Source organism: Harpia harpyja, chromosome W (assembly GCF_026419915.1).
Source record: "Harpia harpyja isolate bHarHar1 chromosome W, bHarHar1 primary haplotype, whole genome shotgun sequence".
NCBI classification, from domain to species: Eukaryota; Metazoa; Chordata; class Aves; order Accipitriformes; family Accipitridae; genus Harpia; species Harpia harpyja.
The window spans coordinates 4,636,652-4,704,347 of record NC_068968.1 but is presented as its reverse complement, the minus strand read 5'-3'; the positions used below and the strand labels follow the sequence as shown (position 1 = coordinate 4,704,347).

The window sequence follows — 67,696 nt, the reverse complement described above, 5'->3', positions numbered from 1 at the left end:
TGTTCATGAAAATTAGTTTATCTTGCAGATAAGTAAGCTGAACAGGAAACGGGATGATAAGTAACCCTCCAGCTTCACCAAATTACCAATGCATTTGACTTATATGGTAGATGTTTTACACCATACACTATTCTCAAAGGTAAGAGTAAATTTAGGTTTCATTTCAAATAGTATATTCAAGACTTATAAAGATTTGAGAAACCTCAAGCTACAGTTAAGACTAATAATTATGTCACTTTCCAGATCATTTCTCAGAACATCACAGGACATTACCTTGAGCTATACATAAATGAGTAGGGATAAGGAAGGAAAAGCAGCACAAGCAGCATTACACAAGGATAATGTGTAACCAGATCCACGTATGTCTCTGCTGCCCTCTCTCTTCCTTCCATCTTTGTTTTGACTCTCCTGTGCTTTCCTCTTATAGGCTAGTATTGAAGCCAAGTCCCTGGTTCCACCCAAGTCCCTGGTTCCAAGGACATCATCCCAGAATATCTGGGATTTAATAAATCAGGAATTTAATAAATGCCTTCAAATGTAGCAATAGGGTACAAAAAGTATTTGTAAATATCAGCTGTCAGGTTAAAAATCCAAAGCTGCTTTGACCATATCTTTTCAGCACGTGTGAAAAAACAACCATAGTTGTGAAAATGCAGCGAGTGCACAAATAATTTGTTTTTTCCTTTGATTTCAGATGCTTCTACTGGATCACTTCAGTTAACACTGAAACAAGTAAAACTTAATGGATAGGAGTGACAGCAAGCACAAGAAACAAGAAGGCTTAATAGCAAGGAACAATTTTTATGTTTAGTGTAGCACTGCAGCTCCACAGACCAATACAGAGCTGCAAGGAAACTCCACTTCCTCTAGCTGTCAGCACAATACAAGGGAAACATGCTGCACTGCAGTGCTTCACAGACAAAATCATTCATTAAAACCCAGACAGCTCTAAATAACACATGGAGATTTATTTCAAACATCATTTGGAAGTTGGTTCAGTATTCTTGCATGATGAGCTGCAAAACTGAAGAGCCACATCTAGTTTGTGTTATCTAAAAGACCATCAGCCTAGAATATATTGGAAGCAACCTGACATTAGTACACTCAGTCCAGGCCTAGTAAGCCTTAGGGAGAGGTGGAAATCCACATCCTGCACCTGGGATGGCCTTACAAATGATAGGAGAGAATCCCATCATTAAAACCAAGGAATTTTACGGAAGCAACTTATACTATTATCTTAATAAGTCAACCTTTACAATCCCATGCATCAGGATTGTGTGCATGAATGCATGCATATAGGCAGAGAAAGGATGTGTAGGTGACTGCTCTTTTAACTTTATTTTACTTAAATGCATATTATTTCACACAGTCCTTCCCTACTTTGTCCTCAGTCTTCTCCCCTAATCCAAAATTAATTTCTGCCAGACAACAAATGTTTCCCCTCTCAGCTGTGGTACCCCCTCTCTCTCCAAATAAAGACTGAAGATGAGCAAGAAGCAGGCCACAGTGATTTTCTTCTGTATCTAAAATTTTGTGGAGTTAAACAATCAAGCAGGCTTGCACGAATGATGTTCTCAGACCTGCCCAATGGGATATGTAACATTGCATTCTAACCCTAAAAAGGTCTAATATCACTGAAATTAGATTTGTCTGTACAGAAAAATCTGTATTTCTAATATCTAGATTTTTGGATATTTTTTTAAAACTTTACCAAACCTTTTTGAACTCAGTTAAGTAAGATAATTCAGGAAAACTAAGGCACTTAATTATAATAGTTGGATGAATTACAACACTTTTGAAACACTCTGAAAATGGTTTTCTTCTTTAACATTGGTAGCTGGTATTGAGCAGTGAGATATAAAGGATGAAATCATGTCTAACCCATTTCAGGTTTCTCTTCTCTCATGAGTAATTCATTTACCCCAAATTCATACTGATCACACTTTCAGCTCTATTCATGTACTTCATAGACACATGAATGTGCATAACAGGCTTTTTAATTAGTGGAAATTAAGCTTCATTACACCATTTTGTGTTATTTTGCCTGGGTACTAGCAGATTATCACTGACTTTTGATAGTATTTCAGCTCTCACATGCCTGTGTCACTTCTCAAAATGAGACTCAGGAAGTGGTAAGTAGTCAGTACACAAGACCACTTGATCAACAAGTAGGTAGGTGGAATAAAACCCAGTATTCCTGATACCTGCATTCATTTGCCATCAAGAAAAAAACCCCACTGTGGATAATTCCTATACTGTTGCTATTGACTCCTCTGAAATGAGTCTTATTTGCATGGAGAAGAGCAACAAAGGAATATATAAGTCTATCACATAGTCCTGTGACAGATACACTTGACTCCTAGCCGTACTTTGGTTCCTTGGGGTGAACGTGCGAGCTGGAAAGCCCCTGGCTCACGTACAAGGGAGTGAAGGTGTTTCAAAAAATATTTCGAAAGGTGGTTTCAAATCCCAAAGGTACGAGATAACCAAAAGTACAGAACAAGATATCAGAGCTAAAACAAGACACCTGTTTTGTCTATACTATTGACTAGTAGCCAAATATTTCACTCTATAAACATGGACAGCCTGTGGAAAGCTTTGAGCTCTCCTTTCTGAAGCAGCAGGCTGCACAGCAGTGACCTCCCCTTGAGCAGGGACACCTCTCAAGGTTACTCCTCAAGGTTGACAAATTCCTTACCTGAGGCTGAGAGATCCCTTACCTGCAACAGGTCCTTGGTAAGTGACTGATAGCATGCTGAATTAATACTATGAAGCATTACTAATTTATGTAGCTACTCAAATATTATAAACATTGTATGGATAATTCCATTAGACATGAACCATTGACCAAGTCTGAGACTAAGATTGAATCCAGCTGCACCTAGGCTCCAAAAGGAGTTTAGAAAGCAAGGGGGTCCACTCTGAACCTCATGACTCAACAGGAGGGTCCTCTTTACTCTTTGCACCTCCGGTCCCTGTATGAGCTGTTCTAGCTCAATTTTTCTTTGTATGTTTCCTCCATGCAGTAGTTAAGAAGGTGAACCTTGGCATTGAACTTTGTCAAATTCCATCGAACTTTGTCAAATCATTGTTTTACCTCAATAAAACACATTGCTGCTTCTCTCTTTTGAGTGAGGTGCATTCCAGTCTTCCGTGACAAGTCCCCAACTTCTTCTACAGGAGCTGAACTCCAGATTCATAAAGAGGCTGTTTCTCACTGCTTTTACATGAGCATGAATCAGGCCCTGACTGGCAAGAACCCATTGTACACAGAAATAGCCAGATCACCAAAACAAATCATCTGTCCAAGACAGAACACAACAAAATATTGGTCTGATAGTTAATGAACTGCCCCATACCCCAATAACTCTGGGAATATCTGTATTATTGCACAGGTTAGCTCCTCACATCCCACCTGGCTTCCAATCCCCTGATCATTCACACTCCCTGTGGCAGTACACTCCCCCCAGCAGGAAACAAAACTTCTCCAGGCAGGGGGAAGAGAAAAAAAAACCAAACCCTAGAGGCCGCAGGTTGAAAATTGAACTGACCAATTGAGACGTGCCAGGTACACAGAGGTGACCTTCTTGGCCAATAGGGATTAAATGACCACAGATCAGATTCGACAGGGGTATAAACAGGGTCCCGCTGGAGGACATGCGGGAATCAGTCCTCCTCGGAGCAGCGGGTCTGCAGTCAGGGACTCCCCCTTGGGTCGGGGCACCACCCGAGGTAACTCCTCAAGGGAGAGAGCCCTCAGCTTTTAGGTGAGTGATATGCGCATTTTGAGTCATCACTTTTGAATCTTAAGGATTCTTAAGTTGGCTGTGTAGTACTAATTCCCCTTACATCATTGAGCCTGTGGTTCACTAATGTTATCGGAGTTCTAACTAACTTTTTACTGAAGAATAAATCTGACTTTTAACACCTGTTGGATTTGATTGTGTGTGCCTCCATAACATTTTAAATTGATATAGTCGGCAGGTTGGTGTTAATAGAGGAATTATGATGGAGGCACGGCTGTAGCCCTTCTCCCCCAGAGATGGAATGGGCAAAGGAGATGTGGTCCGACCCAGCAGCAGTCATGGAGAGAATAGAACAATGCCACGTAAGTAGTCGAGACGGCAAAGGCAAAGGCAAAGGCAGCATGTGTGCCCTCCTGGGCGCCTGCTTGATTCAAGCACAAAACCAAAAGAGTGATTCTGATAGATTGGCAAAGGATAATTCTAAAAGGAAGTGGAAATAGATTGTCTGAAGGTGGAATTGAAACGAGAAAAGGAGCAGATGCATCTATTGGAAGGAAAGATTGAAATTATGCTAGCACAAGCAAAAAAGCCCCCCAGTGTTACCCAAATCCAAAAGCTAATCACAGGCACGGACCCTGAGGATTGGGATGGGGGCATTTGGGGAGACTCTGATGAAAACAGCTCTGAAGAGGCAGAGGAATTGGAGGAAAGGGATGTGCGACCCCTTATTAAAACAGAAAGGCACACGGGTCCACATGGTGGGAACCCCCGAACCACTGTCCGCACAACCCCTTGGAAGGGACCTGAACTCAGTGAGTTACAAGCTAAGTTTTCGCACAAGCCGGGCGAAACCAAGACTGAATATTTGTGGAGAGTTTCTTTAATGGGGGGGATCAGATACTGTTGAGTGATGGTGAAGTGAGGGGTTACTGGGGACCGGGAGGGTTTCTGAGTGACGGACCGGCGGGTGATCAGTCGATAACGTCCCAAGTAGCTTACTGGGCTGGGGGTGCAGACCCCAAGGAGAGAGGAGAACCTGTTACTATCTGGGTAAAGGGACTGTCGGAGTTAATGGAGGGAGTGAAAAAAACCGCCTATGTTCAGGCCATGTATGATGGAGGGCAGCAAGGGATACCGATGACTGCACCGGTGGACCCCTGCCACCTTAGACCCCTTATTGGAGGGCTGCCGGATGCTTTAAAGATACACGTCCAGTCCCTCAGAGAAAGAATCCTGGGGGCCATTGAGTGCAATCGGCAGAACCCCCAGAACCTGCCTGCACATGTGATGACCTGGGTGGAAGTACTGCACAGCATAGTTGTTCATGGGCTTAAGATGGGATGGGCGGAGCCAAGCAGTGGCACAGAGGGCAGCAGGAAGGTCCAGCAAGCCAGTTGTAAACCCCACCCTGAATGGTCTCCTTCCCCCCTGGGAGCCTGAGCCTCCTTCCCGGGGTTAGCCCCCTTGGGAAGAGAAACAGAATCCTTTCATGGCACTGCAAGGGGAACTGAAGGGCTAAAAAACTAGAAGCTGCAGTTTGGGGTTCACGCTGCCCAATCCGCGTGGTGAATTCTTGCCAATGGTCTGCTGATAAGGAGCCTTATATACACATTCCTGTGGGTCCAAGACGTATAAGTTTAGAATTCTTAATTGATACAGGAGCCCAAATTAGTGTTTTAAACAAATGACAAGCTAGTGAGCTGGGAACAAAACCATCGAGAAAGGCTATAAACATTATAGGAGTGACAGGAGCAGCAGAAAAATGTCCCATAGCTTGAACTCAACTCTAGCTACCTGGGGAAAAGAGAATGACAGCTGTGGAAGTGGCTTTGAGCCCGTATGAGGGAAATATACTGGGATTTGATGTGCTGGGGGGCAAACAATGGTACCTACCCAATAGCAGGGCGTGGAGCTTTGGGGGAGAGGGGCAGAGGCTACCCATGTGAGAACCTTGCAGGTTGCTCCTGCGCTACTACAATCTAAGGTAACCCATGTCTCTCAATACCTGCTGCCAGCTGCTGCCAAACAGGGTGTTTCAGAAGTCATTAACGATCTTGAGATCATAAGTCGCACACATTCCCCTTATAATTCTCCTGTTTGGCCAGTCCGTAAACCAGATGGGAGGTGGCAACTAACAATAGATTATAGAAGATTGAACAGTAATACCCCACCATTAACTGCTGCTGTTCCAAGTATAACCTCAACAGTAACAGCAATACAGGCTGCGGCCCACCCATGTGACGCGCGGATCAAACTTCACAACTCGGAGAGTGAGTTATAAAGCAGGCATGTTTATTTCAGCGCCGGGTGCAAGGGGATTTCTCCTCAAAGCTTGCACACCGTCTCAGCAAGCAGCCAGATATTTATTACACCAAAGCATACATATTCATAGGGTTACACAATACAAAATATACATATGTATAAGTTGGGGCAGGGTTAGTTCAAAAGCTTGTGTCAGCAGTTCTAAAATGTTTATGTCATCTTGCGCAGGCTCAGATCTGTCTCTGGTGGTCATTTACTTCTTCAGGGGTCTTATCTTCTTCTTCTGTTCTCTAGATGAACTTTAGTCATTTACGCATGCTCTCTTCTTACTTGGTGATTTCAGCGGTTTTTAACAAGTCCTAGCCAGTTCTGTGGTAAGACTAACATTGCAGTTCCTGTTATCACTCCCTTTGTTTGGCATGTCAGTCCTTGACGAATACCAGTCCCTGATAAGCTTAACCCTTGACAGACGCCACAGGCGCCAGGCCCCGGCAAGCAAGCCTCGAAAGAACAAACAAGGCCAACAGAATTATTAAACAATATTTAAGTGGTCAAAAGGCAGATAGTTATTTCCCTGTATCACATGGATGGCTGCTTTAGATGTTAAGGATATGTTTTTCATGATTCCCCTAAGGGAAGAGGACAAACCTCAGTTTGCCTTCACTTGGGAAGGGACCCAATACACTTTTAATCGACTTCCCCAGGGATACAAGCACTCCCCCACTATTGCTCACAATGCTTTAGCCAAGCTCCTTGATGCTGTGGAAGTACCATCAGGCGTTCACATATATCAATATATAGATGATATCCTAGTTGGTGGGGATAACAAGGAACAGGTAGGGCAAGTGGCTGAGGCCATCTGGAATCTGTTAGTCAAGAATGGGTAGACATTCCATCTTCTAAATGTCAAGGTCCTGGACAAGAAATTAAATTCCTGGGGGCATGGTGGATAGCTGGAGCAGTTGTGGTACCCAACAACACTCTATCAGCTATTGAAAAGGGACAGACTCCAGGCAATAAAACCGAATTACAACAGCTGTTAGGTACTTTGGGCTACTGGAGAAAACATATACCAGGGTTTTCAGTGATTGCCTGCCCTCTCTATGACTTGCTCCGAAAAAACAGAAATGGGATTGGACTTTGCAACATACGGAAGCCCTTAACACTCTGAAAGATGATCTTAAGGCTTATCAGACACTAGGCCCGTTGCACCTGTGAGATCCATTAAGGATGGAATGGGGATTTGCCGCACATGCCTTGTACTGTGATGTGTTTCAAAAGGGGCCACAGGGACCAGCTAGGCCTTTATTATTCTCTTCCACTTCATTTAAAGAGACTGAACAACGATATTCAGATTGGGAAAAGGGGGTCCTCTCCCTCACTAGAGCGGTTAAGGAGGCTGAAAAGCTGCGCACATCACAGGATGTTATAGTACAGGGTCCTTTCCCTCTCTTAAATTCAATCCTCAATGGGTCACCTCCTCTGGAGGGAGTAGCCCAAAAGGCCACAGTTAGAAAATGGTATGCATACCTAGAAGGGATAAGCCAGCTGCTCCCACTAAAAGAGGGTCCAGTTAATGTTTCTAAACTACAGCAACCTGTAAACCCCGATCCAACATTGTTGGGTCAACCCAACCTTCTCCGATTGAGGAGGCACCCGAATTTGTGGCAGGCTCAGATACACAGGGAGTGTGGCTCTCTGACGCATCTGCCTGTCGAGTGGGATCAAAACGGCAATGTAAAGCAGTAGCATTGGAAATTGGTACTGGGAAGACAGTCGAGGAAGAGGGTGAAGGTAGTGCACAAGTAGGAGAACTACGGGCTTTATTACTGGCCGTAGAGAATGGTGCTACCATCATCTATACTGACTCCTATGTGACCTTTAAGGGTGCTACAGAGTGGATATGTCAGTGGGAGGTAGGTCGTGTGAAAGTGTGGAGGACAGAGGACTGGCAATAGGGAGATCCCGACCTTTAAAGGTGGGATGGGTGAAGGGACATGCTCAGGATGGAACCCCAGCTGCGAAATGGAATCAACAGGTGGACCACCTGGCCCAAATCAGGATGGTCACCAGTGAGAAGGAAGATTGGGACTGACTAGCTGAATGGTTGCATATCAAGCAAGGCCACTCAGGGAAAGCAGATCTTTATTATGAATGCCGATCTCGGGGTTGGCCAGTATCTATGAAAACCTGTGAAGCAATTCTCCCAGCTTGCCCACAATGCCGAATAAGGCTTAAGGCTAAACACCCAAATCAAGGCCTGGCCCAGCATATCAGACAAGGCAAGGCTCTTTGGAGCACGTGGCAGGTTGATTACATTGGCCCTCTGAAACCATCCCATGGGAGGAAATATATTTTGGTAGGAGTGGAGGTAGTATCAGGATTGTCTATGGCAACAGCTGTTGGCACAGCTACTGGAGACCAGACAGTCCAGGCTTTGTGAGAGGTTTAGTATTCTACCTATTCCTGAATGTATTCAAAGTGATAATGGGTCGCATTTCACAGCCACAGTGGTACGAGACTGGGTGCAAGGGGAAGGCATCAAATGGGTGTTTCACACTCCATATTACCCCCAAGCTAATGGTATAGTTGAGCAAACCAATGGCTTGATCAAAAAACATGCTGACGTCTCATGCCATAACTGGGACACGCGATTACCACAGGCAGTTTTTACTATTAATAACCGATGGGGAAATTATGGAAGTCCAAAAATTCGAGCATTTTGTCCTACGGGACTATTAACGGGTGATGACTATACCAGAGGATCAGAGATGCCAGTTCCCACTGGGGACATACGTGGGCCAACCTGTCATGGTGAAACTGCCTTCCATTGGCATTGTTCCTATGACCTTAGCGAAACCCAGAGGCTTATATGCCTGGGAAGCCTTAGATGGGAGCGGAAAGACTCACCGCATCAGTGCCCAGGTGGATAATCCCAGACTTCTTACGGCATACTCCTTGAGAAGCTGGCGGCTCATGGCTTAGACAAGTGTACTCTTCGCTGGGTGAAAAACTGTATGGATGGACAAGCCCAGAGGGTTGTGGTGAATGGAGTTAAATCCATTTGGCAGCCGGCCACAAGTGGTGTTCCTCAGGGCTCAGTATTGGGGCCAGTTCTCTTTAATATCTTTATCAATGAACTGGACGAGGGGATCAAGTGCACCCTCAGTAAGTTTGCAGATGACACCAAGTTGGGAGGGAGGGTTGATCTGCTCGAGGGTAGGAAGGCTCTACAGAGGGATCTGGACAGGCTGGATCGATGGGCTGAGGCCAATTATATAAGGTTCAACAAGGCCAAGTGCTAGGTCCTGCACTTCGGTCACAACAACCCCATGCAGCGCTACAGGCTTGGGGAAGAGTGGCTGGAAAGCTGCCCAGCAGAAAAAGACCTGGGGGTGCTGGTTGACAGCCAGCTGAATATGAGCCAGCAGTGTGCCCAGGTGGCCAAGAAGGCCAACGGCATCCTAGGCTGTATCAGAAATAGTGTGGCCAGCAGGAACAGGGAGGTGATTGTTCCCTCTGTACTTGGCACTGGTGAGGCCGCACCTTGAGTACTGTGTTCAGTTTTGGGCCCGTCACTACAAGAAAGACATGGAGGTGCTGGAGTGTGTTCAGAGAAGGGCAACCAAGTTGGTGAGGGGCCTGGAGCACAAGTCTTATGAGGAGCAGCTGAGGGAGCTGGGGCTGTTTAGTCTAGAAAAGAGGAGGCTGAGGGGAGATCTTATCGCTCTCTACAACTACCTGAAAGGGGGTTGTAGTGAGGTGGGTGCTGGTCTCTTCTGTCAGATGGCTGGAGATAGGACAAGAGGAAATGGCCTCAAGTTGAGGCAAGGGAGATTTAGGTTAGATATTAGGAAAAATTTTTTTACTGAGAGGGTTGTCAAACATTGGAATAGGCTGCCCAGGGAAGTGGTTGAGTCACCATCCCTAGAGGTATTCAAAAAGCGAGTAGACGGGGTACTTCAGGACATGGTTTAGGGGGCATGGTTGATGGTTGGACTCGATGATCTTGAAGGTCTTTTCCAACCTAAATGATTCTATGATTCTATGATTCTATGCCTCACGTTGGGTGCCAAAATGGACTGTTGTGGTTTAACCCCAGTCGGTAACTAAGCACCATGCATCCGCTCCCTCACTCCCCCCCCCACCCAGTGGGATGGGGGAGAGAATCAGAAAAAAAAAAGTAAAACTCGTGGGTTGAGATAAGAACAGTTTAATAGAACAGAAAGGAAGAAACTAATAATTATAATAATAGCAATAATAGAATGACAATAATAATAAAAGGATTGGAATATACAAAACAAGTGATGCACAATGCAATTGCTCACCACTCGCCAACCAACACCCAGTTAGTTCCCGAGCAGCGATCCCCCCCAGGCCAACTCCTCCCAGTTTCTATACTAGGCATGATGTCACATGGTATGGAATACCCCGTTGGCCACTTTGGGTCAGCTGTCCTGGCTGTGTACCCTCCCAACTCCTTGTGCCCCTCCAGCCTTCTTGCTGGCTGGGCATGAGAAGCTGAAAAATCCTTGACTTTAGACTAAACACTACTTAGCAACACCTGAAAACATCAGTGTGTTATCAACATTCTTCTCATACTGAATCCAAGACATAACAGTATACCAGCTACTAGAAAGAAAATTAACTCTATCCCAGCTGAAACCAGGACAATTACTCACCTGTTTCTTTCCCATTTCAGCTCTCCTGTTATTCCTCCCTTCCAAGCCTGCTGCACCATGACTGCTAGGTAGAGTCACAACAGTTTTTGTGATGGAGAGTTTCTTAGGCACCTGAGGTGTCACTGAAAAAACAATTTAAATGGAAACAATTCCTTTAAAAACCACACACAGGGATATTTGTCAAGTACTTTTCAGAATAGCACCGATTTTGTAGTAGCAGTACTCTAAAAGCAGATCTGACGCAGTAAGCAGTACAATACAAATACTGACATTTGAGCTAGTCACCCTGCTTTCCCTTTATTGTCAGTGGAGAGAAAGAGACATTTCTACAGCACTATTAATCTCATCCTAAAAAGAGATGTCTAAAAAAAGTCACATTGATCAATCCTTTTATAAAGAGTCCAGATTTACTACTGCATCTCAGATCCATCCTTAGATTTATTGACTGGTTACACAGGATCCTACCCCATAGGAAATCAATATCTGATTTCCCAGAACCATACAGGCTTTCACCACTGCTGGTGGAGACAGCATGCAGGACTTTCTGTTCTTGAAACTTGTCGTGGTTTAACCCCAGCCAGCAACTAAGCACCATGCAGCCGCTCTATCGCTCCCCCTGCTAAACTGGACAGGGGAGAGAAAATATAACGAAAGGTTCGTGGGTCAAGATAAGGACAGGGAGAGATCACTCACCAATTACCATCACAGGCAAAACAGACTCAGCTTGGGGAAAATTAACTCAATTTATTACAAATCAACCAGAGTGCGGTAATGAGAAATAAAACCAAATCTTAAAACACCTTCCCCCCACCCCTCCCTTCTTCCCGGACACAGCTTTACTCCCGAATTCTCTACCTACCCCCCTGTCATGGTTTAACCCCAGTCAGCAACTAAGCACCACGCAGCCGCTCACTCACTCCCCCCCACCCAGTGGGATGGGGGAGAAAAACAGGAAAAGAAGTAAAACTCGTGGGTTGAGATAAGAATGATTTAATAGAACAGAAGAAACTAATAATGATAATGATAACACTAGTAAAATGACAATAATAATAATAAAAGGATTAGAATATACAAGTGATGCACAATGCAATTGCTCACCACCCGCCGACCAATGCCCAGTTAGTCCCCGAGCGGTGATCCCCCCGCCCCCCACTCCCCCCAGTTTATATACTAGGCATAATGTCACATGGTATGGAATACCCTGTTGGCCACTTTGGGTCAGCTGTCCTGGCTGTGTCCTGTGCCAACTTCTTGTGCCCCTCCAGCTTTCTCGCTGGCTGGGCATGAGAAGCTGAAAAATCCTTGACTTTAGTCTAAACACTACTAAGCAACAACTGAAAACATCAGTGTGTTATCAACATTCTTCTCATACCTAACTCAAAAACATAGCACTGTACCAGCTTCTAGGAAGACAATTAAGTCTATCCCAGCTGAAACCAGGACACCACCCCAGCAGCGCAGGGGGATGGAGAATGGGGGTTGTGGTCAGTTCATCAAACATTGTCTCTGCCGCTCCTTCCTCCTCAGGGGGAGGACTCCTCACACTCTTCCCCTGCTCCAGCGTGGGGGTCCTCCCATGGGAGACAGTCCTCCATGAACTTCTCCAACGTGGGTCCTTCCCATGGGCTGCAGTCCTTCACGAACTGCTCCAGCATGGGTCCCTTCCACAGCGTGCAGTCCTTCAGGAGCACACTGCTCCAGCATGGGTCCCCCACGGGGTCACAAGTCCTGCCAGAAAACCTGCTCCGGCGTGGGCTCCTCTCTCCACAGGTCCTGCCAGGAGCCTGCTCCAGTGCACGCTTCCCACGGGGTCACAGCCTCCTCTGGGTGCATCCACTTTCTCCGGCATGGGGTCCTCCATGGGCTGCAGGTGGACATCTGCTCCACCGTGGACCTCCATGGGCTGCAGGGGGACAGCCTGCCTCACCATGGTCTTCACCACGGGCTGCAGGGGAATCTCTGCTCCGGCGCCTGGAGCATCTCCTCCCCCTCCTTCTTCACTGACCTTGGTGTCTGCAGGGTTGTTTCTCTTACATGTTCTCACTCCTCTCTCCGGCTGCCGTTTCTGTCTGTCCCAACCTTTTTTCCTTCTTAAAAATGTTATCACAGAAGCGTTACCACTGTTGCTGATTGGCTTGGCCTTGGCCAGTGGCGGGTCCATCTTCGAGCCAGCTGGCATTGGCTCTATTGGACATAGGGGAAGCTTCTAGCAACTGCTCACAGAAGCCACCCCTGTAGCCCCCCCGCTACCAAAACCTTGCCACGCAAACCCAATGGAAAAGTGAAATAGGGAAGACTTCACCTTGTTTTAGAACCTGAATTTCCTAGAGCTGAGCATGCAGCTGCGGTATTCTGCTTAGCAGAAGATAGAATTGCACTTTGTACCCAACAGCCATGGCATTGTACAAACACATCCTGAACACTAAACAGCATCTTTTATTTGCTGTTTAAAGATATCAGTTATTAATCAAGAAATGAACCTTGTTTATTTCCCTAGATTTTCCAGGAAGCTCTTCTTGTACATGCAGCATGTAAACCCTTCCCCACTTTCCCCTAGCACTGCTGGAAGTAGGAGTCAGTGAGTTCAAAGGCTCATTCAGCCTTTCCTCAGCGCCCTCTGTTGTTGATGGAGAGAACAGCCTCCTCTACAGACAGTTCTCCAGACCAAGTCAGAGTACTGAAAGTTGATCTGTGCTCTGAACAGCCCTCAGATAAGTCTCTCCCTAAGGGGAGTTGTGAGAGACTGAAAGAGTTAATGTCTCAAACGTTGTGGTGGGGCAAGTTCTGCTTAAAGATGAACTCTGCATAACAACAAACCCTGCACAGCAAGGAACCAAGGTGAAAAGCCCATCAGCTCAGACATCAGCAACAGGAGGGGGAGGGTGTGCTGGAGGGTGCACAGCTCCCTCTTCTGATACAAAGATCAAACAGTGGCCATGTCTGCAGGGAAGGGGAAGTTACTCCCCAAACAACCCCCAAGCCCAAAGGCTCACAAACTGCTCATTAACCTGACGAGTTCGGGTGCTCGCCCGGAGGAGGGGCAAGGATGATAAAAGGACACAAACTGAAGCCCCGGGTGTGCAAGCCCACCAGAACTGGACCCCTCGGCTGACTGGACCAATGCTGGACCCAGGACTGGTGAAATCTTTCTCTCTTCCTTTTTCTCTCTCTGTCTTCTTCTCTCTTTCCTTTTCCTTTTCCACAATCTCTACACCTCATCCCTTTAAGACATAAAACCATTGACCAAGTCTGGGACTAAGAGTGGATCCAGCCGCCCCTGGGCCCTTCTCTGAAGAGGAGTCTGGAAAGCAAGGGGGTCTGCTCTGAATCTCGTGACTCAACGGGAGGGATCTCCTTATTCCCTGAATAGAAGTATATGGTTACCCTGGGTTACAGAAGTAGTCTTATGCCAATTCCTGTTGTGAGAAACTCAGCCACCTACTACTATGCCTCCCCAGTTCAGTTTGCTTCTGTCATGAATAAAATCTTTAACTGATCGTTTGGTGTCGTTTCACCTTAATTTAGCCTGAGGGAATTTCAAATTAAACATGATTCCCTGGTCTGTCCAGCCTGGGTTGTTACAGGAGTGGAGGGTGTGTCCCTTGGCTGCTGCCCCTTTGTCTGTACCTGAAACCTTACACATTGGAAGGGAGACAATAACACAGGCTAAGCTTCTCCTTCAGTGAATCATCTCTGAGTGTACACTATACCACATCCAGGCATGCAGACTGGTCCAAGTTCTGCAGTTATGGCCAGGTCTTCAGTAGCTGTGCGTAAGGCAAAGGAAAAGCAGAATGAAGGGAAGGAGAGAGGTCTGCATGAATTCTCCTACTGTCCTGTCAGTTATTAACTATTCCAGATATGAAGGTGCAGCAACAAACCCTGTGCACTGTTACTAGCCCAGTCCAAATTAAACCCAGTCCAATACAGCCCCCATCATAGAGGCAAAAAGGTTGGTCTGCAACAGGCATTACTTGGTCGGAGATCAGACTTTCTTTTCTCTCTTTCACCCCATCCCCTACCTTGATGTCAGCTATCTGTATGACCTGCTGTTCTAGACTGTCTGCACAATGGTAACAGGAACCTTGGGCCCAGCTTTCCTCTCATGACAGCAGTGTAATCCTGCTGAGAGGAAGCTGGCCCTGCACTTGCTCTGCCTGTGAAGGTCTGCACAAGCTGCTGCTGCTGCACACTGCCATAGCCTGAGCCCTTGTCCACTGGGACATGGGGGAACACCAACTCACACCTTACACTGATTCCCTGCTCCGGGTTATTTCAGAAGCCCCTGCACGAGGCCATCCTCTATATGAAAGTGCTCCTTTGCATCCTGTCTGACCTGGAGTCTTCCCGAGTGTGCTGATGAGCTGGGGCCCCCCGGAGGCACAGAGATCGGTCATGCAGCAGGCCCTGTGCAGCTCCTCTGCACCGCCTCTCGCGTGCAGCTGCTGCCATCTTGTGACAATAGGGCTGCATACCACCGAAGCCCTGGCTGCCAGCTTCCTTTTAATGGAGCTCTTAAACCTGTAGTACGTGGTCCTTCCTGAGTCCGAGACCTGCACAAGTGAAGGGAGACAAAACACCAAAATTAGTCATAACTTAATATCGTTCTGTCCCTTCACACTGTTTCAAGTCTTCCTCTGCCACGCCGTGTGGGCTCAGTCCACCTCAGAGCAGTAGGCCATGGAAATGGATGTTGGGCTGAGGATGGCTCCAGCAGTCAGTCACCTGGGTGGAGAAAGAGGGGGGGGGGGGGGAACAAAACAAAACAAAACAAAAGACAAAAAAACCAAACCAACCAACCACAAACACACACACAAAAAAACCCCAGAAAGAAACAAATGTTCCTGGTCAGGTAAGTACCCCTGAATCAACTGGCAATGACATCAGGTGAAGGCAATAGACAGAAACATAAATTAAGGCAGGCAAGTTTTCAGGTAAAACTTGGGAAGCCTGAAGATCAACTAAGACAAGGACATAACAAGTGGTATCACTGGTCCCTATCACTGTAACAATCAAAAATGAAAACACATTTCTTGCCAAGGTCACACAGAAAGCCTGTGGCAGAGAAGAAAACTAGATTTGTGTCACTCATGCACTAGGCTACGGCACTGGCCTTTGAAAGACCCAAGGCATTTTCAAACATTTAGTGTAAGATCCTAGGTTTGGTCTTTCCTAAGAGATGGGCATTCAGGCAAACCCACACGCTGGCTGTTTGGAACCAGGCTGGTTTTCCAATCTTCACCCAAAGAAGGGCTTAGCTCACTTCCGATTTCTAAATCTTCTCACCACCATTGTGGTTTGCTCATGTTATTATTTTTAAAGTTATCTTACACTTTTTAATATATTAAGGCATACTAAATAAAGATTAAATGACAGATTTAAATTTCTTACTTCCAAATTCATTCATAGAGCAATTTGTCAGAAAAACACAAAACATAAGAATGTATCAACATTTGAAATGTAAGATCCTAGATAATATCGAACACAAGATTTTGCTTTTCTAACAGTTTTAAAGCAATGTTTTAGGGAAAACAGTGAAAGTAACAACAGTAAGGAAGCACAGCAAGTATAATAGGCTTCTGGATCATTATTAGGTACTCCAGTAAATGTTTATAATATATTGTCTTGTATTTTTTTTTTATTTCTGAAATAATATTAGATGCAAATTACAAGACGTTGAGATATAACTTCAACACCAGGATATTGCATGGATTTTCTGAAATCAAACACATTCAAACTTGCTTTTAAAGTCAGCATTAGTCACCTGTGTTTGCTTTTTGAGTACAGCTTTGTTCATTTCAGCACAGAAGTCTGTGCCTTTTCTGTCCCCAACACTGAAACACCACGTTCATAGGCCTCACTGCCAGGCAAAGATCAAGCCTCACATGTCCTAAGATCACAGGAAACACCCATACAAACACTGAAATTTCATAGTATTTCCCAAGCATCTCTCTTATGTAGAACTGTGTGAAACTCTATACAGTCTTGTTAGACAAAATGAACATGGACCTTAGCTATTCAGAGAACATTATAGAAATGCTTGAATATACCACTATGATATTGTACAAATCAAGGGTAGTTGAGGTGATACTGAATTCACTGAAAAGCAACAGACCCCCCAGATTCCAGGTTTCACCTTCAGAAAGTCCTGTTCTATTTTCATCCTTTAAAATGTAGCCTCTAAGCACAGAAAAAAAAAAGCAGAGTGAAGAGAAGAATGACCGAGACAGAAAACACTCTTCAATAGTGGTTTGGACTGGAAGGAAAAGAATGGTAACAGAGACTGACAAGCAACATGGGCCGAAAGACAAGTGATAGCTTAGAAAAGGCCAAGAACAGAAATGTAAGGAGTAGAAAACAAAACCCTGAAAGCTGAGAGGAAGAGAGGGAATAGCAAATAGACAGAAAGAAGAAGAGCTGAACAAGGGAAGACATGAAGAAAGACAGAGAAAATTTTTATTTTCCATAACTTTGTCACCGCTACATGTTGATGTGCCTTCAGAAACCAAGAGCAACAGGCAAACATCTTTTATTGTTTTCTATTTTAAATTAAGACAGAGAAGACACCGGACTCGTGGCTCTAAAGTTCAGAGTTTCTTTCACAATTGCCTCAGCAAAACATCACTGGAGCTGCCTGGCTTAGATCCGAGATTCTCAGCTAACTCATTCTTCTCTCGTGCAGACCTTCCCTCTTCTCATCTCAGCATAGCTAGCTGGCCAATCAGCCAGTAGCAATAAAAAAAGCAACCTATTTTCCATCATCAGTTCCGTCCCCAACCCCCCCCCCAAAAATATTTTATTTTCTTGTCTTGTGCCAGCCTATAAACAAGGAGTTTTTCTCTGCCCCATGTGCTATAAAAGAGTTTTTACAAGCAAAGCTGCCTGTGATCCCACAGTAGTTGATGAGAGGCAGGACAGAGGCTGTAAACAGGGTTGTTTCAGCCATACTGCCCTCCTTCTACCTGAACAGCTGGCCCCCAAACTGCTTCTCCAGGTCTGTCTGATGGCATAGGTGCCTGCTGCTGAACAACTCTGTCAGGGACACCTGATGGGCCCAGGGGATGTGCTAGAGCTACACTACAGACCCACAAAAGAGGCCCCAGCAGCTCTCAACTCAAGACAGTGTGCAGACTGTCGTGGTTTAACCCCAGCCAGCAACTAAACACCACGCAGCTGCTCACTCACTCCCCCCCACCCAGTGGGATGGGGGAGAAAATCGGGAAAAGAAGCAAAACCCGTGGGTTGAGATAAGAACGGTTTAATAGAACAGAAAAGAAGAAACTAATAATGATAATGATAACACTAATAAAATGACAACAGTAATAATGAAAGGATTGGAATGTACAAATGATGCACAGTGCAATTGCTCACCACCCGCTGACCGACACCCAGCCAGTCCCCGAGTGGCAATTTCCCGCCCCCACTTCCCCATTCCTATACTAGATGGGACGTCACATGGTATGGAATACACCGTTGGCCACTTTGGGTCAGGTGCCCTGGCTGTGTCCTGTGCCAACTTCTTGTGCCCCTCCAGCTTTCTCGCTGGCTGGGCATGAGAAGCTGAAAAATCCTTGACTTTAGTCTAAACACTACTGAGCAACAACTGAAAACATCAGTGTTATCAACATTCTTCGCATACTGAACTCAAAACATAGCACTGTACCAGCTACTAGGAAGACAGTTAACTCTATCCCAGCTGAAACCAGGACACAGACAAACACTGGAGTATCTCACATAGGTCAGTTAAACAGAGCAATTGGCATCCTTAGGTGATGGTGTGATAGATGCTCGTGACAAATTGGAGGAGCCAATTTGTATTAAATGACAAGATCGAATTTATTAGCAAGCGATAAGAGAGCAAAACAGCGCTGGGCGGCTGGGGAGACAGTGCTCCGCCAAAGGCTCGCACCGAAAATGGGGAAGAGTCCCTTTATTTATACAGTTTCTAGTTTCTGTCTACGTGACGGCTGGTATCTTCTGCATTGTGTGTGCGCTTGCGCCGTCAGTTGCTAGGTGGTCATAATCTGCCTTCACCTGGCGGCTGGTATCTTCTGCATTGTGTGTGTCATTTGCTAGGTGGAACGTCTTTCTAATCATCAGTATGCAATTGTTTACTTAACTGGATACTGTGGTTTTAGATAAGTGAGGAATGTCTCTACCCCCACATGCGATTTCATGAACAAAGTTAACCAGTTCATTACAATGGGAACACACTTTTCATTCATTTCGGTTTTTTTCCCCAGCCAGAGAGATTTTTGTACTTTACCAAGTGCTCTGAAGCCCAGCAGAGGCGCTGTGAAATTAAACAGACACTTCTGCAACTGGGACAAAAAGAGCAGCTTGTTCTTTTCAGTCTGAGCTGCAAGTTTCATATTTCAGCTCCTCCTTTACATTCCAGGCCTGCACAGGGTCCTCTCCAAACATTTCGAAAATGGAGCCACTCACAACTACTTATCCTCTGAAATACTCAGTGCCCAAATCCAGGGTCTTTGTTGTCTTTCTGTTGATGGTTTTGTGTACTGCCATTCTCTGCCTACTGCAACTCAGATTTTTTAAACCTAAAATAAAAGATATTTATTCTTTCAAAGAAGTCAAGGATTCATGAGGAAGGATCATTTCCTTGGAGAAGTACAAAGGGAAAGTAAGTTACAACTTCATTATATCTTTGTCTTGAATCTTTACAGAAAAAGAGATGTTCATTTGTAGGTAAACAAAAAGTTTGGTTATGGGAATTTACAAGCAGAGATTTGTGCTAAATTCCTGTTCTTCAAATGGTAAGCTGGAAAGAAATATATTTTATCTAGGCCTGCTCCAGGAATTAGTTATTTGAGCTAATAAATCAAGAAAAATGTTCTTTCATATTCTTTATTGTAAATCAATAGTCTAAAAATGGAATTTGTGCATTTTAATCTTAGTTAAGAATGGTAGCATCTTGTGTTGAATTCTGGAAGTTGATCTAATAAATATGATTTTAGTGCCTGCCCTAAATATCTGCTTTTTTACATGCTTATATTTAAACAAAGCTGTAAGTTTAAGTTTATCCATTTATTGGATTTTTAAAACAGGATGTCTGAAAGTAAATATATTGAGCTGCTATCATTATTATCTGTTTAATGAAATTATGATCAGATAGATTAAATTTAGCCCTCAGGCAGGCACAATTCTGGTAGTGTTGTCCCACAAGCGGGGTTCAGTACCCGGTGTGCAATGAGCCAATCTTACACACAGAGCTATTTGTTTATTTCATGTCTGGGCAGAGATGGGTGCCAGGTGGTAACGCCACAAAGCTGGCACACCACACCAAAGAACTGCAACATATTTATTCTGTTACATGATCAGTAAAAACCTGCCTAAATTTACATTCATTGGTTAGTAGTCACCCTCTCATCCACTATTGGTCAGTTATATTTAGATTAGCCTCGCTTGCTATGTAAATTAGCACGCATGCTACTTGCGGGGGGGGGGAAGTTCTTCCAGTCTTGAATTGAGTCGGTGGTCACGATCTCCCCCTGCCACCTTTACCTTTCCCTTAGTTCATGCTTCCCGGCACCTTCTGGGGCAGGATGTTTCCTTTTATCAGTCTTTAGTTCCCTCTCCAAGGGCATAGTCATTAGCAAAGCATGCATAGTTTATACAAAGTAATCAGGCTTGCATAGTGAAGCTATGGAGTACTGGTCCTCCTTAAAGGACAATGCATCATGTTTAACCCTGAATTGAGCAGTATCACCACGGCTATGCTGTAACTCAAACATATGACTACAGTAGTGGGATTGATAGCATATATCCATACATTTCATGTGGTTTGCTCAAACTTTTATGGTTTTAATATTTTGTACCTTCTATGAAAACTGGTTTGCTGCTAGGTGACTGTGCAAGTGAGATTTTATAAATGATCATATATTAACATTATGGTTGAAACAATAGACAAAGGGTAACCGGGGAGATAATTACAAAGTCTAGTCAAGTGATTAACTAGTAATTATTCATAAGTTTTGCAGTTCTTTGCTCTTATGACTAGATGTTCCTGTACGCTAGAGGAGAACAATGTTGAAACTGACCACATGGGATTGAAACTGCGTTAAGCTTCAAGATCAAAGAACAAGGACAAGAATAAAGACTTCAAGGACAGCCAGCAAGAACTTCAAATGGGTCAGTGGTCGCAAAAGCAGCCCTTCGACTCAAATGGATCCTTCATTGCGTGTGATCGGATGTAGGCAGTACTAAGATAATCAGTTGCAATCATTTTTATATAGATGTATACTAATCTGATTAATATGCAATTAGTTATTCTATATAACCTGTTAGTGCTAAAGCCGTGGCATGCACACTAGGTGGAACTATCCCCCGTGCATCCAGCGCTGCAATAAAGAATGCCTGCTTTCTAAAACTCCAAAACGAGTCTTAGAGAGTTTCTTCGACCGGCTTTTCGGTATCATTTTGGCAACCCAGATGGGACACGGCTTCTGAGACTCGACGGACGTGGGATCGCAGGACCTCCAGCCGGCACCGAGATTTCTCGGGGAGACCCTTGATCCCCGTTCCCCGAGCTCACAAGCCAAGGCCACTGGTAAGATTTTATTTAAAGGCATTCTTTTGATTAACCTGGTTCTGGTATTCTGGTCTGGTACTCTTACCTGTAAGCCTGACTAGGAGAAGTCAGCAAGGAAGAAATACAAAAGGATCCTTAAAAATCTGGTATTCTGGTAGAAGTACTTCTCTGATAAAGGGTATTCGTCTCGCTGATTGAAGGCGGAGATACCCATTTGGTTTGGTCTCGGTACTTTGATTAAGGCTTTGGTATTTGACTACTGATTTTGGATATGACCTTTTGATCTCTGATTGATTCTGTTTGGTATTTTGACTTAGGCTCTGATATTTGACTTTCTGATTTCTGATTTTTGTATACTGAAGGTGTTGATAATGGGACCAGGACAGTCAAGTGAACTCCCTAAAAAAAATCACCTCTGGGGTGTGTTTTAAAGCACTGGAAACAGCTGGGGGGTGTCCCGAGTGGTAACATGCGGAGAGGAGATTTGATTAAATACTGTAACCATTGGTGGCCTCTGTATAAGCTTGACGAAGGGGAAAAGTGGCCTGTGAATGGGACACTAAATTATAACACCATGTTACAACTTATGTTATTTTTGAGACGTGAGCAGAAATGGGATGAAGTTATGTATTGTGATTTGTTCTTTACCTTAAAGAAATCATCCTGAGTGGCAAAAGGATTGTGGAATTAATATACCACCCAGCGATCCTTTTGTGCTATCTTTAGAAAAAGAAGGAAACAAAAAAGGTGACAATAAGCTCAAAAAGTGTTGTTCTGCATGTAGTATTGGGCAAAGATGTTTAAAGTTATACGAGCAAGAACGAGAGGATGATACTGAAATGATAATTGGATCTCAAAGGGCCCCACCTAGAACTGCTCCCAGAAATAGTGATGAAAGAGGGCCCATGAATAGTCCTGTCACAGGGCGAACAAGAGCTAAACAGAGCGAAGTTATTCAAGCTCCTCTTCGTCAGGCGCTTGGGACTGAGGGCATGGCAACTATTAAAGTGCCCTTTTCTATTGTGGATTTAAATAACTGGAAAATAGCAGCTGGGAGCTATCGGGAAAACCCTGATCAAACAGCCCACGTGCTTTTGAAACAGTGATTCAGACTCAGGATCCTGATTGGAAAGATATACAAGTAATAATGAATGTATTTTTTGATAGTGCAGAAAGAGATATGATCCAGAGGGTTGCTAAAACCCAGGCAGAAGCACAAGTGGCTTCTGGAGTATTACAGGGAACAGTGGAACAAAATTTTCCATCTACTGATCCCAAATGGGATCCTAATAATTTGGCTCAGAGAAGACTGCTGGATCAATATCAAAAATGGGTTCTATTCGGAATTAGAAATGCTGTGCCTAAGGCGATTAACATGTCTAAATTATATGAAATTAAACAAGATAGATAGAAAAGAGTCTCCCACTGAATTTCTAAGCAGATTAAAAGATGCTGCTAGGAAATATACTAATATGGATCCTGAGTCTGAAGAAGGAAAAGCTCACTTGGCTCCTTTATTTATAGGACAATTCTCTGATGATATCAGAAGGAAATTACAAAAATTACAAGGAGCAGATTCTCGAGATTGGGGAAAATTATTAGAAGTTGCTTGGGTGGCATACAGAAATAGAGATGAATTACAGAGTAAAATGAATGCAAGGTTAGTAGCTGCTCTGGAAATAGGAGCTGGCATGGGACGAGGCAGAGGAGTTATTCCCCGACGAAGGGGACGTGGTCGAGGAATGGGACGAGGGCGAGGAACTGGATTGGGGTCACCAGTGGGATTAAACCAGCCCCTGGGACCAAATCAGTGTGCATACTGTAAACAAGAAGGACACTGGAAAGGGGAATGTCCCCTGAGACCTACAAGGTCACAAGTGATCCCAATCTCGACCGCACAATCTCAGCAAGTTCCCCCTTTCTTGGGAAAGTTGAGTGAAAGTATCTGACGGGGACCGGAGGAGAGTCTCCCAGCAGAACCTCTGGTTACAGCTAACCTGGGAGAACAGAAAATTGAATTTTTAGTTGACACTGGAGCCACCTTTTCAGTTTTAAACACCTTAAAGGGGGAATTAAGTTCTGAAGAAATTAGTGTTGTTGGTGCGCCAGGTGAACGAGAGACTAGACCCTTCTTTAAACCTTTGGCAAAGAAATTAGGAAAGCAATGGGTCACTCAGCAGTTTCTGTATTTGCCAAATTCTCCTAAACCCCTGTTAGGGAGAGACCTACTTGAGAAATTGGAAGCAGAAATTAAATTTAAAAATGGTGAGATTAAAATTCTAATTCCAGAAACTAAACATATCGAAGCGGTGGCTTTGTTGTTACAGGACGGTCACCGAAAGCAGAGGGTCACACCAGTCGAAGTAAATAATGCTGTAATTCCAATCGTCTGGGCTGGGGAAGTTCCTGGTAAATCCAAAAGAGCAGAGCCTGTGAGAATTGATTTAAAGCCAGGATCGAGTCCGGTAAGAATTAAACAATACCCCCTAAAACTGGAAAGCCGGAAAGGGTTAGTACCGATAATACAAAAATTTCTAAAGTACAAATTGTTAATAGAATGTGAATCCAAATATAACACCCCAATCTTGCCTGTTAAAAAGGCTAATGGAAAAGATTACAGGCTGGTTCAAGACCTCAGAGCGATAAATCAAATAGTACAAGATATTCATCCGGTAGTAGCAAATCCTTATACTTTGTTAACAACCCTAACAGAGAAACAAGAATGGTTCACAGTGTTTGACTTAAAAGATGCCTTTTTCTGTATTCCCTTGGATCCCAATAGTCAAGAGCTTTTTGCTTTTGAATGGGAAAATCCTGAGACTGGGAGGAAAACACAATATACATGGACAGTCTTGCCTCAAGGCTTTAAGAACAGCCCTACCATTTTTGGAAATCAATTGGCATGAGAATTAGAGATTTGGAAGAAAGAAAATAATGAAGGGATCTTGTTGCAATATGTGGATGATCTGTTAATTGCAGCTGAGACAGAAGAGCAATGCACAAAGTTAACTATTAGCCTTTTGAACTTTTTGGGAATCAGTGGATATCGAGTGTCAAAAGAAAAAGCCCAAATAACCCAGGGAGAAGTAACTTATTTGGGTTTTGAAATCCTGAAAGGACAGAGACAATTAGGAACTGAGAGAAAGGAGGCAATTTGTCGTCTCCCTGAGCCTAAGACTCTAAAAGAATTGCGAGCCTTTCTGGGAATGGTTGGGTGGTGTCGCCTGTGGATTGCAAATTATGACTTGCTGGTCCGACCTTTATACGAGCAGCTCAAAACCTCAAACAATAGATTTATAGATTGGACTGATGCCGGGAAAGCTGCTTTCAAACAACTAAGGCTTTAATGGAGGCGCCAGCCCTAGGCCTGCCAGATCTCACAAAGACATTTGAACTCTTTACTCATGAAAGAAAAGGTATAGCTCTGGGTGTCCTGGTCCAATATCTGGGACCAAGTCGGTGAGCTGTGGCCTACTTCTCGAAACAATTAGACAATGTGAGTCTGGGATGGCCTGGTTGTCTGAGAGCCGTCGCTGCAACTGTGCTATTGATCCAAGAAGCTCGCAAGTTCACCCTAGGACAGAGAATTACAGTGTACGTTCCCCACATGGTGATCACTGCACTTGAACAGAAAGGGGGGCATTGGTTATCCCCTAGTAGAATGCTGAAATACCAAGTGGTGTTGCTGGAGCAAGATGATGTTTACTTAAAAACTACTACTGTCGTTAACCCTGCTGTGTTTTTAACTCCTGATCAAGTTGAAGGAGAACTGGAACATGACTGCCTGCAGACAATTGAAGAAGTCTACTCCAGCCGACCGGATCTCCGAGATGCACCACTGGAAGAAACAGATTGGGAACTATATACTGACGGAAGCAGTTTCATCCGTGAAGGAAAATGCTTATCAGGATATGCGGTAACCACTACTGAGAAGGTAATTGAATCACGAGCTTTGCCTTCGAATGTATATCTGCCCAAAAGGCTGAATTGATAGCTCTTACTCGAGCGCTGGAACTAAGTCAAGGAAAGCGAGTCAACATTTGGACAGACTCAAAGTATGCTTTTGGAGTAGTACATGCACATGGAGCAATATGGAAAGAGAGAGGACTGTTATCTGCACAAGGAACCACCATTCAGCATGCAGAACAAATACTGAAGTTGTTAGAAGCCATTCAAAAGCCAACAGCAGTCGCGATAATGTACTGTAAAGCACATCAGTCAGGTAGGACTGTCCCTGAAACAGGTAACCGATTGGCTGATAGAGCTGCTAAAGAGGCTGCAGAAAAAGGCATCCTAACACTAGTTCCAGAGAAAGTGTAAATTTACCTAAAGATGCTCCAAATTATAATGACAAAGATGAAGATTTAATTATTAAATTGCAGGCTAATAAAAATAAAACAGGATGGGCTGTAACACCAACAGGTCAAACAATAGTCCCACCCGCAATAATGAGAGAAATTGCCCGGGCTGAACATAACAAAGTGCATTGGGGAACAGAAAACCTTGTTAAGCATTTACAAAAGTATATTTTGAGTAGAGATATGACGAAGATTATTCGAACAATTACAATTGGATGTGAAATTTGTATACGCAATTGTCGTGGTTTAACCCCAGCCAGCAACTAAACACCACGCAGCCGCTCACTCACTCCCCCCCACCTAGTGGGATGGGGGAGAAAATCGGGAAAAGAAGCAAAACCCGTGGGTTGAGATAAGAACGGTTTAATAGAACAGAAAAGAAGAAACTAATAATGATAATGATAACACTAATAAAATGACAACAGCAATAATGAAAGGATTGGAATGTACAAATGATGCGCAGTGCAATTGCTCACCACCCGCCGACCGACACGCCGCCAGTCCCCGAGCGGCGAATCCCCGCCCCCCACTTCCCAGTTCCTATACTGGATGGGACGTCACATGGTATGGAATACACCGTTGGCCAGTTTGGGTCAGGTGCCCTGGCTGTGTCCTGTGCCAACTTCTTGTGCCCCTCCAGCTTTCTCACTGGCTGGGCATGAGAAGCTGAAAAATCCTTGACATTAGTCTAAACACTACTGAGCAACAACTGAAAACATCAGTGTTATCAACATTCTTCGCATACTGAACTCAAAACATAGCACTGTACCAGCTACTAGGAAGACAGTTAACTCTATCCCAGCTGAAACCAGGACAGTATCCACCCCTTATTCTATACCATTGACGTCATGCACAGTTCCCATACCTTTAGTTACATCCTGATCAATCATCACCTTTCCATCCCTTTAAGACATATGAGCAATGATATATATATATATGTATACACACACAGAGATATCATTCCTTTAGTTCATGGGTCATGTTCATAAAATGTTCATTGAGTTCATTTAGTTTCCGACTCTGGGCTCCATCTGTCATACCAGTCTTTCTGGGCAGGAGGGATGGTGCAAAGTCCTCTCAGTCGGTAGAGCAGAATTGGGCTTCAGTGCAGTGTGACAAGCAGGTGACATTTGGCGCAGCAGGAGGATGGTGTGCACCGTTGGATTGTTGCATGCTGGAGTCAGTTCTGGTTCCATCACTACTGCGCTTTGCTCAGTTTTATCACAGTTCTTTTCTTGCTTGATCTAAGTGATTCTTACTATAGTACTATGGATATAGCACATAATTATAGTAAGGATAACATACAGTAGCAGGGTTATATAGCAACTAATATACAGTTTAATTCTGGCTGTTCTCACCTAAAATTAAATCCCCTTGAGGCACACATCGGACTTCCCCATCTTTTCGCATCACCCACCAAGTGCACCCAGGCCCTTGAGCAAAAGCAATCCCACGAATGGGTTTACCTTTGCCTGAGGCAGGAGTAACCCAGACTGTCTTCCCTAACATATTTTTTATGTGCACTACAGGGACTTTATCCCCTTCTACAGTATGTAAAAATTCTGACTGGGCAGGGCCACCCCGATTGGCAGATCCTCTGGTGTTGACTAACCAGGTGGCTTTTGCTAAATGTGTATCCCAATGTTTGAAAGTTCCACCCCCCATTGCTCTCAATGTAGTCTTTAACAGCCCATTGTATCGCTCAATTTTCCCAGAGGCTGGTGCATGATAGGGGATATGATACACCCACTCAATGCCATGCTCTTTGGCCCAGGTGTCTATGAGGTTGTTTTGGAAATGAGTCCCGTTGTCTGACTCAATTCGTTCTGGGGTGCCATGTCGCCACAAGACTTGCTTTTCTAGGCCCAGGATAGTGTTCCGGGGGGTGGCATGGGGCACAGAATATGTTTCCAGCCACCCAGTGGTTGCTTCCACCATCGTGAGCACATAGCGCTTGCCTTGGCGAGTTTGTGGGAGTGTGATAGAGTCAATCTGCCAGGCTTCTCCATATTTATATTTCAGCCATCGCCCTCCATACCACAGGGGCTTTAACCGCTTGGCTTGCTTAATTGCAGCACGTTTCACATTCATGGATAACCTGTGCAATAGTGTCCATGGTCAAGTCCACCCCTCGGTCACGAGCCCATCTATATGTTGCATCTCTTCCCTGATGGCCTGAAGCATCATGGGCCCACAGAGCCATAAATAGCTCACCCTTATGTTGCCAGTCCAGGTCCACCTGAGCCACTTTAATCTTGGCACCCTGATCCACCTGTTGGTTGTTTTGATGTTCTTCAGTGGCCCGACTCTTGGGTACATGAGCATCTACATGACATACTTTTACAACCAGATTCTCTAGCTGGGATGCAATATCTTGCCACAGTGCGGCAGCCCAGATGGGTTTACCTCTGCGCTGCCAGTTGCTCTGCTTCCATTGCTGTAGCCACCCCCACAGGGCATTTGCCACCATCCATGAGTCAGTATAGAGATAGAGCACTGGCCACTTTTCTCTTTCAGCAATATCTAATGCTAGCTGGATGGCTTTCACCTCTGCAAACTGACTCGATTCACCTTCTCCTTCAGCAGTTTCTGCAACTTGTCGTGTAGGACTCCATACGGCAGCTTTCCACCTCCGATGCTTTCCCACGATGCGACAGGATCCGTCCGTGAACAGGGCATATTGCCTCTCATTTTCTGGCAGTTTATTATACAGCGGGGCCTCTTCAGCACGTGCCACCTCCTCCTCTGGCGACATTCCAAAATCTTTGCCTTCTGGCCAGTCCGTGATCACTTCCAAAATTCCTGGGCGACTGGGGTTTCCTATGCGAGCCCATTGTGTGATCAGTGCAATCCACTTACTCCACGTGGCATCAGTCGTGTGATGTGTAGAGGAGACCCTCCCTTTGAACATCCAGCCCAGCACTGGCAGTCGGGGTGCTAAGAGGAGCTGTGCTTCAGTACCAACCACTTCTGAGGCAGCTTGAACTCCTTCATATGCTGCCAATATCTCTTTTTCAGTTGGAGTATAGCGAGCTTCGGATCCCCGATATCCTCGACTCCAAAACCCCAGGGGTCGGCCTCGGGTCTCCCCAGGTGCTTTCTGCCAGAGGCTCCAGGTAGGGCCATTCTCCCCAGCTGCAGTATAGAGCACATTTTTAACATCTTGTCCTGTCCGGACTGGTCCAAGGGCTACTGCGTGAACAATCTCCCGTTTAATTTGTTCAAAGGCTTGTTGTTGCTCAGGGCCCCATTGAAAATCATTCTTCTTTCGGGTCACTTGATAGAGAGGGCTTACAATCAGACTGTAATTTGGAATATGCATTCTCCAAAATCCCATGACACCTAAGAAGGCCTGTGTTTCCTTTTTATTAGTTGGTGGAGACATAGCTGCTATTTTGTTAATCACATCCATTGGGATCTGACGACGCCCATCTTGCCATTTTATTCCTAAAAACTGGATCTCCCGTGCAGGTCCCTTGACCTTACTTTCTTTTATGGCAAAACTGGCTTTCAGAAGGATTTGGATTATTTTCTTCCCTTTCTCAAAGACTTCTTCTGCCGTGTTGCCCCATATGATGATGTCATCAATGTATTGCAGGTGTTCCGGAGCTTCACCTTTTTCCAGTGCAGTCTGGATTAGTCCATGGCAAATGGTGGGGCTGTGTTTCCACCCCTGGGGCAATCGATTCCAAGTGTACTGGACACCCCTCCAAGTAAAGGCAAATTGTGGACGACACTTTGCTGCCAGAGGGATTGAGAAAAACGCATTAGCAATGTCAATTGTAGCATACCACTTGGCTGCCTTTGACTCTAGTTCGTATTGAAGTTCTAGCATATCTGGAACAGCAGCACTCAGCGGTGGCGTAACTTCATTCAGGCCGCGATAGTCAACTGTTAGTCTCCACTCCCCATTAGACTTTCGCACGGGCCATATGGGACTATTAAAAGGTGAGCGAGTTTTGCTGATCACTCCTTGGCTCTCCAGTTGGTGAATCAGCTTGTGGATGGGAATCAGAGAGTCTCGGTTGGTGCGATATTGCCGCTGGTGCACCGTCGTGGTAGCAATTGGTACTTGTTGTTCTTCAACCCTCAGCAACCCCACAATCGAAGGGTCTTGAGAGAGACCAGGCAGGGTAGACAGCTGTTCCGTGCCCTCCGTCTCCAAGGCAGCTATACCAAAAGCCCATCGATACCCCTTTGGGTCCTTAAAATACCCTCTCCTGAGATAGTCTATGCCAAGGATGCACGGAGCCTCTGGGCCAGTCACAATGGGGTGTTTCTGCCATTCATTCCCAGTTAGGCTTACTTCAGCTTCCAATACAGTTAAGTCTTGGGATCCCCCTGTCACACCAGAAATACAAATGGGTTCTGCCCCTTCATAACTTGATGGCATTAAAGTACACTGTGCGCCGGTGTCTACTAGAGCCTTATACTCCTGTGGGTCTAACGTGCCAGGCCATCGAATCCACACAGTCCAATAGACCCGGTTATCCCTTTCCTCCACCTGGCTGGAGGCAGGGCCCCTCTAATTCTGGTCAGAGTATCCAGTATTCACTTCTCGTAAAATTGGCTCAGAAGTCCCTTCAAGAGGATCAGAAATAAGATCAGCCCTTCTACTCTGTTTGGAAACCGGAGCGGCATTTTTCCTGGTAGAATCCCCTTTTGTGGTGTTTTTTCCTCACAGCTCACGTACCCATGCATTTAGGACTGAGGTAGGTTTTCCATCCCATTTCCTCATGTCCTCTCCATGATCACATAAGTAAAACCACAGGGCACCTCGCGGTGTGTACCTTCTATATTCTCTCTCTTGGGCAGAGGAGCGCTCACTCCTAATAGCTGAGACATTGGTCCTTACAGGTGGGCAACAGGACATCTCCTCTTTGAATTGCTGGAAATCCTCGGACAGCTTCTCCACAGCCGAAATGCAGGCTTGTAGGGAGGAGGAGAGATTTTCTTCGTATTGACGGAGTTGGCGAGCCACTTCATCCACTGTCGGTGCCTCTTCGTCTTTCCAGGTCATTATTGCCAGTGAGTTGGCATAGGACGATGGTGCGCTCCGTACAAACTTCCGCCACATGGGTCGTGTGCATTGGACTTCGTCTGGATCTTTGGGTAATTGTGGGTTGTCCAGGTCATAATGAATTGTCTCTAGCACAGCTAATTCCCTCAGATATTGGATACCTTTTTCCATGGTTGTCCACTTGCTTGATTGACATATAACATCTTCCTTAAAGGGGTACCTTTCCTTCACACTTGACAGGTGTCGCCTCCAGAGGCTGAGGGCTTGTGTCCCTCTTCCAATTGCCTTGTCAATGCCACCTTCCCTGGCAAGCGATCCCAGCTGCTTGGCTTCCCTACCTTCTAATTCCAAGCTATTAGCCCCATTGTCCCAGCTTCGGAGGAGCCAGGTGATAATATGCTCACCTATACGGCGGCCAAAATCTTTTCGCATATCCCGCAGCTCACTCAAGGATAGGGACCGGGTTATTACCTCTGGTTCTGCCTCTTCCTCCTGTTCCCGTGATGACCCTGGTTCGCCTTCATCCTTTGCTAAGCGAACTGATTTTTTTGTATATTTCTTTTTCTGTACGGGGGCAACTGATACTGGTGCAGGTTGGTCCGCTGGTTCAGTTGCAGTACCGCTCACCGGGTCTTGGATAACCGCGGTGTCTGTTGCCAAGGTTTGGGTAGCTGCTGTGCTCGTTGCTGGGGCTGGAGGGACCTCAGTGCCTGTCGCTGAGGTTTGGGTAGCCACAGTGCTCGTCGCCGGGGCTGGAGGGTCCGCAGTGCCCGTTGCCGAGGTTTGAGTGACCGCAGTGCTCATCGTTTTGTTGTTAGGTCCAGAGACCTTCTCTTCCCCTTGAGGGTACTGAGTGGTGTCGAACAGGGCTCGATAGGCATGGGCCAGGCCCCAGCACGTTGCAGTAATTTGTATCTCTCTGGAGCTGCCGGGGTGACAGCATACCTTTTCCAAATATTTTACTAGTTCTTCCGGATTCTGCACTTGTTCAGGGGTGAAGTTCCAAAACATTGGAGGTGCCCACTGTCCTAGGAACTTGCCCATACTACCCCACACACCCTGCCACTCATAATTATCCAGCCTCGGGGCAGATCTCTGGGTGATTTTCTTAAATAGTTGTTTAACCTTAAACGAGAGCTGAACCACATTCAGAAGCATGCTAATTCCTAGCAGTAGGGCTAGGACCGTGCTGGTCCCAACATCCCAAGAGTATTCAAATTTTTCAAAATTCTCAAACACCATTGTAACTGGACTGAAGGAGAAAGGAGAGGGGAAGAAAGGTACCCCACCCATAGACTGGTTTTCCAAGGAGGAAAGGTAAATGGTATAATTATTAATAGTTTCCCACAGATGGCTTCCACAGTATAAAGGTGACAATGCTGGGTGCAAGTACCGGATTAATCCCACAGCTGACGACTTTATCATACCATAAACCAGTGTTATACAATACATCAAAGCGAAAACCTTAATCCACCTCCCACGGATGATAAGCAGCAGAAGAGGGACTACATACAGCAAGCGAGGTGATACATAACAGAACTTTAAAAACCAGAGCAACAACTCTAAGAACACATAAATCAACATAATGACCAGCGACTATTAGACCGATATAATGAATGCTTATAACAAATTTGTTTTAACAAGCTCTGGTCAGGTTTGTCGTTATCTCAACCCTTTGTGCCCCACGTTGGGCGCCAAAAAGGACTGTCGTGGTTTAACCCCAGCCAGCAACTAAACACCACGCAGCCACTCACTCACTCCCCCCCACCCAGTGGGATGGGGGAGAAAATCGGGAAAAGAAGCAAAACCCGTGGGTTGAGATAAGAACGGTTTAATAGAACAGAAAAGAAGAAACTAATAATGATAATGATAACACTAATAAAATGACAACAGCAATAATGAAAGGATTGGAATGTACAAATGATGCACAGTGCAATTGCTCACCACCCGCCGACCGACACCCAGCCAGTCCCCGAGCGGCAAATCCCCGCCCCCCACTTCCCTGTTCCTATACTGGATGGGATGTCACATGGTATGGAATACACCGTTGGCCAGTTTGGGTCAGGTGCCCTGGCTGTGTCCTGTGCCAACTTCTTGTGCCCCTCCAGCTTTCTCACTGGCTGGGCATGAGAAGCTGAAAAATCCTTGACATTAGTCTAAACACTACTGAGCAACAACTGAAAACATCAGTGTTATCAACATTCTTCACATACTGAACTCAAAACATAGCATTGTACCAGCTACTAGGAAGACAGTTAACTCTATCCCAGCTGAAACCAGGACAGCAATAATCCCAAAACCAATAGTAAAATCATTTTTGGAATTACTAAGCAAGGAAATTCTCCAGGAGAATATTGGCAAATTGATTTTACAGAATTGCCCCGAAAAGAAGGATATCGATATATCCTAGTTCTAGTTGATAACTTTCACTGGGTGGCCTGAGGCTTTCCCTTGTCACACCAACAAAGCAAGAGAAGTAGTTATCATCATTGTTATAATCTGTGTCAGTTTTAGCTGTCTTAAACGAGCTGTGACACAATCTATGTTCAAGTGAGACTACTAAAAGAATTAGTAACCTCAAACAGAAAGGGGGGAATTGATAGCATATGTCCATACATTCTGTATGGTATGTCTAAATATTTTGATGGTTTTAATATTTTGTACCAGCTGTGGAAACTGGTTTGCTGCTAGGTGACTGTAAAAGTGAGATTTGGTAAATAATTATTAAAAATCTTATACTAACACTATGATTGAAACAATAGACAAAAGTATAGCCAAGCAATTAACTAGTAGAGGTAGTTCCTCATAAGTTTTGCAGTTCTTTGCTCTTATGACTAGATGTTCCTGTACGCTAGAGGAGAACAATGTTGAAACTGACCACATGGGATTGAAGCTGCGTTAAGCTTCAAGATCAAAGAACAAGGACAAGAATAAAGACTTCAAGGACAGCCAACAAGAACTTCAAATGGGTCGGTGGTCGTAAAAGCAGCCCTTCGACTCAAATGGATCCTTCATTGTGCATGATCGGATGTAGGCAGTACTAAGATAATCAGTTATAATCATTTTTATATAGATGTATACTAATCTGATTAATATGCAATTAGTTATTCTATATAACCTGTTAGTGCTAAAGCCGTGGCATGCACGCTAGGTGGAACTATCCCCCGTGCATCCAGCGCTGCAATAAAGAATGCCTGCTTTCTAAAACTCCAAAACGAGTCTTAGAGAGTTTCTTCGACCGGCTTTTCGGTATCATGACATCATATGGCATGGAATATCCCTTTGGTCAATCTGGGTCATCTGTTCAGGCTGTGTCCCCTCCGAACTTCTTGTTCACCCTCGGTCTACTCATTGGGTGCAGCACAGTGGGGAAAGAGAAAGACTAGATACTATGCAAGTACTGCTCAGCAATAGTCAGAACACTGGTGTGTTATCAACACTGTTTTAGTCACAGATAGAAAGCACAGCACCATACAGGCTGCTATGAAGAAAATTAGCTCCATCTCAGCCAGATCCAGTACAGCAATGTACAGCCCAAGTCAAATTCACATGCCTAGATGCCAAGCTTTATTTTCACTAGGAAAATATGTTCACATGCTTACTTCAGATCTAAATTAATGTTTAAATTTGGGGGTGAGGCCTCAAAGGCAGTTTAGGTTGATCCAAATCTCTCACCTCCCACAATCCTTCCCCTTTTGCACCAGTGGTATTGTTGCCTCAAGCCTTCAAAAGACTGATTAACAAATAAGAAGGCAGTGATAGCTTAAAGAAAAAAAACCTAAGACATGAGAAGTGTGATATGCTTCCTATTCAAGGACTGTTTAGATTATGTGTACTCAAGGTAAAGCTTATCTAGTTTAAGATTCTGCTTACAATAGAGGATGCTTAAGGAGTGTTTGGATAATAGTCAAGGCACCAGATAACTAATTAAGGACATACATCCTCCTTGGGCAGTGAGAAACAAGGGGGGTGGCGAGAGAAACAAAGACCCTGGTGTCCTCAGATGACGCATGACCATAAAAGGACAAAAGGAGTAGGGGTATTCTTCCCCAAAGGACCACCGAAGACCACCAGAGACCCCCGTGCAGGCGTAGAACACTCTGGGATGCTCAAGAGAACACCACGTCATGCTTGCTCAACATAATGAATATGCAATAGTTAGGTGGAACATATGTATTAGATAGGTGTGGTGTTTTAACTGTAGTGTATAAGTATGGACTGAAAACCTCAGTAGGGGTTCTCTATTTGTGGAAATCTTCCACCTTGCACCCTGTGCAGAATAAAGAATAAAGCAATGTCTCCTCTCTAAACATACTTTGTGTGTTTTGGGAGTTACTTTCTGATCAGGTAACAGTATTAGTGCTGGTGCAGACACAAAATGGAGCAGTTCAGGAGTTGATATAGCTAAAAAGTGATTAAGGGATGAAGCAGCTAACCATCTGGTTGTAGGAACACTAGACCAGGAAGGAATAAAGAAACACTAATTCAGATCTAGCTTGGCTTAAACTAATAAAGGACAACACTTACTTCACTTGTAAACAAGTAAATTAAGACATGTTTGTATTTAGTATTATTTCCCTTACAATTCCATTAAGTTATGCAAGTCTTCACATACCATCAATGCTACGGAAGTCCAGTAAGTACGTCCTGCTGTCCACCTGTTGCCGAAATCCGGAATAAAACTCCTTAACAGCAATGAGAAGTTAAGAAGCAGGCACTCCTTTATTGCAGCGCTGGGCACACGGGGGATCGCTCCACCTATCGTGTGCACCTGTCTTGTCTAACGATACAGTTAAATACACACCTGTTATACATATTCATTAAGTTTCTGGGAAATGTTATACATAATCATCAACTTTCCAGTAAATCATTAGCATATGTATATGTCTCTTCACACAGGCGCAGCAAAGGTCTCTGGTGGTCTTCAGAAGCCCTCTGGTGGTCTTTCATAGTCTTCCTCACTTGTCCGCTTCTTGACCTCCTTTAGCTGATTCTGCGCAGTATGATTCTCATCACTATCTATATTAGTTTGCATAAAAATGTATACTATGTTCTCTTTTGAAATCCAACCTTTTCAATGATTGGTCTTTCAGTTTGTTATCAAAATGGGAAAGGTAGGGAGTTTTCAAGAAGCGAATCTTCTTGGCTTCTTAAAAGAAAATATAAGCCAACGATAATCAGCTAAAAGTACAGTACTGCACATTCTTTAAGTTCTTTATCTACTATGGTTACACCCCACAACTCTATATTCCTAATATTTCAGTTGTAATCAGATTTGCTTTCTTTTAAAATGTAACATTTCCCCCCTTTGAAAGTTTTGAAAATCACTTCAATACTTTCACTATAATTCTACTGATCAGTTACTATATATTGGAGGAGGTTCTGGGATTCTTTGTTCATTTTGTTGTTTTGCAACAGCTTGGATGATCATGTGATTAAAAGAAGTTTCACGAGTCAAACGTGTTAGCCGATTCATCATTCTCCAAGTTAGGATATATAATATTGCTGACAGAGTCAAACTGATCAAAACCAATATCAAAAGAACCACGATGGGGTGACACAACTTGTTCAGGATGCCTGTAGCAGTAGGTGACCATCCGAAAAGTGTGTCCCACCATTTATGTTCTACATCTTTTTGCACTCTTTCAAAAACTCGGTGTATTTCTTTCACATTGTTATGAACAGTTATTAAGGTTTTCTGTCCATTTTCCCTAATTTTCTCCAAAATCTCAACTAAATCCTTGTGTTGTAGTAACTGTTTTACCAAAGCGAGATTCATTCCGATGGGTATAGGTAGTAATTTATGAATCAACATGTAGTTAGATTGCAAAAGTTGGTGAGACGTGACCGGGGCCGAATAGGAAAAGTCACATCCTACAATCTTAGTAAAATTGCAAACACAATAATTTGAATGATTTTTAGTCTCTACAACTACCTCGTCTACAGATAAAAAGTCACAAACAGTCCTCAAACATACACAGCCTTTGCCGATATATATAAGTACTGTTTCAGGGTTTTCATTAGGATGAATCTCGAAATGGCAAATATTTTGTTCAGTATCTAAACAAATATCTTGTGCCTCAATTGCATTACCTTCACAAACAAATCCTTGTTGTTCCCGTACAATGCAAGATTCCAAATTAACAGTTTGCCATTTTTCATTCACCTTTTGGGCCCATACTCTATGCTCAAAAGGATAGAGTATAGTTCCGTTGTGGTTCAACCCTAATGCAATAATGGGATAGATCGGGTATATGGTAGCATTATATATAGTAAGTACAAAAGTTGTAGCTGTGTTTGTAACGGGATCATAAGTAAAGTTTACCAAGTTCCACCAGGATTGGAGTTCCTTCTCAAAATCAGTGGCACTGTCCCAAATTATTTTCCGAATTTCAGTAGGGAGAATGCCTTCTTCACCTTCCCTTATAATTGAGGCGGCTACCGACTGCATCCATATTTGAGCCTGGATACAACTAAGAGCCAAAGAAAGGTTATTTTGGACCACCCCAAGTGCATCAGTAATCAATTCGTGGTCCCTTACATTTACCTCTTCCCATTTTGGTAATATATTGGACAACAGCCACTGGTTGGTTCCCAAAGCCAATAACGAGGATCGTAAAGGTTGTTGCAATTTGGTCAAATCACTAATTGAAATAGCCAACTTGTTCATTATTACTTCCGAATCGATGCTATTTAAAACTCCCAATCCTGTTCCCAAAACACCGGTTAGGTCTCTCCGCGTTCTTCTCATGGAAAGAGTTCGTTTTTGCAGCCAGGTTGTCCATCCCTCGTAAGAAGTCTTTAGGAAAGGTGAGCAAGCTGGCTGAATGTCTGAAACATTGTTCTGCATCGACAATTCAACCCGTTTGAGAGACCATGCCGGGTTAAGCAACATTTGTTGTAGGCCCGTATTTCTGATCACATACGGTCCAATTTCAAAGATTTTTGGGCTAAGTACAACAATTGGTTGAGTAGTAGGTATTGTAACATCTATTTTAAATCCTCCCCAATATTTGGTATTGTTTTTTCCACACATGACTTTATAAGGATATTGTACAGCAGTCAAATTTAACCAACAGTCTAGATTTTGATTTTTACACAACAAAATACGGCCATATGGTCCAATCCCATAACTTTTTGTGGATTCAATGTGAGATTCAGTGATCAGTCTACATCTTATTGCGATGTTATCTCCTTGTATCACCGTAAAAGAGGGTATAACTTCATCTTTGTCAGTTAGCGGAAAGAGGGTATCTATGTCATCGTGTGTGACTACTGCAACAAGCATCACTATAGGTCTAGTTACAGCATTCATTTTGAATTTAAATGTTAGGCCTGATAGTTCTCCTATCGGTGGATTAGATCGCCAATTGCACACCACATAGACTGGTTTGGTCAGAGTGAAATTGTACCAACAATCTCCTTGTTCCTTAATACAGGATTTGGTAATTTCAACATTGCTGGTACTTGGGTCTAGGGAGTAGTTACCGACATTCTTTTGACGGCAACACATAATGATAGAATCCTGTTTGTTACATCTCCATTCTATAGTAGGACAGAGTTTCGTAGTGATGTTGGAACTTGGGTCCAATAAATTTCCAGAGATGGTAATTGAAGAGGCTTTCTCATAAAGAGATCCTTCCACTTTTCTGCATCCCACTTGAATTTGTTCTCCAACCATCCCAGTCAAGACACGGACCCAGTCTTTTCTGTCCCATTCCCCCCATTCAAATGGGTGGTACACTTCAGAATCATGCATTACTACAGTGGCTAAGCTTGGGAAACGGCCTTTGGGATATCGTCCCATACTCTGAGTATACTGAACAATAGCTTGTGACCATGGCCATTCTGTATTTCTTTGGCTACAAATTAGGGGTGAGATACAAAAAAGTGTTATCAGCCTAATTAAGTGACTCATAATTCAATAAACAACATGCCAACTATTTATAAATTTTCAATTTTAAAGGACCAGTTTCTTTAGCCTTCCAGTTCCCTGTTAGTGTTTTCTTTACTCGAGTATAATGAATCCATGCATCTGACTCCGCAATCTTGACAGCGGTGAAGGTGGTCAACAATATTTGGAAGGGTCCTTTCCAGCGTTCCTGAAGAGGTTCAGAAGTCCATGTCTTCACATAGACATAATCACCTGGCTGGAAATCATGTACTGGATTTTCCAAAGATAAAGGTCTGTTCCAAACAATTGTACTCCGAAGCGCAGTTAGAGTTTTTCCTAAAGAGAGCAGATAGTTATACACATCTTGCTTTCCTTTTAAATGTATGCTCAGATTTGGCTCAGGAGATTCATAAGGTTTACCATATAATAGTTCATAGGGACTGATTAATGTCCCACTCTTTGGCTGAACCCGAATTCGTAAAAGGGCTAGTGGGAGGGCCTGAGGCCATTTCAAATTAGTTTCCTGACATATTTTACTAATTTGTCTTTTCAATGTTTGATTCATTCTTTCCACCTTCCCACTAGATTGTGGTCTCCAAGGTGTGTGCAAGTCCCACGTAATTCCTAAAATTCTACTAACACCCTGGACCACTTCTGCAACAAAATGGGAACCTCTGTCAGACGAGATTCCAATAGGTACCCCAAATCTCGGGATAATCTCTTGTAATAACCATTTAATGACTTCCTTTGCTTGATTAGTTCGACTGGGAAAGGCTTCCGGCCATCCTGTAGAAGTATCAACCCCCACTAGAATGTATCGATACCCATTCTGTCGAGGTAACTCCGAAAAATCTATTTGCCAATAATCCCCTGGTTCCATTCCTGATTTCAACATTCCCATTTGAACTTTTCTTTTTACAACTGGATTATTCTTTAAGCATATCTCACATTTCGCAGTTGTCATTTTAGCTATTTCTAGCATTTTTACTGATATCACTTGTCTTTTCAAAAAAGTTATTAATGCTTCTGCCCCCCAATGACATTCCTTATGTTTTGTCTGTATTATTTCCCTCATTACAAATGGTGGAATTACTACTTGTCCTTTTGATGTCACCCACCATCCTTCCAAATTTTTCCTTGCATTTAATAATTTCCCCAATTTCTCATCCTCCTCTGAATATTTAGGTTTTTCCTTTGGTATTGCAATAGTTTTTGTAGGAATTAATGCCATTTGTAGGGCATTCCTTTTGGCTGCTTCCCTAGCTGATTTATCTGCTAATCTGTTCCCTACAATCTCTTTTGTATTCCCTGATTGATGTGCTTTACAGTGCATGATTGCTACTGCAGTTGGTTTCCGAACTGCTTGTAGTAAATGTAAAATCTCCTCTTTATATTTAATGTTGGACCCCTGAGAAGATAATAGTCCTCTTTCCTTCCATAAAATCCCATGGACATGGACCACGCCAAATGCATATTTCGAATCAGTCCAAATATTCACTTTCTTTTCTTCACTCAATTCTAGAGCCCTTGTCAAAGCCACTAGTTCCGCCTTCTGAGCTGAAGCTGTGTTTGGCAAAGCATTGGCTTCTATAACTGATTTTTCAGTTGTTACCGCATATCCTGCATAGCGGATTCCATTTTCAACAAAGCTGCTACCATCTGTGTACAATTCCCAGTCTGGATTGTCCATAGGTACATCCTTCAGATCCTCTCGACTGGAATATACATATTCAATGGTAGTCAGGCAATCATGTTCCAGTTGTCCTTCTTCCTGTATAGAACTCAAAAAGACTGCAGGATTAGTCAAATTAGTGGTTTTCAAAAGTACATCATCTTGCTCCATCAAAATTACCTGGTATTTCATCATTCTGCTTGGGGAGAGCCAATGGCCCCCCTTTTGCTCTAACACTGATATCACCATATGTGGCACATATACCACCATCATCCTTCCCAAAGTCAATTTTCGGGCCTCCTGTATTATCATCACAGTGGCTGCTACTGCTCTCAAACAAGCAGGCCAGCCTTTACTTACAAAGTCCAATTGTTTGGAAAAGTATCCAACCGGTCGCTTCCAACTTCCCATCTTCTGAGTCAGCACTCCCAGTGCAAGGTGTTGTTTCTCATGTACAAATAACTGGAAGTCTTTAGTCAGATCCGGAAGTCCCAGGGCTGGTGCCGTCATCAGGGCCTGTTTTAGATTCTTGAAAGCTCTCTGCTGATCTGGACCCCATTCAAATGGTGGACCTTTAAGAGCTTCATATAAAGGTTTAGCCAACAGACCATAGTTCATTATCCATAGCCGACACCACCCAGCCATTCCCAAGAAGGTTCTCAATTCGTGGGTATTTCTCGGCTCCGGGATACTGCAAATTGCTTCTTTGCGGTCTGTTCCCAACTGTCTTTGTCCTTGTGAGATTTCAAAACCCAGATATATCACAGTCTGTTTTGCTATCTGGGCCTTAGTTCTAGAGACTTTGTATCCGCTTAACCCCAAAAAGTTTAAAAGATCAATTGTTACCTTTATACACACTGGTCTCTCCTCTGTTGCTATCAATATGTCGTCTACATACTGTAGGAGCAAATGTCCAGGTTTGGGACCATCTCGTTTCCACATCTCAAGTTCTTTTGCTAATTGGCTCCCAAAAATTGTTGGACTGTTCTTGAATCCTTGCGGCAATCTTGTCCATGTCAATTGTGTTTTTTGTCCTGTTTTTGGATTTTCCCACTCGAAAGCAAATAATTTTCGACTTCCTTCTTCCAGGGGTATACAAAAGAAAGCATCTTTTAAATCAAGCACTGTAAACCACTGGTGATTCTCCCCTAGAGCTGTTAAAAGTGTATATGGATTGGCCACTACAGGATGTATGTCTTTCACTATCTGATTTATCGCCCTCAGATCCTGTACTAATCTATATTCTCCTGATGGCTTTTTCACTGGTAAAATTGGAGTATTATATTCAGATTCACACTCCTCTAAGATTCCATATTCCAAAAATTTATCAATTAATTTCTTGATTCCCAATCTAGCTTCAGGTTTAACTGGATACTGTTTTAATCTCACTGGTTTCACATTTTCCTTCAGTTCTACTTTTACAGGCTGTGCCATTTTAGATTTTCCAGGTATCTCTGTGTTCCAAACTGTAGGGATCACAGCATCATCAACTTCTTGTGGCATCTCCTGAATCTTAACCTTCTCCTGTATCATCAGTATTTCTCCTGTCTTTGATTCTGGTATTTTTAAAAGAATTTCTCCTCCCTCAAAAGCTATCTGTGCATTCAATTTGGATAACAAATCTCGACCCAACAGGGGTATCGGACATTCTGGTACATACAAAAATTCATGTGTAATTGCTTTATTTCCAAATTTTAAATCAAGGGGTTGAAAGAATGGTCTATTCTCCTGTTTCCCAGTCGCTCCAATTATGTTCGCTGTTTGATTTCCCAATTTCCCTTTATAAGTATTCAAAACAGAATATACTGCTCCCGTATCAACTAAAAATTCAACTTTATCATTTCCCAGCTTAATTGTAACCAGAGGTTCAGCTGGGTTCCCCTCCGGTCCCCTTCATTCATTTAAAGTCATCATTTTTGCAGCCTCCTGCTGATTTGTTTGTAATTTAGGGCAATCCCTCTTCCAATGTCCATCCTCCTTACAATATGCACACTGATTCATTCCTAGAGGTGCATTAGGTTCCCGGTTACCAAAGTTTCTAAAACCTCCTCTTCCCCGAGCTCGTCCTCTTCCTCTTGCTGCATTCCCTGTTAAGACAGCTATTAACCTACTGTCTCTAATCTTTTCCTTCTTTTCTTTTCTTTGCTCTTCTTCTTTCTCTCGATTATTATAGACTTTCCATGCTGCCTCTAACATTTTATTTAAATTTCTTGAATCCTCTCCCTCCAATTTTTGGAGTTTCCGCCTTATATCAGGCGCCGACTGTCCCATAAAAATCGAAGCCAATTGTTGTTGTTCTGCTTCTGTTTCCAATTTCAAATCAGTATATTTTCTAGCGGTTTCCTTCAATCTTTCTAAAAACACAGAGGGAGATTCATTTTTATCTTGCTTTATCTCATATAATTTAGACCAATTCAAAGCTTTCGGCATTGCATGCTTTACTCCATACAATACCCATTTTTGATATCGAGTTAACCTTCTCCTGTGTACAGTGTCATTTGGATCCCACTGGGGATCCCCTGAAGGAAAACTCTGTTCCAAAGTCCCAGAAAGCGTTTCATTCATAAGTGCTGCCTCTGCTTCTGCTTTTCCAGTTTTTAATACCATCTGTTTTTCAGTACTATCCAATAAATTATCCAATATTACTTGTAAATCATTCCAATCGGGATCCTGAGTTCTAATAATTGTTTCTACAACCCTTCCTACTCTCTCCGGATCTTCTCTATAAACCCCTGCTGCCTGTTTCCATGCCATCAAATCCATAATAGAAAACGGCACCTTGACATATACTGGCCCATGCTGTCCCACTCCCTGTCTCAAGGGAGCCAACAATTGAGATTGCTGACGAGTTCTCCGAGACACTGGGGTATGAACTACTACTTCTGGTGTCTCATCAGCTTCTTCCCTCATTCTAGTACTATCCGGTTCTATTATTCTCTCTGACTCAATACTCCTCTCTCGTGGATGTGAGGGAGAGAGATCCTGTTCCTCCCTTGGTGGGGCTATTTCTAATTCTAGTCCCATTTCATCCTCCTTTGGCACCGTACATCTAATGCACCTCCTTCCAATATCACAAGCTGAACAACAACTCTTAACTTTCTTATTTTCTGAAGTTAATGTCATCACCAAATTGTCTCGACTAATTAACTTGCATTCTTTTTGCCAATCTGCTCTCTGCCTCAAATAAAAGAACAGATCCACATATGGCACTTCACTCCATTTACCCTCTCTCCTACAAAATAACATTAACTGTAATATAGTATTATAACTTAAAGTTCCATTTGTTGGCCATTTTTCTTGATCTTCCAAAACATACAAAGGCCACCAATGATTGCAATATTCAATCATTTGACTTTTTCGTAAATCATCATGTAATTCACTCCAATGTGCCAATAAACATCCCAATGGTGATGTTTTTGGTATCTTTTCATCAGTGGTTATATTTCCCATACTCTTACTCTTAAATAGTTTGGCTAATGCCATTATGCTTATATCAAATACCAAATGCACCAAATATCAAATATCAAAGTTCCAAATATCAAAACCCAAAAACCAAATACCAAATATCAAAAACCAAAAACCAAATACCAAACAAATGCAAATGACAATTGTCCCAAATACACAAATGTCCAACCCAGCAATAGCTTTCGCTTATGACTTACGGGCAGACGCCTAGGCTTCTCCACAAACGGGTACCCTCTGAGCCCCAACCCTGCGAAGCTTTCGCCGCGCCTTACGGGCAGGCTATCCAAACAAATTCCAAAGAAGAAGTGCCTTACCCTTTCTCCAGGGAACGTTGCGAGGAGCTTTGCGAGTCGAGAGCGATGGTTCCCCCCGAGAATCCCTCGGTGCCAGCCGGAGTTCGATCACCACTCGATCTCGTCCAGTCTCACTCGCAAGGTCCCATCTGGGTCGCCAAAACTGTTGCCGAAATCCGGAATAAAACTCCTTAACAGCAATGAGAAGTTAAGAAGCAGGCACTCCTTTATTGCAGCGCTGGGCACACGGGGGATCGCTCCACCTATCGTGTGCACCTGTCTTGTCTAACGATACAGTTAAATACACACCTGTTATACATATTCATTAAGTTTCTGGGAAATGTTATACATAATCATCAACTTTCCAGTAAATCATTAGCATATGTATATGTCTCTTCACACAGGCGCAGCAAAGGTCTCTGGTGGTCTTCAGAAGCCCTCTGGTGGTCTTTCATAGTCTTCCTCACTTGTCCGCTTCTTGACCTCCTTTAGCTGATTCTGCGCAGTATGATTCTCATCACTATCTATATTAGTTTGCATAAAAATGTATACTATGTTCTCTTTTGAAATCCAACCTTTTCAATGATTGGTCTTTCAGTTTGTTATCAAAATGGGAAAGGTAGGGAGTTTTCAAGAAGCGAATCTTCTTGGCTTCTTAAAAGAAAATATAAGCCAACGATAATCAGCTAAAAGTACAGTACTGCACATTCTTTAAGTTCTTTATCTACTATGGTTACACCCCACAACTCTATATTCCTAATATTTCAGTTATAATCAGATTTGATTTCTTTTAAAATGTAACACACCTGATACAACTGTAGACTCATTTTGGAATATGCACTTGTCACTGGATTCTTCCTTCGAACACACAGATAGTATGGATTTACAACCTAGTACAAAAGAGATTTGAGTTAGTAACTGGAACTGCTTGAGAAGCACTGCATATTGTTTTTCTTATTTCAACTCACTGGTATTATCAAGTGATTTCAGGCTTGCCTGCCAGAGCATTTTTTTTTTCCAACAAAAAACCCCCACTCAACACATTCCCACAGCCCCAGTAGAAAGGTTAAACACATTAGCAAGATTTTTCCTGTCAGCATAAATAAGTCTCCCCCAAAACCCTTCCTGCACAGCAAGCACAAGCAGTCAGCACAGGCACATGAGATTATTTTCCAGCACAGGAGAATGTAGTTTCAGACTTCTAGGCTATGTAATTACACAGCTCAAACAAAAAATTACTGTTGTCTGCTGTAAAAATCCTTTATTATTTTACCTTCCATTCATAATCCAGTTCTTTAATTGCTCGACAAACTTCAGCCATGATATCATTAGGTCGACTCTGACTCCGTATTCCCAAGTGCCACTTAGCTCTTCTTACACCTTGGTGTTTTGACTTCTGTGGATTCAGCTCATCAAGAGTATGGCGGGGACGTGGTGCTTCAGCTACTAAGAATGGCACTCTTTCAGGATGAGGGCGAGACAGATTGTGATCATCAAGAAAAGAATCCGGTGGGCTTGTAGCCAAGTAGAAGTCTTTGGCCTCATTCATTATTCTTCTATTATCTATAATGAGGTGATAAGCAACCACTAAAGGGTCCTGATGATTTTGGCTGTATAGACAACTTAGCACTTCCTCTTCAGTGCATTCAAACTTCTCACACACTTCTTTTAAGGCTTCATCATCAATCATAGTAGAACTATATGATGGGTCTTCAGGAAACAAGTATTTGGGAAGGTCCTGCTTAAACCATTCATGTTCCCTAGATTAAAAAAAAAAAGTCTGAATATATATATATATAAAGCAAGCCTTTTAAGTATTAAATTATTTAAATAATAAAATTATTTTTAGTCTGTACAAAAACCCCAGTTGTCAGTCCAAGTCCCCTTCTGTGCAGCACAACAGCACATAATGTTAAGTAATCACCTCCTTCACAAGATTTTGCTAGTTATTTTGCAGGAGACTGAAAAAATCCTCTTTCCTGTAAGGGTTTCAACTACCTGATCTCCAAAAAGATCTTCGTATAACTCAACCAGCTTTTTATATAAGTGGTTGTGGGATGTTTTTGTTTGTTTTTACTGCCACTATCTTAGTTTTGAGATATTTTCAACTCTTCCCCACTCCCCACCAGGGGGTGATGTATTTAAGCCACCATAAGGTCTTGTGAAACAGGATACCCTTTGTATAAACAAGGCACGCCTTGCTAACAACTGTGCCCCTGAAGAAGAACTAAAAGACTGATAAGAAGGGAACATCCTACTCCAGGAGGCACCGAAAGTTGAATAATTGCTAATAGGCATGAAGTCAGCAAAAATCTTCCATAACTGGGGGACAGGTAAAGGCGGCAGGGGGAGATCAGACCACCGACTCAATTCAAGACCAAAAGACTTACCCCCCCACTCTCCTTGAGCACATGCTGTAGAATAAAAGAACACTGTACCTTTAATTCGAAGCGGGGAAAATTTAACCCAACAGAAACTGTGGTAGATAAGCCACTACCAGTAATAGTTTTGGGGAAGAACTTTGGAAATTGAATATGTATAACTAAACTGTATAAATTGCTTGCCCGTTTAGGTATGAGGGGACTAGCTTTGTGGATTACCACCTAGCCTCCATCCTTGCGCAAACATGAACTGGAATAAAATACCTCTGCTCTGTGTGTATATTGGCGTTTCGCACACCGGGTAAACAACCCCACTTTTGGGACAACAGGGAAAGTGAGCGAGCAGCTGTGTGGTGCTGAAACGGGGAGCCAAAGGAACCTTAGTAGATATAGTAGATATATAGATGTAGATAAGAATTGTTTAATAATTATCTAGCTTATAATGAAGTTAAAGAAATTTCAATAGAGGTAGACATGGCCCAAGAGGATGAGAAGTGATGCTTAACGTTTGCATTGTTGGCCCAAGGGGATGAGAAGTGATGCTTAACGTTTGCATTGTTGAGGCTGGCTGGGGCAGGAGATAGTCCCTGATAAGAAGCAGCAGTCGACCCCAAAAACCAGCCAAGACCGGCCTTGTGACTTTTGGAACTAATTTTAATATGAAGCGGGGGTAGATCATGCCTATGTAAAGGCGTATTGCGAAACTCTATGTATATGTAACACTTGACTGTATAAATTCGAAGCGAACTGCCGAGTCAGGCACGCACGACTGGTGGGACTACCCCCCGTGCTGCCCAGCGCTGAATGAACATACCTACTTTACAATCTCACTGATTGTGGAGTCTGTTTCCGCACGTCAGTTTGGCGAGCCAGCCAGGAGACTCTCTGCTCGGCTGCGGGACCGACTGCAGAGCAGACGCCCCTAGGCGCGCCCCGAGCACTTTCCTCGGAGGAGCCTCCGCTGCCAGCCACTCACCGCGGGAGCAGACAACAACCTCCTGAAGCCGCGGACCAAACGGTATGTGTCACAGAGGGAGCCTGTAGAAATACGGGCCGGGGCAGCTGGTAAATCGCGCAGAGACATCTGGCGTGCAGCGTAGTCCCCGTATGGGAGGAGGGTACCCTGTATGGTGACAAGGGGGGATTTGCTGACCGATAGAGCGGCCGCCAGTGATCTTGGGGGTAGATCGAGCAAATCCGGGGTGACCGCTGCATCCCGGTATCGGGAGCCAGGACGGACCTGTCGATGACTGGTATATAAGAGGCAGGAGAAGGGTAAGCGCACCCCCTCGCAACTGCGCTTGGTACATTTTTGCAGCTGCTGAAAGGTTGTCAACTGGAGCGATGATTGTATGATGTGCATGTTTGGAAATTTTATGTTAAGGATTTTTATGTGAGTGTGTGGAAATGTTATGTTGAAATCTATATGTGTATCTATGTTTGTTAACGTGTAAATGTCTTACGTATTAATGGGGGAATAGAGCGAAGGGAATCACTTCTTTGGTGGTTTGGGCTTGAACCTTGGGAATATTTAAACGACGGAGGGCATTGGATAAGAAGGGAAAATGGACAATTTTATTTAAAAGGAGCATATGTGACTCCCGCAGGATGGCAAGTAGCTTTGGATTGGGAACAACCTGCTTTAAACATATCTCAAAATCCCACAGTTGGTGGACAAATAGGGGTAATTCCCTGCTTTGTATGTGGGCTTGTAACTAGACTGTATAATAATTGGCATCCGGCTTGGGTTTTGTTGAAGTGTAAATCTTGTGGGAGAAGGTGGTATTGTACATCTAGCAGACGGAAACCAGACTGCCCTAAGTGTTTTCCCCAAATTCCACACTTTTATGATTGGGAAAGAGCTCACCAAGAATCTGAAATGGTGAAATTGGTGAGTGGAAGGGAAAATTTAATCCCAGAAATTCGGGACATGTGGGAGGAAAACTGGGAGAAGACTATAAAGAAGTGTAAGGAACGATTTGCATGGAAGCTTATTAAAAAGAGAAGTTATAAAATGGGAAACAATCAAGGGGGAATATTGAGGAAGAGTCCTCTAGGTTGTGTAATTGCCCACTGGAAAGATATTGTTGGGACCGGAGGAACAGAAAATAAAAAGAACCTTATTAAATTTGCAATCAATGGTGGCCGTTGTATAAGTTAGAAGGTGATGCTAAGTGGCCACTTAATGGGTCAATAGATTACAATACTCTGTTACAACTAACGCTGTTTTTAAGGAGAGAAGGAAAATGGGATGAGGTTTCGTATGCAGACATGTTTTTTCACCCTCCAAAATCATCCGGAGTGGCAAAGGGACTGTGGAATGGTACCCCCACAGGACCCCATGGTGCTCGCAGTTGAGTGAGAAAACAACAAGGAGCTTAGAGGTAAACTGAGGTGGTGGTGTTAGGCATGTAGTATTGGACAAAGATGTACTAAGGCAAATAAAATTCATCAGGCACCAGAACAAGATCTGATTTGTTTAAGCCTCCCCCTCGACCACAGGAACAGGATGCAGACTCGGATAGAACTCCGACCCCCCCGGACAGCCCTGTATCTTCCCGTACTAGAAAGAAAACTCCTCAACAGCTTTACAAGCACCTCTCCGAGAGGCGGTGGGGCCGGATGGTGGGACGATGTTAATCAAAGTACCCTTTTCTACTGCTGACCTAGGGGAATGGAAAAAGGTTGCAAAAGATTATAGGAGAGATCCGATAGGTGTAACTAAGCATTTCCAATTTATTGTAAAACAGCATAACCCTGATTGGAAGGATATACAGCTATTATTGGAATATATGACTGAGACAGAGAAACAGCTGATTTTAAAAACAGCAGGGAACCTAGCTGAAGATCATTATAAGATTACAGGAGGGGACATTAAGGAATATTTCCCTCTCCAAGACCCAAAGTGGGATGTTAATAGATCTGCACATATGGAAAGATTGCAGGAGTATCAGGAGTGGATTACAAAAGGAATGGAGAGGGCAATCCCCAAAACTATTAATTGGTCAGCTTTATATGCAGTCAAACAGAGTCCTTCCGAGTCTCCATCTGAATTCCTGGATCGATTGAGGGATGTAATGCGCCGCAGCACACCGCTGGATCCTGGGTCAGAGGTAGGAGTACAACAATTGGTCTCCCTGTTTTTGGGTCAATCTACAGGAGACATAATGCGCAAACTTAAGAAATTGCGCCCTACGGAGGGTAAGAATTTAGAAATATTGTTGGTTGAAGCATGGAGACTATTTAGTAACAGAGAAGAAGGATATAGGTAGGGGCAAAGGAAATTAATGGCTGTTATCCAGGAAGAAAGAGGAAGAGGGCCTAGACGAGACTCGCCCCGACTGGGCAAGGATCAATGTGCTTTGTGTAAGAAATTCGGTCATTGGAAAAAGGAATGCCCAAGGAACAAGAAGGAGGATCAGAGGGCTCAAACAGGAAGAACGGTAGCCCATGTGAAGGGAGATTGACGGGAACCTGGGGAATCTACCCTAGCGGATCCACTGGTTATAATTAAGCTAGGGAAAACACAACAAGAGGTAGAATTTTTGGTAGATACAGGGGCAACATACTCGGTTCTGAATCAAGCTTTGATGCCCCTGGGAGATGATTATGTCATGGTGAAGGGAGCGACTGGCCAAAGTGAATAGGTGTATTTTTGTAAACCTTTAGAATATAAATTAGGAAAACAGTGGGGCATTCATAAATTTTTATATATGCCCAACTCCCCAAAGGCACTTTTGGGAAGGGATTTGTTGGAACAATTGGGAGCAAAAATTGTATTCGAAAAGGGAGAAATTACTCTGGAGGTAAAAGATCAGCAATATATTCAAATATTGAGCCTAACCTTAACCAGTCTCCCCCTAGAAGGAAGCATTAACGAGGACATCTTAAACCAAGTGTACCTGGGGGTATGGGCTACCGATGCACCTGGAAGAGCGAAAAGTGCTCCACCTGTTGAAGTTAGGATCAAGGAAGGCCAAAAGCCAGTAAGAATTAAACAATATCCCCTAAAGAAGGAAGACAGAGAAGGAATCCGGCCGGTGATAGAAAAATTTTTGCAGTTGGGATTATTAAAAGAGTGTGAGTCTGAATTCAATACCCCTATATTACCTGTTCGGAAGCCCGATGGGTCATATCGGGTGGTCCAAGACTTACGGGCGGTGAATAAGATAACTAAAGATCTTTACCCAGTAGTGGCGAACCCATATACCCTGTTGACCGTATTAACACCTGAATTGACTTGGTTTACTGTTTTAGATTTGAAGGATGCTTTCTTTTGCCTCCCTCTCCATGAGGCCAGCCAAAAACTATTTGCATTTGAATGGGAAAACCCCAAGAGTGGTCGAAAGACCCAGCTCACTTGGACGGTGTTGCCACAAGGATTTAAGAATAGTCCTACCATTTTCGGCAATCAGCTTGCGAAAGACTTAGAATCCTGGGAAGCCCCGTCTGAGGAAGGGAAGCTGTTGCAGTATGTGGATGATATCCTGATCGCCACCAAGACAGAGGAAGATTGTATAATATGGACAGTGAGTCTGCTGAATTTCCTGGGACTTCAAGGGTACCGGGTATCCAAGAAGGCGGCACAGGTAATGCAACGCAAAGTGAATTATTTGGGCTATGAAATTAGTGCGGGACAAAGAACTTTGGGACAGGCCCGTAAAGAGGCAATATGCCAAACTCGGAGACCTCAGACAGTAAAAGAGTTACGGACTTTTCTGGGAATGACGGGGTGGTGCCGATTGTGGATCTATAATTATGGATTGCTTGTTAAACCACTGTATGCATTGACAGCCACTGAGCAGAAACACCTTGAGTGGAACAAGGAGACCGAACGAGCCTTTGAGCTACTGAAAAAGGCTTTGATGTCGGCCCCGGCCTTAGGACTCCCAGATGCGAGTAAGCCGTTTCTTCTTTACTCCCACGAGAAGCAGGGCATTGCCCTGGGAATATTAGCACAAAACCTGGGTCCATATCGACGGGCAGTTGCCTACCTTTCTAAGCAGTTAGACACGACTGCAAAAGGTTGGCCTGGATGCCTGCGGGCGGTTGCAGCTGTGATACTGAACATACAGGAAGCCCGAAAGTTTACTCTGGGCCAGAAAATGACTGTTTTGGTGTCTCATACAGTATCAGCAGTACTGGAAGCAAAGGGTGGGCATTGGCTCTCTCCACAAAGATTCCTGAGATATCAAGCTATATTGGTAGAGCAGGATGATGTGGAGATTGTAGTCACTAACATTGTCAACCCAGCTTCTTTTCTCAGCGGGAACACAGGAGAACCGGTACATCATGACTGTTTGGAAACCATCGAAGCAACATACGCCAGTTGCCCAGACCTGAAAGACAGCCCCATGGAAAACGGGGAAACTTGGTTCACAGACGGAAGCAGTTATGTCCTAAATGGTAATCGACATGCGGGATACGCCATCACCACCAGCCAAGAGGTAATAGAATCAGGGGCTTTGCCCATGAACACCTCCGCACAGAAGGCAGAAATAATTGCTCTAACCCGCGCCCTGGAATTGGCCCAGGGCAAAGTTGTGAACATTTATACAGACTCAAAATATGCCTTTGGAGTTGTACACGCACACGGAGCAATTTGGAAGGAGAGAGGACTATTGAGTTCTCAAGGGAAAAATATCAAACACAGAAGAAATTCTGAAGTTACTGGAAGCTGTCCAGCTCCCTGAGAAAGTAGCAATTATGCATATTAAGGCACACCAGAAAGTGAGCTCAGATTTGGAAAGAGGGAATGAGCTGGCGGACAGAGAGGCAAAACAAGTGGCCAAAACAAAGGTAAAAATAGAAGAGGCTTTAATTCCTGATAGACAAATCTCCCTAAAAGGTAAGCCAGAATACACCAGGGAAGATCAGAAGCTCATCACAGATTTAGAAGGGTCATATAATGAAGAGGGGTGGGCTCATACCCCACAGGGAAAACTAATCGTTCCCTCTTGCTTACTGTGGCATTTGATACGGGAGGAGCATAGGAAAAGACATTGGGAGACAGAGACTGTATAAACATTTGATAAGGGAAATTGTGGCTAGAAATTTATATACCACGGTGAGACAAGTGACTCAACAATGTGATCTTTGCCTTCAGACTAATCCTAAGAATACCCCCAAACTAGAAATGGGTCAGATTGGAAAAGGCAATGGGCCTGGACAACAATGGCAAATTGATTTCACAGAACTTCCAAGAAAAGGGGGGTATCGATATTTACTAGTATTAACTGATACCTTTTCAGGTTGGCCAGAAGCATTCCCAACAAGAACGGCTAAAGCCCGGGAGGTAACTAAAATACCAGTGCAAGAGATAATACCATGTTTCGGGGTTCCAGCAACTATGTCCTCTGACAGAGGACCACATTTTGTCTCAAAAATAGTACAACAAATTAGCCGCCATTTGGGTATAGATTGGCAGCTTCATACTCCATATCACCCCCAGTCGAGTGGTCAAGTGGAAAAAATGAACCACTTAATCAAACAGCAAATTGTGAAATTGGGACAAGAAGCAAATCTGACATGGCCTCAGTCTCTCCCTTTAGCCCTTTTGCATATACAAACAAGACCAAGGGCGAGGGAAGGACTGAGCCCCTTTGAAATGTTGTATGGACGACCCTATGAAATACAGAAAGGGGTGACTGTGCAAGCTGGGGACGAAATTGTGACCTCTTACATGGTAGCATTGAGTAAGCAGCTCAATAAAATCAGGAAGCATGTGGCTGGGACTTGAGAGAGAGGTTTGGATGGGCCTGTACATAATATACAACCAGGAGATTATGTATATGTAAAGTCTCTTACAGGAAAAACCCTGGAGCCACAGTGGGAAGGACCATTCCAAGTACTACTCACCTCCTTTACTGCAATAAGCAATTGTTTGTCACTGTAATAATCATCATTCTCTTGTCTGTGGTCCTTTGCATAGTGGTTCAATGTGGCTTTTGGTGCTGTAAGAGTACAGGAGACTCTTACAGTGAATGGAAGAAGAATCAATTATGACGGAAGCTGGAGTCCAACAAATATTTTGAGAGAATGCTAGATAGGGAAACAATGTATTAGAAGTACTAGAGTTGGATATAGTAAAAGAATTTACTATTTTCTAGAAAAGGGGGGACTGAGACAGGGAGCCAAAGGAACCTTAGTAGATATAGTAGATATATGGATGTAGATAGGAACTGTTTAATAATTATCTATCTTGTAATGAAGTTAAAGAAATTTCAATAGAGGTAGACATGGCCCAAGGGGATGAGAGGTGATGTTTAACGTCTGCATTGTTGAGGCTGGCTGGGGCAAGAGATAGTCCCTGATAAGAAGCAGAAGTCGACCCCAAGAACCAGCCAAGACCGGCCTTGTGATTTGGATAAACGCCAAGGAGCGACTGAGTCTGCGCAGGGACAGAAGGTTAAGAGTTCACCTGAAGAAGACATACAGCCTTCATCTTCATGACCCCCGACAACCACCACAAGGAGGCACTGCGCAGGCGCAGTTGGGAAGAACTTAGGAAAATGACTTCTTGGAACTAATTTTAATATGAAGCGGGAATAGGTCATGCCTATGTATAGGCGTATTGCGAAACTCTATGTATATGTAACACTTGACTGTATAAACTTGAAGCGAACTGCCCATTCAGGCGCGCACGACTTTGGTGGGACTACCCCCTGTGCTGCCCAGCACTGAATGAACATACCTACTTTACAATCTCACTGATTGTGGAGTCTGTTTCCGCACGTCAATAGGAACTTAGCTTAAGTTTTACAATGTTTAGTTCTCACAGTGCTTTGATTTCTGCAAAGAAGTACTTCCCATTGTAATAAAGTAGCAAGGGATGTGTGTACTACATTTTGTTCTACTGAAAGAACATGAACATTGCCAACTTCCTAACTTCCAACCCTAAAAGAGGAAGCATTTTCACTAAGGTAGTATTTCAGAGCTCTTTCCTTAGAGCTTCTTACAAAGGAAACAGGAAAACCTAACTAAGCTACTGCATGAAAGACAGCTTTATCAGCTACCTTTTTTTTTTTTTTATTCTACCCATTGTGCACTTGTCAAAGCAGTCACCCTCTCCAGAATCCTATCTTGAAATCTGGAGCCCATGATGGCTATCTGTAGCTACAAGCTTTAACTTATCAGTATTCTATGTAGTAATTGTCACTCATACACAGGTTCATGCCACAGTTTTGAAGCTAGAATAGAAAGTGCCATCTTATACATGGAATATTCAGCCTTAACTGATTTTTTAGAGTCTGCAGAAATATGAATAAAAACAGTAGTTATCAGGTTAGAGAGTCATAACTTCCCCTCAGACATTTACAGTACAGAATAGCAGTTCTTAACAGCAAGGAATTTTCTTGCCCAGAGAAGTCAATACAGTGAAATTTTTGCAAAGCATTCTGCAGGTAAACAGGTTTGCTTTAGCAGTCTTAAATCCGGAGTTTCTCAGAATTTCTATATATAACATATATATTTGTTTTACTGCGACCTCCAATAGATACTTCACTGGCCACTTGAGATCAGAGCCAGAGCTAAAGACAAACAACCAGAAGTTGAATTTTTCATCTCAGACTATAAAACAGGGACAAGCTATATGAATGATTTCTTTGTTCTGCATATTTTCACTGAGATTACCATTCCAGCATCCTGTGATCAGAAATCAGTTAATGTTTTACCTAATGCTTCTGATTGTTGCTCTCTTCATTGGATCTACTTGCAGCATGTGTTTCAGAAGACTAATTACAGATGGATTCAGGTACTGAGGAGTATAAAAGATACCATCACATATCTTCTTAAAAAGGGTTGGCACGTGATCATCATCAAATGGAAGTGTTCCACATAACAAAGCATAGAGAATAACCCCACTGCTCCAAATATCTACTTCTGGACCTGCATATAATCTGGGAAAAAGTTAACTATTAGTGATTTGTGCTTAGTACATTTAAATAGAATTTTTTCTACTGTCTTACAATGTATCACATTAATTAAGAGTGTGTGAAATTGGGACAACTAATCTGCAATTACTATACCATTTCAGTGCTATGCCTCCCTTGAACTCTAGTGTCCTTCCCCTTCAAATATGTAACAAAAGCTAGGGCACAAGTACTTAGTTTTCCTCTCCATTGTATAAAAATAATCCACAGATACAGTTTAAGACAATGGTAAACTGAAAGAAACTTGCACCTACTACCAAGAAAGCCCATGTTATACATGGTTATCACTGTTTGAGTGGAATCTATGCAGTCATCTAGCCTCCAAATCTTGGAGGCTGAGAAGTTTGAGTCCATATAGCAGAACTTGTCACATCTTCTATACTACTGCCTGAATAAAACATACATTTGGCCTCCAATCAGCAAGAGATATTAGGGTGGGTAGCTGAAAGCAGCAGATTTGACAATCACCAAGTGGAAAAAAAAAAAAAAAAAAAAGGAAAGTTACCTTCAGACTGAATATCTATTCTGCAGCAGATATTTCACTGCTGCTCAACTTCACAGTAAACTTTCCCCGTATTTCTATCTGTACCTCTACTTCCAAGATCTTAGCTGTGAGATTTTTAAACCAATTCAAGCACACTGTACACACTGGATTTGGGACATTAGACATCACCTCCACATTACAGGAACTATTCAAAGCTAGTTCATTGAAGCCTTAAATACTTATGAAAAATTATCAAGGCAATTAAGAGTTCAGCCCACAGTTTCTCAGCATCAAGCTTGTCAATTGCACTAGTTTTGTAGCCTTTAGAATTAAGCAGCAAAATGACTGAAGCACATGCACACATGCATCCAATAGAAAATAAACTACCTTCCTGAAATTACTTCCGGTGCAGCATAGTTAGGGGAACCACAGCTTGTTCTTAAAAATTCTCCATCTGACATCATATTTGATAGACCTGAAAGTGTATGAGAGTAACTACTAAAGATTCAGAGAGCAAAATGATTTCACACTGCATATACCACCTAGAACAAATCACTAGTAAGTCAAATTAGAAAGTTAACTAATTTATCTCAATAAGGAAGCAACATTGTTTGGAATTATTGAAATTTTTATATGAGAATGCCACATGATCCTGCATTTGGTTTACCAGAAATTTGAGTAACATCAATCCATTATTGCACACAACCTAGGAATGTTTGAAAACATATTCATTCCAAGACAAAAACCAGTCCATTTTAGATTACACAGGCATGATAGAGAACAAAGTTGCTCTAAGGGAGAGAGCAGCGTAACAAGAAAGTGTCTTAAAAACCACATTTGCTTCTAAATGCCAAAGTAGAAAATGCTACCACAGAATTGCCTAAAATTCTGTAAGAGGTTATACAGAGTAAGGGAACTGAGGAGCATACACAGCTTCACCACAATTTAGACACACTGCTTTAACTGGTTCCTGAATCACTGCAGTTTAGTATAGCTTGATTTTTAGATACTGTTAGTGATTAAAATGTACTTTAGAACTAGGCCATCTTCATTCACCAGCCCTCAGCATACCCTATGACCAGTAAAGAATTACCACTTCTAGAATAGCTGTGGAAAATATCTTCTGGTTTCCTCAGTGGAGGCTGCATAATCAAGACTACTACAGGCCAGAGAACTTGGTTGCAGAGAAGGAATTATGCCCCTTTATGGGGGGGGGAATAGGAAAGAACACAGCTTGGTTAGCTTTCATACTCTAATATACAAAAGCTTTTATTAAGTTCTTAATAAGCTTGTCACAATTAAGTGCTTTTAATTACATTTTTTCAATCACATTTAGAGTTTTTAAAGTGAATTTAGAGTAGTCGTAGGAGTAGTGTATTTTAATAGAGCAATGTGGTTCTTAAATATGATGAACTGTCCTTGCACTATACTTCCAAGAGAGCTAAGCACCTGCATTTTATAGATGGAGAAACAGGCAATAAGAGAGTCAATTTTGAAGCGGCAAGGTGGGGAACTAAGTCTATTTAGCATTTCAGAGAAAACATTAAGCAAGACCAAACAAGGCAGTTCACAATTTCACCCAGTCACAGAAAATACCTGACTTGAAGAAAAAGCTTTAGAGGAAAAATTCTACACACATGCACACATTTTGTTTTACATTCATACTAATCAGGTTTTCTTGTATTATGTCCTACCACCAGGATATTCAAATATACGCATTTTATTAAATATTTCCCATAGTAATTAACAGGATCTAAATAACACCAGAAACGTGATCAGATATAAAATAGCAATGCTTACCAAAGTCAGCTATCTTGGCATTCATGTGTGCATCAAGCAGCACATTTTCAGGCTTCAGATCTCTATGTACTACCATATGCCTGTGACAGTAATCCACACCAGAAAGGATTTGCTGGAACAGACATCTACTTTCCTTCTCATCAAGCTAAGACAAACAAAGGTTTTAAACAATTTTGAGACAGTGGAAGGTAACTTTGTTTTCCTCTATATGAATTAAAGGAAATTTTCCCCATGACCTAAAGTTATCACTCATAGTTTTGATACTTTATACAGCAGATGATCAGAACTTGTAGCAGAAAGCTTCATAACTTACATCATTTTGTTTGTACCACAGCTCTAAAATGACTAAATCAAAACAATATCCACCAACTCAAGAGTCAGTGAAACTTCTCAATCACGCTTTTGAAATTGGTTAGGCAGATGTTATATACTCAGTAATTAGAAATATTAGCACCCAAACATTAACTTTGTCTAATTAGAATATCAATGAACTTTGATATTTAAGCACAGTGTAAGATTCAAGTTGACAAAAGCTGCTGACACTCAGTACAGAAGTGATAAATTTTAGATGCTACTTATGCTCCTATTAGCAGCTAGCCCCAAACAGCAGACTTAGCTGGGCATTTCCTATAAACACACCCTAATCCATGTCAAAGTTTGCTCAGTCTAACAACTAGCTAAAATTATCCTGGCTATCTAGATGGTTTGTCAAAAGTGACTTTAGGACTTTCACAGAAACCATTCTATTAGTAGGAGAGGATAACAAGGGCACGATGATAGCTTTCCAATAATAGGTTATACTGAAGAAATAGTTTTCAGCTACTCCAACTGGATACATATCCATCCAGTTTGTACACAGTAATTGTAAATTAACATATCAGTATCATTTATTCTTCAGTAGAGTGGAAAAATGCTACAAAGTCATACATAAAGATCTGAAATGGGTTAACACATAACCATTTTTAGTTTCAAAACAAGATGTAGTCATAAAGTATATTTTAATTGCTAACCGCAAAATAAATGCTGAATACATAAAAAACAAACCTTCATTTAACAGGAATGTTGCAAAAGCAATAACAGAATGCAAGTCATTGATTTGTAGAGTTGGACTACTTCTTACCCTTCCATTTTTACAGATATAATCAAACAGTTCTCCTCCTGAAACATATTCCATCACCATGAAAATGTCAGTTGGTGTACTGATGACCTGGTACCTGATAAGAGAAGGTATCTGTTAGTCAGTAAAAGAAGCTAGTTACATTTAGTTAAAACCAAATTCGTACAAAGAGTCAGATAAAAGTATACTTTAAAAAAAAAATTATCAGCCAATTTACAGCTACTGGAATGATATTTTTCAGAAGCTATTTCCTCTCCTTTCACTGTGTGATGCCATCATTGCCAAGACTAGCAGGGAATTTGTATTTCCCACCAGGAAAATCAGTCTTCATACTTTCAGAGGACTATTCTTAGTCCAAATGATTTCTATGAAGCCATTTACAGTGCTGCCTCACAGACATCTTAGTGCAGTGAGGAAGGAATTCAAAAGGACTTTGCTAGTGCCTCAAAAGCATACACCTTTCTTTCAACCTTAACAGGCAAAAAACCCTGCCTTGCCATAAATACAAAGAAAGTGTACTTCAAGACTTGAAAAAATATTCATGATGATTGAGCGCAATTATCTTTTACAGAGAGACCTACATTTGTCATTAGTATTTAAGAGTATTGACACCCTGGTTATTATATTTTTATCATTATACTTTAAGTTTGAAAAAAGCTTTGAGGTTTTGAAATAACTAGGTTATGGCCAAACTCCCTACTTAAGAGATTGATGTTTTCTATGTATCCTTATCTAAATGTTGTTTAATTTTTTTTTCCCCTTACAGCAGTCAGAAGTGATCGATTTTTAGTGTAACAAGAAAATGCACACTGATAAACCTTCAGTCAAAATTCAGATTCTATATTGAGAAGACAGGAGGTAGCGATTGGATGAAAATGAATGTTTCAAGGTACTACACTTAAGCATACAAATATCCCAATTGTAAAAAAAAAAAAAAAATTGAATTCATCCATATACTACAGAACTGAAGTGTTCTTCAAAATGCTGATTCTAAGACAATGGGGAAAAACAGACACTTCAGCTTACTGAGACAAGTTCTTCTTGAACTGCATAGACAGCAATGAGTTCAGACTATCCAGTGAACGTATGTGTGCACATATACATGCGTGTGTGTATTTTAACAGCTTAGTATTATAGTGTAACAGTCCAATAACCTGAATACTATTCTGAGGTAGTTATCAACATGAGATCTTCAAAGTTAACTTTACCTAACATCTTATAGTCCAAGATGCTTTACCTTTACTCATTTTCTCTCAAATACCTTGGTTGAAAGTATGTCATGTACTTAAACATGAACATTCTGAAGCCATGGCTAAGACACTCTACAGAAATAGTATTTTAATCCAAAAGTTACGGTCCAACCTCATTTCTAACAGCATTACTGTTAATGACCTTTCCCATAGTTATGAAATCAATGAGCTCCATGCTTCAGGCAAACATGAGCAACAGTTTATAGCTTAGATCTTCACAGTGATTTTTCCATCCTCTGGATAGTGAGATAGTGAACAATGCCAGGAGATAAACCTCTCAACATCACTGAAAAGAATGAGCCATTCTGCACCTCACATGTTTTCAGCCTCTTGGAAGACTCAGCCATGCTTCTCTATAGTCAGTTCATTTTTCTAGTTATGGAAAAGAAGGTTGTAGAATAGTTACATACTTATAAGTAAGGTTATCAAACCACACAGCATAGATGACCAGAATGCACAGAGAGGCAATTTTATATAGGAAAACAAGATGCATTCTATTGCTAGAGGTCAAAAACCACAAGAGGAAATGCTCCAAAGGTTTTTATTTAAAGCATGGTATAGAAAGAAAGTCTTATTGAGGCAGGCTTGCAACTATATATACTGCTAAAGCATTGTATGAAATTTTTAATAAAGCACAGCAATGTTCCAAATTAGACAACGTCTAATTTGTAATATTCAGCTGAAGTAATGTTTACCTTTATCGCAAATATCTTGAGCTGCTATCTAGCAGTTCCTCAATCCAGCTAATAACACAAGCAGCATGATCCTAAGTTACCAGCAAGTCTATCTACACAACAGTATCAATTATAGCTCAAATGCTATTTACACACAGGCTAATAACCCTTCTGCTTCGGAAATCCAGGCTGACCAACTGAAAAGTTGGGGATCCATCAATTTTTCTATCATCTCCTACATCTTGTCCCTTCTCTCCACATGCAGGAGAGAAAATTCTCCCCATAATTCCCCAAGAAATTGTCACCTGAAACCTGTTAAGCTGACTTAAAAGTTTAGCAGCACCAGAAGTACACATTCCTGTTCCACCCCCATATCTCAGTTGGTACACTGACACTTCCTATTTTGTTTTGGCTACAGGCACATGCTTTGGACTCGTTCATGAATTCTAACTGGCAGCACTAGCAGTTCTTCAGCCAGACAAATCAGCTCAATAGCCTTCTGAAAACTGACCCACTGAAGAAGTTAGTGTGATGATCTGACGCAATCTGATTTAGCTCCAGTATAAGTGCTGTTGCCAAATGAAAGGAATGTATAGGGATGGCAACTGTCAGTGGCACTGTGGTCTTAAGAAAAGACTCTGCCAATAAAAAAAACCTAAACTCCAACGCCACAATTAACAACAAGAGTCACCCACATTCTAGATGTGCCCTGCTAGATGTGCAGGTTCACTTTATAGGAAAAGTAAAAAAGTCAACAGCGTTTATAATTTATTTCCTCAGACCAGATATAAGGGGTCTACTCTGGGACATATTTAATTGTACTCTGAACTCTGCTGATGAACTATTGATCAAACAGATGTAAATAGGCACACTGTAAATATCACATTTATTTAGACAAGTGGTAGCAGCTATATTGAAGAACTCTGAAATATCAGATCACATTTAACAGACTGCACATCTTTCAGAAAAACCTTGCAAAGCACCATCTACATAGGGAAAACATAGGTCACTGACCAACACATCCCTAAAAAAATATTTTGAGTAAAGAAAACACAATAAACTTACTATAGGAATGCCCTTTACAATCTTGTTCTTAACTCAGTTTCTAAACAGAAACAAAGATCAAATATAACCAGAAAAAAGAATATGGAAGCAGCAGCTAAAAAACTGAGATGGATGTTACTATAGGTATCCACCATGCCACTACCTTTATATATCTGCCCAAAGAATTTGCAAGTAAAGATCTAATGGAAGCTCTCTGCCCTGCAGAGATCAGTTTTGTGAAAATGCATTATGGAGTACACTGAAAATGGTTACATACTTGGAAACTGGTTACTTTCCTAACAATATACTGCTAATAACATTGCCCTTTAAACATGTTTCAGATCAGTGAGAGCAAGAGATTACTGCTTAGATTTTATTATAGCAAGCAAAACTTACAGCTTAATTATATGAGGATGTCTGAAGAGTTTGAGATTCTGAATCTCCCTGCGGATTTTTCCTACAACATCAAGGCTGCGAATCTTCTGTCGATTCAGGATCTTCACTGCAACTTTATGCCCAGTTAACTCATGTTTGCCAACTGCAAGGAACAAGTAAGTATTTAGTCAGAGTTCTCAATTGCTCCATAAAAACATTAATTGGACCATTTCAACTATAGCCAAGAAATACCACAGTGTAGAGAAATTCCACGCGGGGACGGACGACAGCACACCAATATGATGATCAAAGTCGCCGGTTTATTGAGCATAGCAGATCATTCTTATACAATTCTCTAAGTTCCTCAAAAGCTCTGATTGGTTGCTGCGTGCAAGCATACAGTGTCCACGCGCATAAACATAAAACATAATTGGTTATACTAACTCTGTACACGCGCATAAACAGAAGGCATAATTGGTTATATCAATCAAAACATGCGAAACTTGTCTCAATCGAATTGGTCAAGATAAACTGCCGAATTGAGGTTGTTTGTGCTAAGTTCCCTTTATCGTGGAATGTGCACCTGTGTTCTTCTAATTGGTAACTTTCTTTTTTTGTCTTCTTGTTTACCCTGTTCAAGGCCTTCTAAAGACGTCTGGAATGCTCTCGTGTACTCTACTTTCAGACCCAGTCACTAAGTTCCATATAATTGACTCCTACATCTCCCCCTTTTTCTTTAAAAAGAGCATTAACAGATCTAGTCACCATCATCCGCGAACATTGAATCATACATGGGATAATAACCAAGATTATAAATATAGGAGCCACCAAAGAAATCAACCACTTTAATATTTGCTGTATCCAAGGTCCAAATCCCAATGATTTTAACCATTCACTAAACGGGTCAGTATAATATCTAATCTTGTTTAGGTTCTCCCGTAACTGATTTAACTGTTTGTGAATGCTTATAGAATGGCCCGACAGGTTCATGCAACACATTCCTTCAAACTCTTCACACCCATGTCCTTGCGCTAAAAGTAAGAAATCTATAGCCGCTCGATTTTGCAAAACAGCATGCCCGATACTATCAACATCGTTAAGAAGTTCTGATATCATTAATGATGTTAAATTGAATTGTTTTACAGACCAGCAGGCTAATCTTTTTAGTTCCCTATAATTTCTTCCTGCCGCTCCACCGGGAAGAAACGTTGCTAATGCAACAAACTTCGCCATGGACAAAAATTCCACCTCATCTTTACAGTTTTCATCAAAATTTTTAACTCCTCTCTTTTCCCTGCGTGCTCTGGTGTTACTAGTCAATTGTCTCATGGAGGGTGTAAACATTGTCAACTTACCCAAGTAACATGGTCCTCCTACAGGCTTATATGGTATACCATTCCATGCCCTATCTCCGCAAATCAAAAACACTCCTGGGGGCAACAATTTTCCCCCTGCAGTATTTACATCCAAACTTGCAGCATCAACGTCAGGCCATAAGGACAACCCTGTTATGTTCTGCCATCCCATAAAGTATGACCCTGGTTGCTCTTTCTCCTTCCTTAGTAAAACGGTGTCCCCAAAAAATATTGCCCCTATGCCATTATAGGGTTGTAATTGTGATCGGAGGTATCGACAATCTTTTAAATGGAAAATATTGGTTACCTCAACCGGGGGCAAGGAAAACATTAAATCTAATTCCTGAAGGGGCAAGTTCGCACTAATCAGAAGGTTTTCTACAAACAATTGCTGTTGTTTAGCTCCTATCAAAGAGGGCCACCACTTTTCGCTAATATTTATGCACATTGCCGAATCGCTTGTTGTCGTCATGTTGAATTTTTTAAATTCTATGTTGTAGCTGGTCTGGTTGTACCATGAGCTGTAAAATTCAGGGTTAAAGTCTGGATACCCAATTAGACATGTACGAAAAGGATCCCCTGGTGTAGCTAAAGACAAACAAAAATCAGTCTGTCCGGTACTGTTCGCCCAAGTTACCCACATATTCTGCCTGGGGTCAATTTTAAATACAGATCCCGTGACTAAGGTCATCGCAGTCATTATCACTACTATTTCTTTTTCCAAACTCATCTTTTTCTTTTTTTTTTTTTTTTAGTCTTTATCATAAGCCAATCAACATTAAATCAAATATATTTGCTGTAATAGCTCTAAGCTGCTTATTCTCTTATACAATTAATAACATGCACGAAGCCAAAATCAGCAAGCGATCTATTGCAAAAAAATAAATGCTCTGCTCATCTACGCAAGGTTAGTAGGTTAGTTGGTTAGTTGATTAGTTGAATTTCTATCACAATAATCACACAAAAATTGTTTATCCTTTTCACCCACTCATACTAGTCTCCGCGTCTTCTGCCTACATCCTGGGCAGAAGATGCATATCCAGGGCTGGCACCGTACTCCATTTTTTTTTTTTTTTTTCGCACGCGTTCTTGATTTTCGTATTGACTGCCAGTCTCTGCCGTGGTTTGTCCAGGTAGTCTATCCAGGGCTTCAGAATTTGCTGAAGTCTCTACTGGCTCCTGCTCTTGATCTCCTGAGTTGTCTGTGACATCTGATTGTTTAATCCATGGCTCAACCCATTTCGCTGGTATCCAATAGAGCTGCTCGTTACCTGTGGAAACACAAGCATATCCTCTTCCCCACGTGAATAGCTTGCAAGGTCCCTGCCGTTGTTGTAAATCTGGATTGAATATTGAAACTTGTGGCTGGTTTTCATCAATATTTTTGCTCCCACACATATGCCTAGTAATTGGGATCTGATCCTCGGTACCGCGTGGCTGTAGCCAATTCAAAACATATAGTGCTTTGCTTATTAATTCTTGGGGGGTACAATGCCGCATGTCTTCCCCCATTTTTAAGATATTTAAACAATCCTTTAAGGTTCTATGTGCACGCTCAACAATAGCTTGACCAGTAGAATTATGGGGTACGCCAAATGTATGAGTTATTCCCCATAACTGTAAAAATGTTTCTAATGACTGGGCGCGATATCCCGGGCCATTGTCTGTTTTAATTTCCGTTGGCACTCCCATGGCAGCGAATGCCGCCAAAAGGTGCTTAATTACTGATCTGGCATTAGTTGACACATGAACAGTAGCCCACATAAGGTTCGAATACGTGTCAATAGATACATGAACGTATTTATATTTCCCAAAACTGGGATACTCCGTAACATCTGTTTGCCAAATTTGCAATGATGATAATCCCCGGGGGTTTACCCCTTGTGGTTGTAAGTTTGGAATGTTCGCGCAGTCAGGGCAAGCAGCAATAATACTTCTGGCTTGCTGCAATGGGAGGTCAAACTGCTTACTCAGTGCTTTTGCTGACTGATGATAAAATTTATGGGATAACAGCGCTTGTCCAAATAAATCAGGTTTGGGTGTATTTAAGCAAATGTCTGCATTGGCTACTACCAACCGATCCGCACGCGCATTACCTTCCACAATAAATCCTGGCAACGTTGTATGGCTACGAATGTGATCGATAAAAAATAAGTCTGTTCGTTTTTCTAATAACGTCCATAATTTCAAAAACGCCATAAATAGCTGCTCGTTACTTACAGTTTTTAGCAAGGATCTGTGCATACGTCTGACTACCCCAACGACATATTGCGAATCCAAAATAATGTTGACAGGTGATTTATCCCATTTTTTTGAAAACAGAACATACGGCTAATAACTCAAGCACCTGTACTGACCCTTCTGACAAAATGACTTCAGACTTCCAAGATCCATCCTGAAGATACACAAATCCCGCTTTACCTGTTCTGCTGCTAGCATCAGTAAAAACAGTAATTGCTTCCAATGGGTTTTCACTGCAAATAGAGCGTGGTTCCAATGTCAACATTGTTTTAAACAATGGGTGAGGAGGTGTCCTGGTTTCAGCCCAGCCGGTAACAAAGGACCACGCAGCCGCTCGCTCACTCCTCCCGCCCCCCTCCGGTGGGATAGGGAGGAGACGGAGGAGAGAAAAGAAAAAAAACTGGAAGCTCGAGGGTTGAGATAAGGGCAGTTTACTGGGACAACACAAAAAAAAAGGTTACAACAACAACAACGGTACTAATGAAAGAATATACAAAACGAGTGATGCACAGTGCAACTGCTCACCACCCGGAACCCGACGCTCCGCCACCGAAAGTCCCGAGCCCTCCCCCCGGCCCGCTCCCCATTTATATACTGAGCATGATGTCACATGGTATGGAATAGCTCCTTGGCTAGTTGAGGTCGGCTGCCCCGGCTACGCCCCCCCCCACCTCCCAGGTTCCTGTAAAAATTAACTCTATCCCAGCTGAACCCAGGACATTATCCACCCCTTATTCTATACCATCTACATCATGCCAAGATCTTACATTTTCCAATCAACTACTACCACTTTCCTTATCTTTTTTGTATATATATATGTATATGGACATCCCCCCCCCCCCAAATAGTATTCCCTTAGTCGATGGGCTATCCCTCCAATGTGTCCATCAATTTTATTTAGTCCATGACTTTGGGGCTCCATCTGTTGTAACAGTTCTTCAGGATAAGAGAGATGGTGCGAGGTGTTAGGTTGTTGTATGCTGCCTCTGGAACTTGTGGCCGGTACATTTGGTGCAACCCAAACCCTTGGCCTGCAGGTCGAAGAGGCTGATCTTGAGGAAATTGCTGGGCACCAGTTCAAGTTCTATCACTGTTGTACTTGGCTCAGTTTCAAAGTCCATCCTTCAGTCATTTGGGTAATTCTTACAGTAATACCCTTGATATGGCATATAGACACTATAGATACAATGACATACATTGGCAGGTTATTTAGCAGTTAAATATCATACAGCCTAATTCACTGGCTATTCTCTCCCAAAATCAAATCTCCCTGAGGTACACATCGAACTTCCCCATCCTTCTGCATCACCCACCAGGTGTACCCAGGTCCCTGAGCAAAAACAACCCCTTGGATGGGTTTGTCTCTGCTTGAGGGGGGACTAACCCAGACTGTCTTTCCTAACATACTTCTCATGCGCACTACAGGGACTTTATCCCCTTCTACAGTATGTGGAAGTCTTGGTTGGGCAGGGCCAGCCTGATTGGCGGATCCTCTAGTATTAACTAACCAGGTGGCTTTTGTTAAATGTGTATCCCAATGTTTGAAAGTTCCACCCCCCCCCATTGCTCTCAATGTAGTTTTCAGCAGTCCATTGTATCGTTCGATTTTTCCGGAGGCTGGTGCGTGATAAGGGATGTGATATACCCACTCAATGCCATGTTCTTTGGCCCAGGTGTCTATGAGGTTGTTTCGGAAATGAGTCCCGTTGTCCGACTCGATTCTTTCTGGGGTGCCGTGTCGCCATAAAACTTGCTCTTCAAGGCCCAGGATAGTGTTCTGGGCAGTGGCGTGGGACACAGGATATGTTTCCAGCCATCCAGTGGTTGCTTCCACCATTGTAAGCACATGGCACTTGCCTTGGTGGGTTCGTGGGAGTGTGATATAGTCAATCTGCCAGGCCTCCCACTGTTTATATTTCAGCCATCGCCCTCCATGCGACAGGGGTTTTAGCCACTTGGCTTGCTTAATTGCAGCACATGTTTCACATTCATGGATAACCTGTGCGATAGTGTCCATGGTCAAGTCCACCCCTCGATCACGAGCCCATCTATGTGTTGCATCTCTTCCCTGATGACCTGAGGTCTCATGGGCCCACCGAGCTAT

The 67,696-nt window shown here is 42.7% G+C and overlaps 1 protein-coding gene across 1 annotated transcript; it reads right to left on the bottom strand.

Moving 5' to 3' along the window:
* Positions 1–23,571: 23,571 nt before the first annotated feature.
* Positions 23,572–62,184, bottom strand: LOC128136034 (5'-AMP-activated protein kinase catalytic subunit alpha-1-like; the record flags this gene model as incomplete). Its single annotated transcript, XM_052775126.1, has 9 exons — positions 23,572–23,669; positions 35,233–35,275; positions 44,748–44,831; positions 45,215–45,701; positions 54,995–55,219; positions 56,124–56,211; positions 57,537–57,681; positions 58,657–58,750; positions 62,018–62,184. Coding segments are annotated over 9 exons (1,431 nt in total), but the record flags the coding sequence as incomplete, so codon positions are not given.
* Positions 62,185–67,696: the final 5,512 nt, after the last annotated feature.